The sequence below is a fragment of the Glycine max genome, chromosome 19, assembly GCF_000004515.6.
Source record: "Glycine max cultivar Williams 82 chromosome 19, Glycine_max_v4.0, whole genome shotgun sequence".
In the NCBI taxonomy this organism is placed as follows: Eukaryota; Viridiplantae; Streptophyta; class Magnoliopsida; order Fabales; family Fabaceae; genus Glycine; species Glycine max.
The window spans coordinates 35,345,760-35,417,848 of NC_038255.2; the positions used below are offsets into that span (position 1 = coordinate 35,345,760).

A 72,089-nucleotide genomic window follows, 5' to 3' on the forward strand; every position below is an offset into this window, starting at 1 on the left:
AGCATAACGGAAGCATAACAGAATGGCTAGGCACTAGGGGACGACCACTAACAAATACCACTAACAGATATTGATCCCACTACTAACAGAATTCTGGTGATGGTCTGATCATTTAGTGAATAAACTCTTCCCACCCTTGTGGCCTGTTGATAATTCTTTTGGGCTTGCAATTAACCTTTTAGTCCAGGTTGCTATCAATCCCTATTGCTTTAAGAATCACCTTGTCCTCAAGGTGGTAACTGGCTTGTAACTCAGTCCAACTTTCCCAAGTCGAATTTTCTGGCGGCAAGCCCAACCACTGGACAAGGACACGCAGCTGAGGTGGGTCTGGATTGTCCCACTTATGGTCCAAGATCGTGAGAGGCTCAATGATGGGCTAATTGTCCAAAGTTGTTGGTGGTAATGACTGGTCCGAGGCCATAGGACCTTTGTGGGGCTTCAACAACGAGCAATGGAACACATGGTGGATCTTCGTAGAAGATGGGAGAGCCAACTTGTACACTATTGGGCCCACCCTTTCTATGACCTGATATGGTCCATAGTAGCATTTTCCCAACTTCTGATAGTTGTTTCCAACCAGAGAAGTCTGTCGGTAGGGTCGTAGTTTCACGTAGACCCAATCACCAACGGAGAAGGAGAAGTCCGAGTGGTGGCTATCGGCAGACCTCGTCATCTTCTCCTGGGCACGCTCTTGTTTTCTCCTGAGGAGTATGAACATATCCTGTCAAGAAGTAAGCAGGAAATCGGCTGCCTCCATAGATGAGGAGTCGATATATAATTGGGAATACTGAGCGGCAGTTTACCATAGGTGACCTCATATGGCGACAAGTTGGTGGCAGAATGGCATGAGGTGTTATAACACCATTCAGTAAGACATAAAAACTCTCCCCACTAGGAAGGTTTATGGTGCACGAAGCTGTGCAGGTATTGTTCCACCACACGGTTAAGCACCTCGATCTGGCTGTCACTCTAGGGGTGATAGGTCGTGCTCATACGCAATTTAGTGTCGTTGATCTTGAATAGCTCGTGCCAGAATCGGCTCATGAAGATAGGTCTCTGTTAGAGATCAAGCTCCTGGGAAATCCATGGAGCTTGCAAACGATCTTGATTAAAAGTTGGGCCACTTTATGTGCTGTGAAGTGAGTGGTAAGCATGCCAAAATGAGCACCCTTCGAAAAATGATCAGCAATTGTCGGGATGACGATGGCGTCCTAGTAATTGGGAAGCCCAGTGATAAAATCGAGGGCTATGTCCTCCCATGGGCTCGACGGAGGAGGAATTGGTTGAAGCAAGCCGACAGGCCTCTGTGAGACGTATTTGGTTTGTTGGCAATCTGAACATTGTGTGATGTACTACCAGATGTCTTGTTTCATGCCGGTCTAGAAGAAGTTTTGCTGAAGGCGACTCAAGGTTTTTGTCAAACCTATGTGGCCACTAAGAGGAGACTTATGATATTCCTCCAGCAATAATGTGACAAATGAGCTTCCTTTGTTTAGCCAAATGTGTCCTTTGTAGAGGAGAAGGTCGTCCCTAATTTTGAATTTAGGGTTGTTCTATGGCTCGTTGCAAACAAAATTGAATAACGAGGTGCATTCCTCTGTTTGGAATAGCTCGCGCTTGAGGTCATCAAAGAACTGAAAATGGGGCACTGTTAGAATCCAGAAAGCCTCTGGCGATGGTTCATGAATGCGCAAAAAGGCATCAACCACAACGTTGTTATGTTCTACCTTGTATTGGATAGTATAATCATACCTCAATAGCTTGGTGAGGTAAATATGTTGCTCTGGTGTTTGAATGGGCTGGGTCATTAACTCGCGCAAGCTCTTATGATCCGTCAAGATGACGAAAGAGTGGCCCAATAGATAATGGCACCAACATTTCACGGCGGCCGTAATCGCGTGTAACTCGCGAATATAAGTGGAAGAACACAACAACTTTGGGAAAAATTGCTTGCTAAAGTAAGCAATTGGATGACCCCTTTGCATCAACACAACACCCATTCCCATACCAAAAGCATTAGTCTCCAGAACGAACGAAATATTGAAATCGGGGAGGGATAGTACCGATGTCTGAGTCATCACCCTTTTGAGGGTGTCGAAGGTCGTTTGAGCATCAGGGGACCAGGCGTGACACCATTTCAGCTGGGGTAAGCTTTTTGAAAGTTGTTTTTGGTGGGTCTGGAAGGAAGGGATGGAGTTGTGGTAAGGGTAAAGAAGAAATGGGAGATGGCGGGAGGGAAGGGGGGGGGGGGCGATGGCGAGAATGATGACAGGAGTCATTGAACTTGTCCTCCTGCAACTTGGCAAGGGCAGCAGCCTGAACCAAGGACAATGGTTGAAGGGCGAGGACATCCCGACAAATGTTCGACGAAAGACCGAAAATAAAATAGCTTAGGAGGAATGGCGAAGGGAGGTCGACAATACAGTTGGCAAAGGCTTCAAACTCGAAAAGGTAGGCATTAACTGAGCCCTGCTAAGTGAGTTTGAAGAGTGTGCCACGGGGGTCATCGTAGAAGGAAGGTGCAAAACGCATCTCCAAAGCTTGAAGAAAACCAGACCAAGAGGGCAGTTAATCGTTACGGAACATCCATTGAAACCAGCTGAAGGTTGGCCCGTCAAGGTAGAAAGAGGCGACTTGGAGTTGTTCGTCGTTAGGGGTACCATGGTAGTAAAAAAATTGACTAATCTTGAATATCCAAGACATGGCATCAATCCCGTCGAAGCGAGGAACCTTAAGGTTCATACGGGGAGGTGGGGGCCGCAATGAACGGAGAGGTGAAGCTATTTCCAGGGTGTGAAGACAAGAAATAACCTCGTCCAATTTTGGAATGGATGAAGCTCTATGTGGAGGTGAATGCGCTTTGGTTCTAGGTCAAGAGGGTCACAACCTCCTCGACGCAAGACAAGGAATGAGAACGAGTATTACTGGCCATGGGGAGGGATCAATGAAAGCACCAAATGATGGAGCTCAGTGGATAATGGCTTCCTATATTCGAGGTCAGGAAATACCTCCAAAAAGAAAGGTGAGAAGATAGTGTTTTAGCTTGCAAATTCTTGTCCCTTTTTCATTGATATCTCACTATTTATAGGCCTACATGAGCTAATAGGATAAGGACAACAATAACAGAATAATAAAAACAAAATAAGCATCACGGAAGCATAATAGAATGGCTAGGCACTAGGGGACAACCACTAACAAATACCACTAATAGATATTTATCCCACTACTAACAGAATTTTGGTGATGGTCCGATCATTTAGTGAATAAACTCTTCCCACCCTTGTGACCTTTTGATAATTCTTTTGGGCCTGCGATTAACCTCTGAGTCTAGGTTGCTATCATTAGCTTTTTTTTTTTTATCAAAGTATTATCTTTTGTTTTTTTACATAGTGGTGTCTAATAACTAAAAGTATTTTATTAGAATAAAAAAATTAATTTAGTTTTTAGTTTTTATGTAGAAACCTTGAAAGACAAGAAAAAAAACACATAGGAGAGTCTTACTGATAAATGTCTTAAAGACACAGGTTAAATTTTTTTTAAAAAAAAATTATTATGAAAACAATATAAAAATATACAAAAATTGTAATACTAGGTGTTTTAAGTCATTTTATTTTAAAATAAAATGCATTGATAAAATAAAACGCTCAGTATTTTACAACAACCAAAATAAAACGTCCAATATTAGACATCACCATTTTTTTTACTTTTATATAAAATTATAACGAACAAATTAAATAATTGTAATGTGATATTCTTAATAAATATAATTTTGTTAATAATATAATACCATAAAATAATAATATAATTTCTTAAATGAAAATAGTTGTATGAGTTATTTTTATTCTTATTAAAAAAATTAACACAGCCTAAAGTTTTGTGAAATTATACTAACTTTTGCTTTTTTAACGTTTCAAGCAACCCCTAAATTGTTCAAAGATGCAAGCATGTTGGATCGAAGCAGACCTTTGGAATCAGATCTCCCCATTGATGGATCAAGTTGATAGCTTCTATGATTTTGTGTTTAAGCTTCTACTTTCTATCCCTGAAAGCTAAAGTACTAAGTGCATGTGTGATGCTCAAATGTAACGTGGACACAACTTTTTTTTTTAAGCTAATGGGAAGATGGGCGTGGGGATGTGCTTAGGTGATGAATGGGGTGTTTTAATTTAAAGGAGCTCGTGTGCTCTGCATGGACTTTTTGGCCCAAGTTCATGAAGATGAAGCCCTAGCTTTTTTTCGAAGCTATTAGTTGGCTTAAGAATAAACTCCTAAAAGACATTATCATAGAGGTTTACTGTCAGAAGATTACCTTGTCACTGGCACAAGGCAAAGAAGACATATGTTTTTGGTTGCATCATGAAGAAGAGTCGTGATCAATTGAAGTCTCTCCCAAACTATAGAGCTTGCTTTGTTAGGAGACAAGCCAATTTAGTGGCTCATGGCTTAGTTAGGGTTTCTAGATTTTGGTCTTCATAATTTTTATCAACTTCCTATTTGTATTGTTGACCAATTCTTGAAAGAAATAACATGAGTTGGTGTTCTAAAAAAAATGTTTCAAGCAACCTCTTTTATTGAAGAACATGATATAATATTTTTCAAACAATTAAAAAATTTAATATAATATATAATGGGTATCATTGTAAAATTTTTCAAATAATTTAATAGTTAACGCTGAGATAGAAAAAATAAGCAGATTTTGTTAATCTCACCAAACAGAAAGTAGGGAATGTAACTATTGTAATTTACTCTAGTAAAAATTAAATTTATCACTTCACGTAAATTCTCGCAATTGAATGTAATTATAATGGCTTAAATGATCATATCGGTAGTATAAACCATCTCGAGGATTTCCTCTTGGAAGCATATTCTAAGATTTTATTTTTCATTGGAATGCTCAATTGTGGTGCATCTGTAATTAAAACAAGAATGAATGGCATTTGTTGCATATGTTGTAAAGACTAAAAAGAGGGACGAGTCGAGGGCGGTGGTAATGTGGTATATACCATAGACTATATTCTTTCCGCCATAATGTTGGAATCATCAATCGCCACTATCTTGCCATTCTTATATTTTAATTTAATCTTTATTGACAATATATACCTTAATGTATTCTCTTCATTTGTCAAGACACGCAACCGTAATATTGGTTAACCATTAACATTTTTTTATAGTAATATCAAATCATTAAATATTTTTTTTAAAAAAATATGTTAATTTTTGGGACACGCCTTCTCTGCCTAATTTCTTGTCTATAATTTTTTTTGCTGACCTCAAGGACAACAACCCAAGCTAAAAAGTAAAAACCTCTATAAAAAGAAACACTAACAGTGTTTTTTACTTACTTAATGTTGATTTTCGTGTTTTTGGTTTCTTTCCTGATTTTGTATCTTTGATGTTGTTCCCTAACTTCTTGCCTATTGGTGTAATGTTTCCTGGACCTTAGTTTCATTTTTTAATGTAACAGAAAAATAAAATAAAAATAACCTAAATTTCTTTCAATTTTTTTTAATAATATTTAACATTTAAATTAATCTATTTTTATTAAAGTTTGATTTTAGGTGAAAATAATTTTTAATCAGATTTTACTTACCCCTCGATCAAATTTCAGATTAGTCAAGGTTTCTTTTCCTTGATGAACCATAAAATTAAAATCAAAATAATTTAATTTGTGCTAAACTTTTATTCTCTTTTAGTTGATTGTAAGTCCTATGGAAAACCATTGATATTTAAAATAATTAAATGAAAAAGTCACGATATTTAAAAAAATTAAATAGGAAATAAAATTTTCACTTAACAAAAGAAAATTAATGAAAGACTAATAAAAGATTCATTTGATAAATAACTTTTTCTCATGAAGAACTCATTTTTCAAAAGAGAAAACAATGATTTTTTATATAGTGAAATTAAATTTTATTAATCAAGTTAGTTCATATAATTAACCATCAATTAACTTCCTTAAAAGCATCTCTTAATGTGGGGTGCTTAAATGAGTTGTTTAAAGTTAAGCAATAATGTTTAACAAATATTATCATTGAAGTTGATTACTTGACATTGTATTGTTTAAGTGGGTTACTTATATAATTAAGCAATAAAAAAAGAACAATTTTTTCAATAAAAATTTAATGTGTCTCAAGTACTTACTCTAACAACTTTAGTATTGACATAAATTTTTATGCAAAATTATTAAATATGTGGTATCATAAAACTCACAAATTTAAAATAAATAATTCATTTAAACAATTATATATTATAAATGCTCTAAGAAATATTCAACATGACACATCATAAGAAATGTTTCCTATTCATGAAGACATAAATGGAAATCAAATTAACAATAAATTGATAATTTTAAGTACTAAGATGACATTAAACTACATAAAATTATAATGTATGTCCACCAAAATTGATCCTTATCAACAAAATATTTAAAAGTTCATGGAACCCCACCAGCGATCACCCTCACTCCCTACTCACAAACCTATCTTCTTCCTCTACTCCCTTGTAATAGCCACTTTCATCTCCTCTACCATCACGTGTTGCTTTGCATAAAAAGGTCATGGCAAATCAATTGGACTAATCAGGCTAGCCTGATCATGCTCGATAAAATTTAGGGTTTTAGGACTATAAATTTTGAATTTGAATTGAACTCGAACTTTTTATCTTGATTCGACCAAACCTAAGTCATAATCATGGCTCAGGAGCTCAATTGAATTTGGGTCCTAGCTCCTTTTTTTAGTTTTGATGAGAGAAAATGAGACCAAAATTTTTAGGAGAATAAAAACAATCACTAACTCACTTTCCGAAATTTTTATTTTTTGACATAAGATTTGATATTTTATTTTGGAAAATGCTATACACAGTGTTACAATACAAGTTTCTAAGTTGCATGTTATCCTTTTTTATCTACATATATTTAATGTTTTTTAGAGAAAATATATTTAATATGTTAGGATGCCTTTGAAACTTTAATTTATTAGCCATATGATTTTGACATGGATTACTTATAGAATTACAATATATGCTTCCAACTTGCATATTATATGTTTGAGCTACATATATTTAAAATAGTAAAAAAACCTTTGCAACATTTACAAAGTCATTAGAGTAAACCATTAAATATAAAGTACCATGTTATACAAGTAAATCACTAAAATATAGTTATAAGATTGGTTTAGTGGTTGAGAGGAAAATGAGAAAGGAAGAGGCCCTGAATTCTAATATCTCTCAATAACAAAAACTAATGATTAACATTTGTTCATAATTTTTTTTTAATAAAATGATAGTATATGAAACTACTCTATGATATGTAAGCATTTTTATATTAAAAACAATTACAGTTATTATCACAGCATCACTTTTCATTATTTTTTTCTAAATGTAATAATAAAATAAAATAATTATCTATTTTTATTTATTGTACTAAAATAAATATACCAATAAAAAATTATCATAATAATTGTTATCCTATAAATTTAGTAGAATGAAAAAAAAAACTATCACAATAACCATTAGTTTGTTTTATCCGTAGAAATCAAAGACATATATACCAAGAGATGATAACAACTTAGAGATTTTGCTCACCTTACTAAACTAGACCCTTTAGTATTGTTAGACTTTTTGTCATATGTAGTGGGTTCATGACTTAAGAGTGAGGGTGGTTGTTGTGGAGCAAAGGGAAGAAAGATATGTTTATGATTAAGGAGTGAGAGTGAGACGTGAAGGTCTCATGATTTTTTTTTAATGTTTTGTTGATAAAGACCAATCATTGAAGATTATCTATCCTAAATCTGACTCGTTAGTGTTTTTGTAGTTTAATATCATTTTATTTCCTGAAATCATCAACTTATTATCAATTTGATTTCTGATAGTATATATATATGATTGGACAATCACATAACATATAACATGCCACATCACAAGTTTCTTAACAGAGTTAATAAAATACTAACAAAAAAAAACTAATTTGACTAATATTTTCAATCTCAATCACTTATTTATCATGTTTCAAATTTCAAGGACTATTATAATAACACCCCACAATTATAAGGACCCAAATGATAATTTACTATTTTCAAAAAAATAAAAATGAAGAATTAAATAAGAAATTATGAATAATTAGGCCTTAACCCATTCTTTTTCATTTTCAGAATTTTATTTGCTTTGTTACTTTTTTGTTTTTTTTTTCATTTTATATGCACCTTTATGTTTCTATGTAGACATTTCACTATAGGGTAAGATTAATTATGACCAAAGATTCCTCCAATTTCTTTTAGTCTAGGCCAGAGATCACAAGAGAATCATTCAATCTACTGGATCAGAGATTAATTGTGATTGGGACGTGATTATCATTGGTCTAAAGGAACTTCCGTATTTTACAAAAAAATAAAAAATCAAACATAAATTTTTTTGTTAAATAGATCACCACCCTATATGTAAACTTAGCTGTCTTACCTTATCAATCCTATGGGTTATAGGGTAATTAATTATGACCAAAGATACCTCCAACTTTTTAATTGTGTTGCGAGCTATATACAGCTGCCACTATCAATATTAAACTCATTACTAAATACGTATATTTTAAAGAAACGAGATTATTGGAGTGGTTTCCAGAAAGTCAGCCTACATATTTATGAGTTATAATGAGCACATTTGGTTAAAATAGTATATTGAAAACTATAGAACTCTCCTATAGAATGCGTTCGAATTTGAAAAAGAATGTGCTTAACGTTTGTCGGCTGCTATATACAAAGTCCATGACCTAAAACTTACTTTTCAAATTCCTTACTTGCTCCTTTACACTTTACCCTGTTGTCCCCGTTTGGTCCTCTAATAAATTATCTTGCTCTGAGGTGATTAGAGTTGACACATTTGTTAATGGAGAATAAAGATCCTAAATCATGGAGTTCTGCTCATATCTACCAGTCTCAGTGGCTTCAAACCACCATATCAGGTATCTGTCTCTCTCTCTCTGGGTCATTCTCATTCACACATATACACAGGCATGCACGCTGAGGTGTAACAATTATGCTGCATGTTGCACACTAAATATATGTGCAACTAGTATTCCCATTTTTAACAAGTTGTAGCTTTCTTTGACTTCTTTGTTTTGTTGGTTGAAAGCATATAGTAAAGTTGCAAATAATAAAGTTGAAATTGGAAATCTGGGATCTGTCTTATTTCATTCTGGGATGTCTGTCTTATTTGCAGTCTTCACTCAAACTTGTGTTTTTATTGATTTTTAGATTTGGATGAGAAATTGGATGCTATGAAAACCATTTTAAATGGTGACAATTCTCCAAACCAAGAAAGCATGGATTGCAAATGGAGAGGAGACCTCATACAGATGCTTGATGAATTTGGGCAATCTTACCGTGTATTAGCCTTAGCATACAACCAATTGAAGTTCAACACTTCTAATGGTACCTTCAATTCAGGATCTTTATCATCTTCTGGTACATCAAATACCATTTGTGCTATCTGCAATAAAAGACCAACAGGTAACTTGGAGGATAAAAAACTCAACGAGGGCTGGAATCACCATCCAAAATATTCTGCAGAGCATTCCAATATCAAATTTGATGGTAGTAACCTTGGTTTTGATCAATTCAACAAGCAAGGAGATGAATGCCGTGAATTCTTATCAGCTGACCCATGCAACATGAAATTTAAATCAGAACTTGAATGCAGAGACACTCAAATGGAAGACAGAATGAACAAAATTTCTACCACAGAAAATGTTCTTATGAAGATTGAGGATTCGGAATTAAATCAGAGAAATGAAGATCCATCAATGATCAATTTCAAATTTGACAATATGTGGTCAACGCTGAAGTATCAAATTACAAAACTTACAGAGGACAATATGCATCAGTTGGTAGAGTTGGTCCAAAGAAATGATGAAAAGAGAGAAACCATTAGAAGGCTTCAATTTGAGGTGGAAACATTGAAGTGTGAGAACAAGGCCCTCCAGACTTCTTTAAGGCACTCCAATGCTGATTCAGAATGTGATCAACCACAGATATCAAGAGCAGGAGGAAGATCTATGGGCAACCTCTTCAGAGGTTGTTCTCCATGATATTTTGTAGACTTTATGTCCCTCACCATCTTGAATAATTCTAAAAGAATTTGCTATGATATACTTTGACCTTTAGCAAGCAATTGAGCATTTGAACCAACGCCGCTATAGGGGCAACTTTACATGTGCTTTAAGGCATTTAAGTCAAAACAGTTACTGTATGTTATTTGCACTTTGTTTTATGGTGCTATCTTGATAGTACTATAACACTGTATATTCTGACTGGGAATATACAATCTAAAAGAACAGCTGGATTTTTCTCTCACTATCCTTACAGCAACTAATTGATTCACCATTCATTCCAAAAACAAATTAATTAGTGTTCAAGACAGATATGCACTTCCAGAGACATTATAGTTATGTGCATGTCTGGCCTATATAATGAAGAAATAATGCACAACCTCCACTACAGATTTTGACTCTCTTTATTTCAATTGCTGTCACCAATAGTCCCCACATGAACACGACCCTTCCTTGAAATGATGAAACCGCTTAGAATCTCTGACAACAATTTCTCGATTTACTACTTTGAAAATCAATTTAATTACAACGTTGCAGTCACCACAAATTCTAAGATTTTTTATGATATGGATTATTGACCCAGGAACTGAATTCATGATTCCAAAGGCAACTGCCAGTTTCTCACTGTGAACTCTTAGAACCATTCCTTTCTCTTCCTCATCAACATCATGAAGCACCATATTGCATTTGGCATATACCCAAGTTCTTGCAGCTTGACATTTTATTTGTCCAGATACTCATAAATCTTCTCATGCTGAGGATGTTCTTTGTCTCCAACTAATAATACATGTATCCTACCTTTAAGTTCAACTATACTAAATCCAGGGGCTTTAAGCAATCCACGACTCTTCATCAATATCCTCATCCTCTCAACTTCATCCCACCTTCCAGCATCAGCATATATATTGGAGAGTAGCACATAGTACCCACAATTACTTCAATCTAACTCAAATAGTTTTCTTGCAGAGATCTCCCCTAGTTCCACATTCTTGTGAATCCTACAAGCCCCAAGAAGGGAACCCCAGATTATAAAATCAGGCTTCGCATTCATTTCCTTTATCAAACCATAACATTAAGATAGCCAGCACGCCCAAGGAGATCAACCATGCACAAGTAATGCTCAATCCCAGGTTCAACAATAAATTCACATTTCATTCTATTAAACCAATGTCAGCCCTCCTTTAACATACCAGCATGGCTGCAAGCAGCTAAAACTGACACAAAAGTAATGTAATTTGGCTTGACCCCAGACCTTATCATCTTGTAGAAGATTTCCATAGCCTCTTTTGCACGGCCATGCATTCCATAACCAGCAACCATAGCAGTCCATGACTTAACATTCTTCACTTTCATGCAATCAAATGCCTTCCTAGCCATCTCAACTCTCTCACATTTGCAGTAAATATCAACAATAGAAGTACCTACAAACACACTATCCTCCAAATCCATCTTTATAACCTACAGTACAAGAAAACGAGCAAGTTAGACCAACAATTCTCACCTAGGCATTTGTTAAATTATTTTGTACACATATACAATAATTGGACAAAAAATAAGAACAAGCTAAAATTAAAATTTGATCCCTCAACTTGGACAGTTTACACCACTTTTCCATTTTGGTCCTCATTAAATGAGAAAAAAACTCTACATTTTGGTTTACACAAAAAAACAACATTTACAAATTTGCCCCAATCATTTGTCACGGTTACAAAGCTAATAGATGTTTGTTGAGTTTGACAAACATTTGCCAACTCAACAAATATCCAGCATCGTTATATTATAAAATGTTAACTAACTCAGCATCATCATAAGTTCAACAAGCAGTTAGGACTTAGGACCAATACATAAACAATTTTTCAGGTAAGGACCAAATATAGAGTTTTTCAAGTAAACACTAAAACGTAAAACAATGTCGAAACTCGAAAGACCAAATCTTTTTAATTGAACTGATTCATTATATAACATACCTGATGATGTATGCACTTCCCCAGCTGCAAAGCTCCTGAAAGACCAATCCATGATCACCGCGTTATATCTAAAGTTGCCACTCTTCACCATGTCACCAAAAACAGAAAAAGCCTCAGCTGACAACCCATTCTGCGCATACTCAGCAATCACAGAGTTCCAAAAATAGTGATCACTCTCATTCATCCCATCAAACACCTTCGCCACCCCCATCTCCCCAAACTTGGCATAAGCATCCATCAAAGTATTCCCAACCCCCACACACCTCTCAAAACCCCTCTTGATCACCAATCCATGAACACCTTCTGTCACACCTCTCCACCCCAGCTTCGAAAACGCCGAAACAACACACCCCAGAAGCACCGAGTCCACGAAAACACCATCCTCGGACTCCACACTCCCACTCTCCTCAACCAGCAGCTCCTTAAAGACGCGAACCGCGTCCCTAGCGCGGTCGTTTTGGACGCAACCGGCAATGATGGAGGTCCAGGAGACCACGCTTCGGTCGGGAATTTCGTCGAACAGGTGACGGGAGTCTTCGACGCGAATTTTGCAAATTAGTACTGAAATTACTGTCTACGACTATGACACTAACATTTTGTAGTCCTAAGTTTTTTTTTTTTATATTTTATGAATTTGAAGTCGTAATGTTTTTTTTTCGTGTTTTAAGCTTTAATTACTTGTATTTTAATTTCTTTTGCTTTCAATTTTTTAAAAATTATAAATAATTTTATTTATTTAATTATTAAATAAATATTTTTAATTTTACTTGTTATTAGTTTTATTTAATATCACTACTGCAAAAAGTATTTATTATGACATCTCAATTACGACGGTCGGCCAAAAACCATTTTTGAAAAATATTTGTGGTAATATTGTAATAAATTATGAGTTTAAGGACGGCTATTTAGAAGACCATTGTAGTTGAATGATGTACAAAGATGGTCTTTCAAACTCGTCTTTGTATTTTTACGGCACTGAGTGAGGTGGTTCACTGTCTCTGCCTCTTTCTCTTCTTTGTTCCTAGAAACAAACCATCATCTTCTTAGATCTATACCAACGTCGAAGGAAATAATCTCTTGCCAAAAGCAAAACCCTAAACACTTCCTCCGAGTATTTACCAGAACCATAGTTTTTAAAAGCTGAGAGCGTCAAAGGCACAGCTGTCGCGTGGGAAGGTCCCAAGTAAGTGTCTTCTACTGATCTTTGTTTATTTTATAGCTATTTGTATCAATTGCAAGCATCGAGCCATCTAATGGTTTAATCCATGTATTATGTTTGAGACTTGTGCTTTTCTTTGCATAATTTTTAATCAATAAAATTCCTTTGCTGCAGTGTGTGCTAGAAATTAAAAAGATCATTGACACCATTGCCGAAGAAGGGGTCTGTGACCTCACTCGCGTCCCTCTTCCCAGTAGAGGAGGTGCAGAAGGTGGCCAAGCGCATTGAAGACACCATTGCCGACAAGCAGAGCGAAATTAACCGCGTACGAGGTTTTGTCGTCGACAAAACAGCCTCATCAACCTCGTCCACAAGCTCCTTGAACAGCTCTCCTACGACATCATGGTAATCAACAAACAAATCCTCCTTTTTCACACATTTCAACTTTCACATTCATTAACTTGGTAGTGGGTGTTTAGGTTCCGTTTGGGAAAGCAACATTCTTCCCAGGTCGTTTGATTCACACCAATGAGTTCCTGGTATGCACTTTCTTCCCTTCAATTCTTTGATTTAGTGTGCATTTTCTCAGCATCAAGAGGTTTTGTTTTGTTTTGGTTGCTAGGTTCTTTTGGGAGAAGGATATTATGCTGAGAGAACTTCGAAGCAAACCGTTGAGATTTTACAGCGAAGAGGGAAGTCCTTGGATTCGCGGGTTGATTCTCTTGAGGCCAATATCAAGGACCCTGAAGCAGAGGCTTCATTTCTCAATGCCACGGCTTCATTTTTGGTTGCTAGGTTCTTTTGGGAGAAGGGTATTATGTTGAATTTTTAATGCTGAAATGCTGAATTTGTTCTATGTTAATTCTTCCATTAAAAATATTGGGAATTTTGATTTTTTATCTCAAACGTGTAGAGAGACTGGAGAGCCTGTGACCGTCAATTTTTATGTGTACAATGGAAGCAATTTTTCATGTTAATTCTGCAGTTCAATTCAACTTCTAATTTGTGATGTCTATCTTATCAATTATTTTATATGCATTATTATTATTATTATTATTATTGGTTTGCTACCATGGAAATGACCTATCAGGGAAGGGAACAGAGTGAAATAGTAGAGAGATGGCAAGTGTACTCCTTCACCAGATGTGCCAAGTTTTACAGTAATTTATGGATGAGTAGACAGCTAGGTGAATGCACACTTTTATTTATTCTTTTGTGGTAGGATTTGAGGACAAGACTCAATATAACTACTCATTGAATCACTGGCTGATTGAAAAAGAAAGATAAGAAATCTTAGCCATATATATTAAGATTAAGTGATTTCTATGATATTAATTAATTAGGTAAAAGGAACATGGGTGTAGATATTTTCAACTCTTAAAAAGCTTCACGAATCTCACAGCTATTGGTGCAACAGTTTTTGCATATTGAGGTAGAGAACCACTTCAAGCATGTTCATTTGCTACTCCAAATGCATTTGTACCTACTTGGAAAAATTCTGTAGACCCAGGAAGGAAGGTAATTAATGGACATTGCTTCTTCTTTTGATATGTAGGATTCTGAGAGTGCCCGAATTTGGGATTCTGAACTAAAATGGCATCTATAGTTTACTTATTAATAATTCTACTTATTTCTTCAAAGCCATCTATATATAGTTTACTTAAGTGTGTGAATTGTTATAAATCATCACTTACCTGTTATGTGTCCATTGTTGCCCCTATTATATTTTTTACATCATATATATATGCAGGATTATGGTAGGACTACCATCTGGGGAGAACACGGAAAAGATTTTGAGGAATCTTTTGGCAAAAGAAAAGGTGGTCAACGAAGTTGAGTTTAAGGAACTTGCAACTATGACGGAAGGATATACTGGAAGTGATCTAAAGGTTGCTACTATTCTTTTATATTGTTCACATTGGATATAACACTATCTTGTAACAAGTGCTTTTTGTTTTTTGTGCTTTTAATTATATCATTTATTCATTGTCAACCTGTCCATTGTAGAACTTGTGCACAAATGCTACTTATCGGCCTGTTAGAGAGCTAATTCATCAAGAGAGGCTAAAGAGTCTGGTAAGTGGCACTTATATAATTTATTTTGAGTTTAATTGGTATGACTTAAAAAATTCTGCCCTTATATTTATTAAAGATATCTTTCATAGGGGTATTGAAATTTTGAAATCAGATTACTTAACAATATTTAGTTAGTTCCTGCCTGCTTACTAAAATTCATTAATTTATAATACATATTATTGAGAGTCATATGGTGATGGTCTCATAACTCTTTCCTTGCTAATTCAATACTGCTAAATTTTAGCGGTGGATTTTTTAAAAAAAAATTACTTTAGATTGTTTGGTTGCTATTTTTTAATTTATTAGAGGAGACTTAATTCATTTAATTGAAATTGGTTAGTTAGTTCATTAATTTCTGGTTACTACTTGGAGTATCACGGGGTATTAAGGACATGTGGGAAACAATTTTTTTATTGTGTATAATTTTCTATTAAGAGTCTAGGAAAGTAAATAAAATAATAATAATTTATTTAAGTTAAAATTAGTTTATACGTAAGTTAAAAATATTTTTTAAGAAATTAATACAAGAGTGTCTACAAATTAATTTATGTAGAAGCTAATTTTAGTTTATGAAAAATAGAAAAAATTTATTTTATTTTATTTTTTTCTTTTGCAAGTGTTTCTAGAAAAATTTACTTAAACATGCTCTAAAGAAGCTAAATCTACCATTTTATGATAATTCTGGCTAAAATAGAAAAGTTGCATACAAATAAAAAAGTTACTACATTTTTTTTCTAGAAAAAAAAGAAAAAACAATGATACATGCCTAATTTATTTTTTTGTAAATGAAGTTGTATGAGAAGGGCACTTGGTGTGGTGGGTCTTCCTAATCCATTGAAGAGAAATTATTAAAATATGAAGTCTGCTCTTATCTAAATCACCCTTATTTATCCAGATTAAGATAACCTTTAGTAGAATATAGGAAGCTGCAAAGTTCCTTCTTTTGGGGTAGAGTAAATTCATCAATTAGGAGTTAGTGAGAGAATGGAAGCCACGTAGCAGAACAAATCAAAGGTGGTGTTGATTGATTCTTTGCAGTCATGGGAGTTCCATGTCAACCAAGCCTATAAGACACTCATTTTATGCCAAAGTTTGGATCTTTTTTATTTTTTCAACCCTGGTCTGGAAAGAGTGTGCAAAATGGGCATTTATGCTTCAAGTTATTTACAAAATCCATTTTTGACTAAGATTTTGTATTTTTGGTTTTCAATGTTTGTTTTAATTTGTCTTCTTGTTCTTCCTTGTGGATATGGTATATTAACTTATGGCTTATGTATTTTGTGGGATCGATGGATCAATATGGGTTGCTGATATATATTATTTTTAATTACTTATATTTATATTTACAAAATCCATTAATATTAATTGTAATCATGCTAATATATATTATTTTTAATTATTTATATTTTTTCTGATGGGATATCAACCAGAAAAAGTATAAATAATTAAAAATAATATTCAATTCAAAGACGGTGCTTACATCAGTACCGTCTTTGAAAGTACGCATTCTTAGACGGTGCTTACATCAGCAACGTCTTAGAATGTCTATTTTCAAAGACGTTGCTAAGGTAAACACCGTCTTAGAATGCGTACTTTCAAAGACGGTGCTTACCTCAACAACGTCTTTGAAAGTAGGCATTTAAAGACGATGCTTACCTCAGCAACGTCTTAGAATACCTACTTTCAAAGACGTTGCTAAGGTAAGTACCGTCTTTGAAAGTTGCTCACTTTCAAAGACGGTGTTTTGGGACCCGTCGTTGAAATTTTTAAGTTTTGACGACGTCACATTCAATGACGTTCAAAAAACGACATTGTATCCCGTATTTGACCGTCGTAGAATCGCTTCTTTCTAGTAGTGTATGTTGTACATTTTTTAGGGTTTTATTTAATATGTTATATATTTTTTTTAATATTGTTTTATTTAAAATATTTAATATATTTTTTTAACTTTTTTTTATTTAATATATTTTGTATATTTAAAATTTATATAATCTTTTAATAAAAAGAGATACTAAAATTAAAAGGAGATACTAAATTTTTAAAACACTTTAATTTAAAAATCCAAGACATTTAAATGAAAATTGCATGTTTTTTTAACAAAAAAATTAATAATGAGATGTTGTCTCACAACGAGTTCTTCTGGATATTCGTCAAGATCTCTCATCTTATTGCATTAGATTTGCATGTGATTGTTGTTCTCTTGTTCTACGATCTCTACCTTCTCTTGTTCTTGGATGACCACGTGTGATTGTGTATTGTTGTTGAAGAACATGATCACCACTGTTGTCATCATCATCATCATCATTGATATTATCATCATCATCCTCCTCATCTTCGTGACCCATGTCACACATTTTAGTAGGTAATAATGGACAATAACAAGAACTCGATGGTGGTAGATTCTATGCAGATGACAAAGTGTTGAAAGTGGTGTCAAACCTTTGTGAGACTCCATCAAAAATATTTGAGATAGAAGGAACTTAAAATGAGTATTGAGGCATATATGATGAGAACCCTAATGGTTGAAAACTTTGTTGACATCCTTAAGGCATGTACCCAGGAAAACCAATTGATTGATATTGTGCTTGTGATTGATAATGTTGGGGCATATATCTAGAAACATGTATCAGAGGTACACTGGATTCAACATATGATTGATGTTGGTGATGACCAATATAATACCATGAATTAAGATTTATGAAGTTAGAAATAATAATGAATAATAATAGAAAAAATTTATTAAAATTCTAAATTAAACTTACAACCTCAGGAGATCGTGTTCCCTCATGTGATATATATCGTTGTCTAGTTCGACATATATACCATTGCATGTCTTCTCAATTTTCACCAAAAAGACCTTGGTCCATTTCACTGTGAACAATATAATCATTCCAATGATTCCATTTGGCAATCCAGTGGCGATGATGGTGAGGCCAAAAAATATTTGTTCTCCTTCTCATAACTATGTCATGGAGTTTATCTAGGTTTGGTGAGTTATATGGAATAATTTGTCACATTCCAAATTGTCTCATCTCATGACCTTGTTTGTTAGATGTCTTCCACAATTGCAAAACATGAGAGGGACTTTTGCTCGAACAATCATTGATACCTCAACATAATTAATGAATGACCTTATTTCTAGTGTGCCATAAGGAGTCCACAAGAACGGCAAGACATATATTATTATTGTCACATATTTAAGTTCGAATAGGAAATAGAAAAAAATACTTAATATGAAAATTAAGAAATGAACCTCAATCATATGTAGTCTATCTAATATGACGCGTATCAATCTGACTAAATTGGAGGCAATATTTGTTTTGGTTGTCAAACGAGACCACCTTCGTGCAAGAGGAAATCCAAGTTCTTGTACTTCTTCCACAAATAGGTGATGTATCTTCGGGGCAATACATTTAATGTGGTCTCACACCCATGATTGTAGCAGCAACAAACATCCATCGATTTCTGTTTGTTCAAGCTTCACAGCCCGATCTAAAGCTCAAAAAAGGGATGCTAATACTGTTGCACCCCAACTGTAATGACCTGCCTCAGTCAAATTCGATAATAAAAGGAGATACATAAAACGAACTACCTGATGTATCTGGTATCAAACAACCGCCTATCAACATCATAATGTGAGCTCTAGCATGTTGTGCAATGACAACATCATCAACATCAACTAGAAGTTGCTGAAATTTTTTTGCCCAAGCAGCTTAAATAAATCATTTTACCATTTATATACTTATCAGATGGAGTGTCCCCTAGTAATGCCTAACAAGCAACATGTACATAACCGGTGATGTTATCAGTTACTGGCAATCCATCAATCTTCAAGCCCAACTGTAGGGTCGCATCTTGTAAAGTTATGGTTGCCTCTTCATGTATAAAATGAAATGTGTGAGTTTCGGTTCTCCAATGTTCAACCAACGCACTAACCAAATGCTGGTTAATATCAATTTTTTTGACATTTATAACAAGACCAAAACCAGCTAAAGTGATTAGATTTTTGACACGATTATCTATCTGATCTAAGTGTGTAAAAGCCCAAACATAATTATACCTCGAACAAATCATTCTCTCTTGGCCTTCCCACACTTGATTCGAAATATGGTTGTCTTGTAAGCACAACAACGAGCCATCAATAGGTCTAGGTTGTGCATGTGTCATTGGTTCACAATGAAGGAAACAAGAAATGGATAGAAGGATGAAAAAAGTGGGATGTAGACAAACAAAAACAAGCTTCATGAGGAAACTTAGGTTGGATGAAAATAAGACAGGAGAAGAATGAAAGTGCAAGTGAATAAAGGCACACTATATTTATACAAGCTTCATGTGAAATGCATCACACACTTAATGAGTATTGCTTTTTTTTTTACCAAAGTGTAGGCTTTGGATAACTTACTTGTATAAAGCCTATATCCATCACGTGGAATGCAATATACACAACACGATACTATTCATGGGTTTGATGTTTCAAGATGCATGCAATATTTGTCTTTAGCCAACTTGATTGGACCTCACACATTTAATGGTTTCAGTTCGCGAGATGACAAATTGACATGCATTTGAGTTAATGTTGAACTTAGTACAACCATCAAAACTTTCAACCAGCTAAGATTTGGACTTTTTTGAACACGTAGCCTTGGTGTCTTCAACTTATTCATCAGCTGTAAAACATGCATCTAAACTTTCAACCTACTATTTTTCTGTCATGTTTCACGAGTATGATACTTACTTTCATGTAAGCTACCCTCTGCAATATTCAGCAGCCTAACGTGTACTAGCATGATGCATTGAATGACGGTCCATTAATGAAATAACTTTACTATTATACTATTCATGCATGTGCCATGCTTCACGAGACAACTAAGTTGCTACAATTTTTCTACACTTTGATTCACCTGTTCATTGCGTTGAAATGGCCAAAATGGTGTAGTTTTTTTGCATTTTTCTTGCACTTTAATTCACCTATTCACTGCGTGCAAATGACCAAAATAGTTCAATATTTTTCTACATTTTTCCTGCACTTTGATTCACCAATTCTCTACATGCAAATGGCCAAAATGGTGCAGTTTTTATGCATTTTTCCTACGGTTTGCTTCACCAATTCACTGCCAAAATGGTGCAGCTTAGAAGTCGTTCATTGGCCATGACTTCAAAGTCGTGAAGGATGGCACGACTTCACTACTTGAATGGACGGTTGGATGCGATTTCATGCATAATGGATGATGGGATGGAAGGTCGATTTTGGTCCCACGATTTCAAAGTCGTGAAGCAAGTCACGACATCACTATTCATTTTAAAATATTATATCGTAATTTTAAAAGGATATATGTTATTATATATTATAATATTATAACTGTTAACTCTTTTAATAAATTATAAGTGTTAAGTTAATATTATTTTAGGGTTTTAGAAATTTAAATAAGTTATTAGATAATAATATTTTAGAGTTTAGTCTTTTAATAAGTTATAAGTTTTAAGTTATTATTATTTTAGGGTTTAGTCTTTTAATAAATAATAAGTAAGTTAATATTATTTTTGTGTTTTAGAAATTTAAATAAGTTATTAGATAATAGTATTTTGGAGTTGTTACTATTATTTATACAAAAATGTTACTAGTTAATTATATGCACACTATACATGAAATGAAAAGTCTTGCTATGAAAATACTATTATTTTCATTGATAGAAACATATGATTCATTATTCACTGTTCATGTTCATTATAAAAGGGAGGTCTGGTTCACACTGCATTTCACGAAGTAACAGTCTTGCATATTTTTCAGAATACAAAAGTGTCTTTCATTTCACATTTCTCTTACCATTTTCCCGATATATTTTTTTATTTAACGTTAGATACACTAAATTAGGGAGTCTTACCAGAAGGGTGTGTTTTTTTTTCAATTTTTCGCAGTATGGTGGTTTTTTTTATTTAACGTTAGATACACTAAATTATTTACATTTTCACTAATAAGTTACATTTATATTTTTTGACAAATGACTAGTGAAGAACCCATAATAAGAGATAATGCTAGCGACTTCAGTGACGATGAGCAACAACACGATGTTCATGAACATGGAGAACCAAACAATCAAAGTGGGTCATCATCATATTTTGAAACTATTAGTAGCCAACTTTCAGAAAATCAAGAGTAGTCAAATCCTTATCAGAACAGAGGCAATGCTAGTACAAATAACCTTTATGAAGGCTTGATATTTGAATCAAAACAAGCAGTTGTGGATGCCATTCAACAATTTCATTTTGTCAATTCATTTATTTTTCATGTGGTAAAGAACAAGAGTGACAAGTATGTTGTCATGTGTAATCAATATGGTAATGGATGTAACTGGAGGGTGAGAGTATCGTTAAGAAAAATACACAACAGGTGGGAGTTGAAGAAAATAAATGGTATTCACACTCACACAACTTCTATCATATCAAAAGATCATGTTAGGTTAGACTCATCTGTAATTGCTTATAATATTTTTTATTTAGTGAAAACAAATCTTGGTCTATCGAAATCAAAACCTTGATTGCAGGCATGCTACAATGGTTTGGTTATACTGTTTCATAAAAAAAATATGCATAGCTAAATAAAAAGCCCTTGAAATGACATTTGGAAGTTAGGAACAATCATACAGTTATCTGCCTATATGGATGGCAGTTGCTTAACACTTTGTATCAGGTACAATAGTAAGATACAAAACTTCTTCTTCAATGGAGGATGGCGAGGATGAGTCTCCTAAGGTGATTCTTAATCGTGTATTTTGGACTTTTAAGTCATGCATTGAAGGCTTTCAATATTGCAAGTCAATTGTGCAAGTAGATGGAACATTTTTAACTGGAAAATATCGTGGTATTTTGTTGACTACCATTGGACAAGATGGTAGCAAGAACAATTTTTCACTTGCTTTTGCAATTGTTGAAAGCGAGACCAAAGAAGCTTGAATGTGGTTCTTGCATTATATGAGGAAATATGTTACACCTCAACCAAATTTGTGTATTATATTAGACAGGGGAACCTACTAGTAGTTTTGCAATCAGAATGAGTTGGGTGGATTGGACCAGATGTTTCCTCTGTGTATTGCATTCACCACATTGCATCAAATTTCAACAAATAGTTTATAAATGTTGACTTAAAAAAAACAAGTCATCAATATGGGTATGCTTCTAACCATTTCATGCATCAAAAGCTTGCTATTGTTTTATCTTTTTCCATAGGATATGATATGAGGAAACCACGATTTGAGGCAAAGTTTCTTGCAATGCGAGCAGAGTTTCCATAAGCAGCAAATTGGTTGGACCAGATTCCCAAGAGTAAATGGACTCAGGCCTAAGATGAAGGAAAACAGTATGACCATATGACTACCAACCCTGCCAAATGTATGAATTATGTTTTGAAAGGAGCCCGAGCATTACCTATTACTGCCTTAGCCAATGAAATATTTAATAAAATAAATGATTCATTTGTTACTAATGACATGAAAATCATGAATATGATAAAGGCAGGACATAGGTACTTTGAAGACGTATATGTCATGATGCAAGAAAATCAACACATTGTTACCTCACATTATGTTCACATGTATGTTCGAGAAAGAGGGGAGTTTGAGGTTCAAGAAATTATAAATAGGCAGCTTGGTCAACAAGCAATGACATATACTGTCAAATTGAATGAATGGTCATGTGATTGTGGACAATTTCAAGCATTTCGAATTCATTGGTTGCATGTGATTGTAGCGTGTTCTTTTTACAATTTAAATTATGATGACTTTGTTGATCTTGTATACAAGTTGAAAAACATTTCAAAGTTTATCAGCATCACTTTCTTTCCCTTTGAAGTGAAGACAAATGACCTCAATATTTAGGTCAATATTTTATGTCTGATTATTCGAAATGACTCGTAAAGGCCAGTCACTACTCGTATAAATAATGAGATGGACAAACCAATTCTAAATAGGCTTAAGAAATGCTCATTGTGTAGAAGTGAAAGATATAATCGTAGTAATTGTCCATACAAACAAATAGATGACTAATATAGTTTCTACTTTTTATGTTTCTCTTTAATTTGTATTGTTCATTCTATATTAATGTATTATGTTGTTTTTAATTTAAAAACTACTTTTATTACTAAATTATTAGATGTTGTTAATAGTAATTTCCTTTAAACAAAATAAATAATATTATTTCATAAATTATAAGTTAATATTAGTAACAAAATATTTTAATATTTGGTTTAAAATTTTAGTTTTTAAAATTTAAGTATTTAAAATAAAACAAATATTCAAAAAAATATTAAATATCATAAAGTTACTTTTTTATTTCATTTAAAAAAAAACCAAATTCAATAACATTATTAAAAGATTATCTAAATTTTAAATATATAAAATATATTAAATAAAACAATATTAAAAAAATATATAACATATTAAATAAAACCATAAAAAATATACAACATATTAAATCAAACTAATAACAAGTAAAATTAAAAATATTTATTTAATAAATAAATAAATAAAATTATTTATAATTTTTAAAAATTGAATGCAAAAGTAAATAAAATACAAGTAATTAAAGCGTAAAACACAAAAAAAAAATATTACGACTTCAAAGTCGTAAAATATAAAAAAAAACTTACGACTTCAAAATTGTAAAAGAAAAAAAAATAAAAAAAATAAAAATAAATAACTAACGATTTTGAAGTTGTAAATAAAAAAATATTAAGCTGAAGTCGTAAACAATTTTACGACTTTAGTGGAACAAAATAAAAAATAGTAAGTCATAACAGATATTACGACTTGTAACTCAGAAGTCGTAGCACCTATTACGATTTATCTCATTTTTATAAATAATTTGAAAATGACCCATATGAAAAAAAAAAAAAATACCCCAAATGGTAAAACTCCCTAATAAAAATGTTGAAGTAATGAAAGTGAGTACAAACTACTACTAAGTGCAATTATTTTTGGATTGTTTAGGAGTGAGAGAGAGAGAGAAAAAAAAAGAGATATATTTAGTAAATAACATAAATATCCCTATATAAAATGGAGTATTGTTAAAAAAAATATATTATTTGTAAATAAAACTAATCCACTAAAAATATTTTAATTTAGTTTATTTACTAATTTTTCTTAATTTTTTAAATTAATTTTTAATTTCATAATTAATTCTTATAATAAGAAAATTTTAAAATAAAGGACAAGGATGCATATATTTAAATTATTAACAAAAGACGCGGGAGGTTGATGATATTTGCAGGTTAAATTGTCTAATTTATTCTTTGATATTAAATAGTTTAAGCGAGTTATGAGTCTGATGTTTGCTAACCGAACCAAGTTCTTGGCTCAAATTGTCCAAAATTTGAAACTACGCACAACAATCAAAGCAAATTCAATAAAATAATTTCCAAATAGTTTAGAGGGAAATAGGTTAATGTAAACTTTTAAGAATCAAATTAATTAATAGCTTCTGGATTTTTCTGAATTAATAGCATAAGAAACTATTTGTAAAAGGAGTATAATTTAAACAAACAATTGACTCTTTTGTAAGTTTGGATATATACTTTGATGTTTAAATGTACAAAGTGGTCGACAACTTATTTTTTGCTATCAACATATCCATTTTAGTGAAATTGAATAAAATCTTCGCGTCACGGAGTATTCGGTGATTGCAGTGATGCGTTTCACAACGATTCAACGAATATGATCTAAAGAGTAAACGCTATAAAGCCAGTATAATAATAAATGTTTTCAATTTGAGGGATTATATCTGTATGGCAAGTATAATTTTTTCACAACAGAACAAAATTGGAAGAACAAAAACAGAAGTATAAGATAGAGTATGTATTTGATTTGCCATTTTATTCCGTTGAACGTGAATTGCGAAGAGGTGTATTTATGTTAATGTGATTTGAAAAGAGGGAAACAGGCAAAAACAACACTAACAATACTAGTAGTTCAATTTTCCCATAGCAAGTTTTCAAATCCTAGCTAATGTGGAACAAAAATTATGTGACTTACGAATACAAACGAGATTTGCTGAATTCGGCATAAGTAAGCCATCACGTATATTAATTAAGCAAGCAACAAAGAAATCACTGAACATGGACTAATAGAAAAGAAGAACACTATGCTCTATGCTCTAGTGGATGAAATTCACAACCCCTTTAAGACTAGTACCATGGTACATGCTCAAACAACAACTATGCTACTTAAGAAGGCACAACATAGTAGAACACCAACAATGGCACCTGCACAATTCAACCTAGCTGAAGCAGAAGACTTCTTGCCCTCAAACTCTCCTGAACTGGGTGCCGGTGCTGGTGCCTCGGCCTCAAAAGGAGCACCAGAACTCATTGGTTGATTGGCTCTTGGAGTGGGGAAAAATGAGGAAATATCTGGGGCAGTCACATAAGGCAAAACACCAGGAGAAGCTGAAATTGTAGGCTCACTAGTTGAACTTGAACTCACACCCTTTGAATTGGTAAGCAAGATAACCAAAATGGCAAGGTAAAATAATAACTTGATCATAGTAGCAGCCATGAGTCACTAAACTCTCAGAATTTTGGCTAAACAGAAGGGTGCAGAATGAAGATAGTTATAATGGAGTCTAGTAATGTGTTTGTTTCAAGATAAAGATAAAGATATAATATAAAGCAGTAACAATATATATATAGCAGCGTGGATGATGTTGTGACAGTTTAATTTTTAGGTGCATTTGGTGAGCATCACGGGGTAAGCAAGAGGGGTGTAGTATATAAAATTAATTATCTCTTTTGCATCCATATTTATTAAAACCTTCTGTTTCTCTTGATTTGTCGGTTGTCATCAGTGCAAAAGAGATTCCATTTTTCTAAGGGCAATGAGGAGATTGAAACTGTGCTGGGGACAATGCACTTGCTTGTACTGCTGCCACGATGAGATTCATTTAACAGTTCACATGGTGAGGGCTTTGGATTCTTTTTAATAGAAGGGGCCCCAGTTTTTTTTGGCCTTGTGGTAGTACACCCTACCATGTGAGTACTAGACCATGGTACATGATGAGGATATTCATCCTATCTTCCGGTTTTCAAATAGAGGCACATATATGCATGTCTAATGTAAAATATAACAGGCAAAAATTTAAAATTCTCCCTCCATACATATCAAACTCTTCCATGGCACCCATAAAGTTTGACACAATCTGTAGATGGTTAAATCCCTTGAGTATGTTCACTACAATGTTGTTTGGATGAACTTCTCAATAAATGTTTATATAGAAAAAAATACAAAAGGTAAAAATTATTAAGATTCTACGTAAGCTAAAATCAGTTTATGTACTTCAATTTTTATAAAAGTTGTCATTTAACTTTTCCAACAATTTTATTAAATTTAAAGTGCATGAGTTGATTTTAACTTGTAAAAAGTTTCTTTCGTTAGTTCATTTTAATTTATTATTTTGTTATCATGTGTTTAATGAAAATTTTATCTAAGCAAAGTCTAAGGTTCAATTCCTAGTTGAATAAAATTGATAAAATTGTTTTTTGGAGTTTGGTTTAAGGGAATGAATTTACACTGCAAGTGATTTGAGATGAAAGTTGTGAATTGGGATGTTTGGAGGGGGTCATATGAAGCTAAAATATTTGAAAAAGATGTGGGTAAGGGAGTGAAAGTATGGGTTGGTGAGAGAAAATCGTGAGTGTACATTGCATACTGCTGAGAGGACATTTGATTATTTTTCTATTAGTTTTTTTTATTTATCTATTAGTTTAATTCAATTATTTATTTATTTTTTAAGCTCTATTTCATCTCAATCAAACAACTAACTTAATGTTTTCTTTCATTTCTTTTTATTCCTTTTCATCCCCTTACACTTCCATCACTCTCTAATAAACACACTCTAAGTGATTTGCATGTCTCAACAAGAATTAGTCTCATTGTTATTTGGAAATACTCCTATAGCAGATTTGCACATGTATGCACATACACAATAATTCTTCTAGACCAACAACAATAAAGTGTGTTGCAATGTTGCACTTGTTAGCTTCACCTATAGTAGAGTAGGAAATGTGAATCCTTGAAGCAAAGATAACATAGTAATTGAAAAATCACCGAGACCATGTGAATGTCACATGACCGAATGGACTGCAGCATGGTCCACAAGGCAAAGGTACAGAGAAGTGAAAAACGCCATTTCAAAGTTAAAAGACAACAAAGAGTATGGGTGTAAACTCGGAGGTTTTCTGCTGATGATCTCACCGCTCCTATGGTCCCTTTCTATTGAATTTGAATAGTCCAAGATAGTTTCAGAACAAAATATAATTTTTGTAACGATCTTTGATTGGTAATAGAATAATTACAATGTCAAAATTCTTAATCCAAAGCAATTGTACCTTCTGAAGTACATGCAATACAGAAGCAACTTTCGTAAAACTACAAATGAAAGATAAATGATCCAACTATCCAAACTATTGCATCATTTCCCTACCTGGTGTTGACCAATGACCAATGCAGATATAAATAAATAGTTGGTGCAAATGTGAATAAATAGGGATTGCAACAAATGTGAATAAATAAATGTTGCAATATAAGGTTCCAATTCATGTGAATTGACGAATAGCAACCCCTAAGCTCTAATATTATAAATTCCAAAAAATGCCAAAATTCGGTGCCCTGTGAGTAAAGCTTCTCTAACTATAGAAACCTAAGGTGTGCTATGTCATTTTGTTTGCCCACTAGTTCTCAAGGAATGCAGCAACACTGTCAGAACCTAAGGTGTGCTATGAATTTAAAATTTTGAGACCAACACATTTAAAAACTGAACCATTTATAACTCCACTTGTCTAAGTCAAGGTGCAGTAATTAGAAAATTCTGGCTGGAACCTCTCAATGTTTTTTACTTCCAAAACTTGTTTGCTGTCAATTGAACCTTAGAAGCATGTGATTTCAATAATAAACATTTCTTTCTTGTCACATATATTTTGGATTTGATTTAGAAAAAGGTACTATTATTGTTACCACCAAAAATGCTATTGTCACTATCCACACATGAGTGAATTTTTAGATAATTCCAAAATTACCCTCCCATTACGGAAACAGTTTCGTTGTAGACTTTTACAATAAAATTGTGTTTTTGTTACATACTGGGAAGTGAAAAAAAAAATGCAAACACAATTTTGTTGTAGTGTTCAACTGAATCATGGTATTTCCATTTAATTTAATTATAGAGGTGAACAAAAAAAATAAAAATAAAACAACGATTCCTTTGAACAATGTACATAGTGTAAAGGGCAGATTTGTTGCGTACACAGTGTACAACAACATAATCATGGCTCAACATCCCCAACCCACCATCCCAAATCCATTGACAATCACAAACCCAACAAACAGATTCAAAACACCTCACCCTGAAACCCATAAACCCCTCAACAAAATATGCAACAAAATTCAAAGACGACAAACAAGGGGCAAGGGGAACCACTCCTCGACAGGCAAGGTGGTCGTTGCGGTGGCGGAGGAAGATGCGACGAAGGGTTAGACTGTGATGGTGGATATGGGTGTTGGTCTGGGACCAAGTAGAGGAATTTCTTGCTCATTCAATAGCAAAGTTGGTAGTGAAAATAACAGTCCCCTAAATAAATTGCACATTCAAAATTTGGAGTTGTGAAGGAATAATAACTTAATCTAACCCATTCCTTGCTCACCCCTTACGGTGTTGTTAAATAGCATCTATGGTCTCGCCATGACGGAATGGTGTGGTGGATTTTTACTAACCGTCATAGGCAATATGTGAAAGAAGGCTCGCCATGGTGACACCATAACGTGCAATGATGTGTTTATATGGTGGAATTTTGACCTTCCACCATCCGCATAACACTGATCCATTGTCAAATGTAAGCTCTTAACATGGATTCAAATACCATATCTCAAGTTAATTTTGTCAATGCATTCCAGATATTAATGCATGCCCTCAACAACATAAGATCTAGACCTTGTTTGAATAAATTTTCATGTAAGAGCTCATAAAAAGTAAAATATGCAAGAAACTAAAATTAAACTATACACTTTAGTTTTTGAAGAAATTAAATAGAAAAGGATCTATATAAGTTGATTTAAACTAATAGAAGTTCAATTTATTTTTATTTTTTTATCTTTTCTCCTATAAATATTTATATAAGGTTATTCAAACCTGACCTTAATGCCACCAAAATCATACTTAATAGCTTTTAAAGTTTTCACCTTATCCAGCCTACTTTGATATGGGGACAAACACACGAAGTTGCCGACATTGCATGCCAAGGGGAATTGTAGAGGTTTGTTGTAATTTAAAATAGGTTTAATTATTATTTTAATTCTTTAATTTATTTTTTTAAGTTTAATTTAATCCTTTTATTATCAAAAAGGTTCAATTAAATCTTATAATTTTTTAAAATTATTCAATTAAGTCCTTTTATTTTTAAAAGATGTTTAATTAAGATCTTTTATTTTTTTAAAATTCAATTATATCCCTTATTTTTTAAAATGAGTTAAATTTCATCCATTAAAAACCAAATTGGATCTCATTTTAAAAAATATAAGAAAAATAAGATCAATTTTAAAAAACAAAGAACGTAATTGAACATTTTAATAATAAGAATCAAATTCAACCATTTTTAAAAATTAGAGAACCTAATTGAATCTTTTAATGATAAGAGAATCAAACTGAATTTAAAAAATAAATTAGAAGACCAAAATAACAATTCAATCTTAATATTCAGCCTGCTTTTCAGAGACCATCTTCAACGTTAAACGAGAATTACATACGCAGCTACTGTCATTTTTAGTTACTTATTTGATTACCATTTAAAATCAAATTTTATAGAATCCTCATACCAACCTTTTCATTTACATTACAATTGCATACAGCTTTACGCTTTTTGGTAGACTAAGAAAATGCTTAACTAACAGACTAAAGAATGGATTTAAGTTATTCTAAAAATAAAACATAGCTTAGAAGTGAAATTATCAAATTGATCAAGCGTCATGAATTGGTCTTCGAAGACCAGAATAAACAGATGACCGAAAAAGAAGAGGTGCATCTTCTGTCAATACCTCTGCATCCAACTTTTCAACATGGGGCCATATCTGCCAGCAACAAAATTATCAAAATGGTATTAAACAATAATTAAGAAGACGACAACAGAACTGTGCAAAACCTTCACACAAGATCTGGTTGTTTGCAAACTTATAGCAATCTAACTCTGGAGGAACATGTGCAAGTTTTGATATGCAAAATGTTGTTTTCATTGCATTCCCTTTTAAATAACTAAGATAATATTCAAATGCAAGCAGTGAATCGAACAATACCTCAGCGGCATACTGCCTAGAAAAGGCCTTCACATAACCCAAAGTGATGATACACCACTGCTCCTTTTCACCTACATTATAAGCACCACCTTTCTTCTCGCCATTTGTTTGACTGTACAAGAGATTAGGAAACCAATATTACTATATAGTATTTATAAGCATATTTCCACAAAGCAAGAAAAAAAATTATTCTTTATTATTTATCTAGGTCAGAAGGAATGACACAGGAACCTGTTTTGAGGTCTCTGACTCTCATTGTCTAATTCCATTGATGATGGCTCTTCAGGGTCCACTGCCATCACCACATCAACTTGTGCAGACTTCAACTCATGCAGTGTTCTAGCTCCTTCAGGAAGGCGCTCTATCAACACGTTTGAGAAGCTTTTGTACAACAAGAGAAACAATGCCTGTATGTAATGCAATGATAATATTATGAGGAACATAACTTCAAGGGCATCTAATTCAAATTAAATAGCAGTTGAGCAGGCCAAAAATGGCCCAGGAAATGGCTTTTTATAACTCCAATTTAAAGCAAATTCAACTTGTGTTAACGAAAGCCAGGGGACAAGTAGCAACTACAAAATACAAAAAAAGTGACTCCTAGGGTGTTATTTTAAGTGTCTTATGTAACACTCCGATTGAATCACATTAAAATGAAAGGAATCCAAAGGTTTTGCAGGTATGGAACTGCACAGTTAAGGATGACTTAAAGGAATTAATTAATACTACCTATAGCAACAAGATGCATCTACATTTTAGTAATCTATCACTTAAGAATTTCACAAATAAACGTGCTTGACTTGGAGTATCCTGAAAGCAGATTGTTGAGAATGAATATTTCTAATTTAAGAAACACTTTTGGCACATCCACTTTTTTCCAACACAGATTGAAAAGTTTTCTCCAATCATAACAGAAAACTGTTAGTGTTCAAAGACATTGTACCAGCACTTTAAACATATGTTTGATATGCAAAACTGTCTGCAGACAATTAACCAATACCAATTTTACATCAGTTACCTCATTTTCCTCCATTGCTTGGGCAAGAAGAGCTTCCTTGGCTTCTGAAGATTTTTGAAGAGACACCACCTCGTTCTTTGTCTTTTCAGCATGTAATTTCAATCTATTCAATCTAGTAGGATTGTCACCAAGAACTGGTTCGCCATCCACTAGTGTAAGTTTTGACTCTGCAGCATCTAACTCTGCTTTTGCCTCCTTTGCAGTTTCTTCAGCAGATGAAAAATTCTTTTTAAGAGATAATATTTCTTTCCTTAGATCAGAAATACGATTGTGTGTCTTGCTTACTGCATTTCTAAGAATCTGTTCGATGGAAAACAGGGTAAAATTACTATATGAAAGAACAAACTATGATGAAGGTCAACTCAATTAAATACATGCTATCATTCGTAAACCAAGACAATCAAACAAAAATCAAAAAATGTAAAGTCTTCAGTACTTATAAATTTAAAAATTCAAAGCCGGTCACGTCAAAATACAATTGAAAGAAAAAGGCAGATGGTTTCAAACCCCAGTAGACTTAACAGAGGAGGGAATTTGCAAACAATCTATCCAAAAGACCAAGATTAAGTACCTCCCATGGACGATCTGACGTATGAAATTGCTCAATATTTTCTGCTGAGAAGACCCATCTCACAATAGCCAGATTTGAAACAAGTCGATAACCCATCATCCTGTCAATAGCTATTGCTGTCATTTGGGTGTTACTCTTCCAGAAAGCACTCACTTCAGCTATCAGCATGACTTGCTTATCCTGGTCGGGACATACTTTTGCAAAGACTTGCCCATATCTCTCTAAGACAGTCATCAAATGAGTGAAACTCTTGGATCCAATATTGAGAAAAGTTTGTACAACCACTCTGAGAGTAACTTCTAGACCATTACTTGGAAACACACTTTCATCAATCCATGAGATTATTTCACGGACAGGTGCCTTTCCTTTAACCATGTTGTTGAGCTGTCCAGACAGTACATGCTCATTGCTTTCTTTACCATCTTCTGCACCAAAACTAAAGTTCGGCCCACCCTTTGGAGGAAGCAATTCTTCTAAACCAGGTGCATTTTCAATACTCTACAAAATATCATGAAATATACCATAAAAACATTAATATGCCAAGTATACAAAACAAAACTAAAGCCTATTCAATTAATTCAGTTGCTGATAGAAAAACATCCAATGTAGTCAAAATCAAGATTTTACATAGGATTGGGAGGGGGATAAAATATCATAAATCACAGAATCATAACACGGACCATAAGATCCTATTAAAAATGCATAATCATGATTAACATATACAACTGCATAGGAAATAACATAGATAATGAAAATAAGCTCTAAATTACATTACATAATTAAACTAAATTTAAGCTGAAAATCCATAAATGTGACATCCCATAAAAGTCATAAGTTACAATTAATCATATAACATAAGTTTTTCATAACATAGCACAACCAAAACACAAGAAAATAGTCCAACTGTTTGATTATAGAATCTAGAATTTTAAACTAAAGGTTGACAAAAAAAATAGTAATGACAAGTGTTTTAGTTAATTAAAGTTGTTTGTTTCTTCCAGATAAAATAATACAAAGCTAAAAACAGAGATGAGAGATTGGGGGAGGGACACTAGATGTGATAGAAGAGAAGCTTCTCTCCTCTGCAGCAAGCTCCACCGTCTGTTTGTCTCCCCTCTGTTGTAAGCTCCACAGCGCCTGGCAGACCAAAGCATGAGGGTAAGAGAACAGCACAGTGGGTTCTCCCTTCTCTGCTCTGATTATGGCTTTGGTTGGGGGCTTGTAGAAACAGAGAGGGTGAGAAAAGGCTGAGACCAACACCTGTGTTAGGGTGGGTTTCATACCTGAACAGGTTGAGAAAAAAATACGTTTTCTTACTAAAATGAGAATCCAACCCGATACCCACTTCTGGTGAAATTGCGTAAGCCATTCCAAGCTCACAATTTTATGCTCCAACTCAAGATTCCACCACAATTCCACTGATACAAGATTCTGGTGGTGAGTTGCCTTGCAAGGCAACTGGAAAATCACAAAATCATGTGATTTCACAATTTTAACATTGAAAGAATCTACATCAACAAAAACAGATAAAGAAACTTATCCTTTTATGATTTTACTATGAGATCCATAACCATAAAAAAGATCATGAGTGGCAATGCAGTCTAGTGGTGTCCTTTTGGGGCAATTTGCAACAAAAATAACATTTCTTATGGTTCTGGCATGGATAATTACCTGCTTAACTTTGTCCCAGTATGACAAGCGAACTTCCCTCTCCAAAACCTCCTGAACAAAGACGCGTTGAGGGGCCCACCTTGGGAGGTCTAGGACATAAGCCCACTCTTCCCAAGGCCAGATGAACTGGAAGTTTGATCTGCACAGCAAAAACCATCAACCAAATTGAATATGAACACACAACTTCGGCAACATGTCAATTTTGAATGTAAAAAAAGATGTGACAAAAGATATTTTATTTTAGCCATAATCAGTAACACTGGAATTGTTAAACCTAATTCTCAAACAAAACAAGAGGGCATGACACAATGTTGTAAATATAGCAGGAAGAAGGTATAACAAGCTAGATCATCAACCATGTTGAGAGCATGGTGAGTTAAATAGAGCATATGTGTAAAACGAGGGGGGGAAGGAGCCAAACACAATAGGACATAGACAAAGCATATATATGTTAAACTATTACTTGACATCTGGAAAAAGTAGGCAATTGGAAAAATTATTAGTTCATCATCACAATGCACCAAAATGTAAGAGCTATAAATTAGCAACTAATGTGTTTAATACACTTGTACATCCATTAAACCAATTTTATGCATCATTATCATAAACTTTTGTGCCTCAGCAGTTAGTGCCACTTTCTTTAATATTACAAAGCCACAATTATCCAGACAATGTATACGATTATTCCAAACATGACACAACCACTGATTCCAGCAACATGTTCGCCATGATCTTGGAATCAGTTAAACCCACCATTTAACGCTAATACCAACTTCAATATAAACATCAAATGCCTCATCAATATCACCAGCACAATTTCTTAATTTCCTTAATCCTTACAGGTTGTAATCATTCACTTTTCTTAGAGCCACAAGATCTCCATTTCCTTTTTGACCATAATAACTCCCCACATTGCAGTCATAAAAGACGCTGCAATCTGATTTGAAGTCACTATAACTTTCTATTAGATCAGAAACACTGGCATTTAACAATGGATCAACATCAATTAAAGCAGCCCATGAAAAGGACATTCAGGCAATATTGTAGCATGGACCAGAGGCTACAAATATCAGAATTGCAGTTTGAGTTTCCTTCTATTCTGTTGATCGAGTTGAACTTTAACTTTGGTAGGGGAGGGAGGATTAATCACTGAACCAATTAATGATTTTTAAAGTGTGGTTAACAAGTAACAACATTACAACATATTGACTTAAACCACTGAGTTGCTGATTATTCCTAAATTAGATATACTTCTATCAGAACTTCCTTTCTTATATTTCCTTATTTTTATTAGAAAATATACTCACTAGAGAGAAATAAGACCGGGCACAGAGGCAATATCAGATATTATCTGTTAAAAATGAAAATACAATTACAAAAGAGAAAACAATATTTTGTGCTAACAATCATTTTTGGTACCCTATTATCAATCCAGTAATGGTAATTGGTAAATAAATTTTATCCATTTAGTTGAATGGTCGTAACATCAATGGCTAACATTTAAGAAAGGTTGTGATAGGCTTGCTTGAGCTTGGGTAAAACGGCTAATGGTTAATTGATAATCTAGTAGTTAATAAAGTAATTGTTGCACAATTGTCCTAAACCAATACAAGCATGACTATTATGTTAAAAACTTAATCATGTCCAAACAGATGGTAACAGGCATTCTTTAAATCATTTACAGTTTATGGAAATGTAAAGCTTGCGATAAAATGTTAAGAAATATGATTCAAAAATAGCAGTTTCACTTCAATGATGTCCTCTCACCATTGAACATCACTGTGGCAGAGAATTTTAATGTCAGAATCATGAATAGTATCTTTCAATGTTAACTTGCAACTTTAGCATATAGACTCAACAAAAGCTTATGCAAAATTTTTTTTTCTTTTTTTATGAACAAATTGTATTAGAGAAAAGAAATAACAAGGTCAAGTTGGGGAGGACAAGATATACTTCAAGCAGAACATGCACAGAATATATTATCTTGAATGATGCATGGTGTAATGCAATTACTAAGATTCCGAACATACAAATGGTGTGAGAACCAAAGGATCAGACGTGTCCGACACTCCATATCCAAATCAGCAATCCTCTCAAAGAGAGTACGAACTGCTCCAGCTACAACTGCAGGAAAAGCTCCAGGAAGAGCCTATTGGGTAGCCACGTGATTAGAAAGCATTAAACATGAAAAGAAATTTGAAATCTGTATAAAATGTGTATTGAAGCAACAATAATTCCCCCGTGACAAAAAAAGTCAGCAATGTCATGTGCACTAGACAATACCTTACAAAGGTCAATAATAACCAGTGTGTAATATACTGGTTTGAAAGGTGGTTGTGGTAGCATCAGCAGCTGCAAAAGATATGGATATAGCATTACCAAATCTGCCAATATTCTAAGTCACCCGCACCCACTCATATCAAAAGTACAAACCCACAAATGTCAGCAACATAAAAAAATAAAAATAAAAATAGTTGATGGATTCACTATGCCATCTTCCAGTTTTCAATTGCAGAAATTATTCCCTTCAAACAATAATATAGAAGAAATGCTTACATTTTACTTTATCAATATACACTACAACAGAATAGTCAAATAGTTAATTGCATTGTATGAAGCCAAAGCAGAGTGGAGTGCATCTGAGAAACACTACAGGGTTCCTGACACAGCTGCTATAATGGCAAATCATGACCATCACAGCCGCTATATTGAAACAGGTAAAAATCCATCTTTGCCTCCCTTGAGAGCTTCCCAGCCATCTTTTTACAATTTTTTTATTTCCACTTTATTTTTGGCATCAGAAACATAATAGGGTTCAAAACCCTTCCCTGATCAAATATGCATAAAACTCTTAAAAGTTGACCTCTGTTTCAACCCAAACAATGACCCAGTGCTCACAGCACCATGACTGTTCACCAGCCACACCCACTATTTGTCTGGCCTTTTCCAACACACTCATGGCTTGCAGGCTTCTGTTTACCCATGAGTCTCTGTTCACACAGGTCTCTATTCAATTCTTGTTTGTTTTGTGTTCTTGACACCCACACCCTATCTGTTCTGGGTTTTCTTTTTCTCATTGATTCAATCATCTTCCTCTTTTTTTTTTTTGTATGGCAATTGTACGTTTAGACTATGAATATGTATTTAATTTTAAATAACTCATTAGTTTTGAGCATTTTATGTGTGAAGTATATCGTCTTGGTCTGGGATCTATAATCATCTGTACAGCAGCCAACCCACTATTCATTATCCTGCTATAGTGTCTTGTTCTTAAGCTTCTAAAAGCAAGCTGCTTGAGTCCATTTGAAGGCCAAAAGAAAGCTTCCACAATAATGCTAATTGCTAAAGCTGTTTAGTTACAGAATACGTAAGGGGCGAGGATTGCAATTTTACATGTAATACCTGAGAGAATATTGTTTCAGCCATGAGGTACTCATATCTGAAGGAAACTGGCAGACCAACCATGAAAGAAGCACATTCCTTTCGACTAGCTTTGCATTAACCCAAAAATGACGAGTTATAATTACATCAAAAACATTTTTATAGGAAAAAGAGTTAAGAAGAAAAGCAGAGATGAAGCGGATATGAAATATTTCTAAGTAAATTCTAAATAAAATAAATGCACATAATGTGTTTACTGTTTTAATATTTTTTTTATTATTCAAACTCCATCACAGGGTACTCTTCTAGTAAAAAGAAAAGGAGTGGTGTATACAAACCAGCCATTTAAGAACAGAAGCACATCTAGGAGATACTCTTCCATAACAAATCTGTCTATAGGCTGTAGATCCTGCATCCAAAAAATTCATTTCATCGAACCCACATATATATATGATTGGAAAAAATGAAATTACCAAAAACCTAAGGTAGCTATAACACATGAAAATGAACAGTTTTACATGCTACGAAAATAAGCAGCAGGCACATCATGCAAAAGCAGTTTGATCCTTACTAAAACAAAAATAAAACCATTTTGAAGGCTGTTAAAAGAAGGAATTTAATTAGAGAAAAGAAAGAGAAGTACAGAAGCAGACAATAAGATATTATCCTTCAAAAGAAACCACAAAATACAAAGGATATTAGCAGGCACAAAATTGAAAAGGATGCATCTTAGCATATCACAGGTTTAAATGTAGACTGGTAAACAAATTTAAGAATTAAAAAACTATCACCTTTAACATATATATACTTGAATTAGCCATCAAATTACAAAACAAAACATTATTTCATTCAAATTAATAATCTCATAGTCGTAGATTAATTTGTAATGAATTTATAACAGATTTCTTGAAGTTCCAAATATAAATAAAAGAAGTTTCTATAAAAAATTAAAAAATAGATTAAAAGAAAGGAAATCAGTGTAGAGATGCTAGACCAGTAGCATATAGAACGCAAATCACCTCAATTTTACCAGGAGGAAATATGTTTAGCCGGTGTATCCTTTGAGGGTATTTTAATTCTGCTTCATGCTTCTGTTTACCAATAGACACGCCAGAAGGGACTGAAGGCGGGCTTGGTAAGCGGGGGCAGCATATTGGCCCAAATTCATGAGACTTCCCAGCAACCAGCTGAGCTTCAAATGAAAGATGAGATCTTGGAACTAACAATTGAAACAGAAAATAATCAAGCAGGGAATAAAACAGAAGAAAATAAATAAAGGTAAACAAAAGTAATGTGTATAACATGAAAAAATATAACAAAAGAAGGAAAGGAAAAGATAAAGGAAATGAACAAATTATTCATAACAAGGATATCATAAGCTTAGTTAATATTTATGAGGAATATGTTTTTGTCATACTCTCCTCGCATTACCCTAGTGTAAGATTAGAATTTGAAAGGAAAGCTTTATAGTAATTTAATAGCCTTAAAACTAAAAGTATTAAAGAAAAAGTAAAACGCCAGTAAGATATTTTGAGAACAGCAAGCAAACACCCTCTTGCTATCTAGTTTTGCTTGGCACATACAATGTATTATCTATGTGAGGAGGATCTACAATGTTCCTTCATTATGTGGGTTTCATTAATCCCACCCTCCAAGATGCTCAAAAACGAGGTAAATAGCAACACAACTTTAATATAGGAAAGGTTAGCTTTGGTCCTTGGGTCAGACAGAAAGTACTATGTGGGCAACTTCCAAGTAAATGGAATAAAATAGAAGGGTTTGCAAGGAAATACAACACAGCTCCATAGGGAGTAAGCAAGGTGACACTTTCCAAGTCAATGCCATGACCTGACATCTTTCCAAATCAATGTTAAAGTTAAAACATCAAAAGCATTCTTGGGCATTCTCTCAAGTTCCTAACTACTTAAGCTTTTCAGTTTTCAAACTGGTCAATTCATAGGGAATCAAACCGGTGTCATCCAAGCAGTCAACCAGTCAAAACTTATTCATAAATGCAGTGATCATGTGTACGATTACAATTTGCAGAAATTAAGATCAACAGAGACAGAGATTCAGGAAGATACGTAACACAGAAATCAAATCTCATAACTACTGTAGCCTATTATTCATCAGAAATTAAAATCCAAAAACCATCAAATCCTTAACATGGTAGTCGAAAATAACAGTGATTTTACTAAGGAAAGACTCTTATTTACATCCCAGGCAGTTCTTATTATCAAATCATTAAAACCTAACAAAAAATTTACAAAAAAAAAAAACGAGAATCAGGAATCTTCAAAAGCATTTTGAAAAAAAAAACTTAAAATAACCCAAAAAACAAAGACAACAACACATCAGTTAGGAAGGACTATCTTGTCTCTTTGGAGTTTGATGTCTTACAAGGAACCCATCCATTCCCCCAAAAAAATTAAGAGCGCAGAAAAACAAGCCTGCCTCAGATGGATGCAAATATCTCTAGCTGAAGATTCCCACATAACCAACTCACATGATAAAATAAGTTCAATGATTTTAGTTGAAGTTATGTACACATAAACTATCTGCTCCAAATATGTATGAAGGGCAAGAAAAACATCATGTTCCATGCATTACATACACAGATACACCAAAACCAAGACATTTACAGAAGGTAGAATGTCACAAAAGGGAAAAAGAAATTCATCACTCAAAGTAAGAGGGAAGCCATAGCTATTGCTTGTATGCTTAATTAAAAACACTACACATACTGATAGAATTTGCAGATGCCTGGCAGAGAATAATAATGGGTGCGAAGAGGGATGGCAATGGTGATTACAATTTTTCATGGGTATAGGGATAAGTTTTACAAATAAATAAAACTGCAGCCTCAATACTGCTAATATTTAAATATTCCAGCTCTATCTTGGCAAAAGAAGAGTACAAAATGAATAGATTAGCAAAAGTTAAGTTTTACTTTAAGACATTCTCTGTAAGCTTAACATCAATTCATATAGGGGAAAAACACAAAATATGAACATGTAATAGTAGTACAAAATGCCCTGAAAAGAAGAGTGAAAAACAGTGTAAATGATTATAATTTTTGATAAAGGTACAGTAGCATAACCTACTATGCACTCCACATAGAAAAGAGAAAATTACCACTGTCAACCTTCCATCCATGGCTTGATAAAACCTGTATTCTATCCCATAAATCTTCCAAAAAATCCTGGAAAATGGAAATGAAATGTTACAAAAATAAACATTTTCAGGCACCCTCTAAACTATTATTGAAAGGGAATAGTAATTGAGACAAACACAATAGGATAAAAAAAATTCTTAAATTACAAGAAAATGGGCTCTATGTTGCCAGTGTGATTCCTTGGATCTACTCTCAACTGTCTAGAGAAATAATCCTTCATTAATTTTGGAATTTAAATAATTGAAACCCTAGTTAAACACTGGTGTTCTGAGAAGCAATAAAACGTAATACAAGATCAACAAAAAAAAAAATATTTATCCCAATGGGAGAGGGTTCTCTTCAACATGCAACAAAATTTGAAATGACACATTAGGATTTGAAGTGTTATGCATTTGACACAAGTGTCTAACAATTATAAGTTTATAACCCAAGACAATTATATATTAGTATGGTATACTCCTAAAGTACTATTCAGGCTTCATTAAATGCACCGCGAAAAGACCCAAATCAGATAAATAAACAAAGAAAAGAAAACAAATATTCAGGAGAAACATTGATACATAGCTCAAAGGACAGACAAAGAAAGTGTAAATTGTAACTAGAGTAAATTACACATGTCTCCCCTCTTTTTGTAAAACCTACACATGTCTCTCCTTTTGTAAAACCTACACATGCCTCCCCTGAGGTTTAAGAAAATTACACATATTTCCCTTATGTTTTTAAAACCTACACAAATCCCCTAAATGTCGTCTGAACATTTGATAATAACAAGCCATATACGTTGATAATTTTGATTAAAAATGCTAAAATATGTTTTTTGTCCTCGTAAATATAGAAATGCTAGGAATCCATCACTACAAAATGTTTTGTCGTCGCAAAATTTAAATGTTACTTTTTGATCTGGAACTAGGTTCAGGTTACTCAAACCTACGCGTATGTTGTTGTAGAAAATGTCAGGTTTATCAACTTTTTTACATCGGTTATATGTATACAAATGTAGAAAAGTTGAAAAACCTAACACTATCTACAGCAGCATACATGTAGGTACGGATGTACCCGAACCTAGCTCCAGGCCAAAAAGTAACTGATTTAAATTTTGCGAGGAAGAAAAATAAACAAAAATTTGCAGTGACTTTGAACATTTTCATATTTATGAGAACGAAAAACATACTTTAGCCTTTTTTAATCAAAACTGTCAACGCACTTGACTTGCTACTGTCAAATGCTTAGACAACATTTAGGGAATTTGTGTAGGTTTTTAAAAACAGAAGGGAAGCGTGTGTAATTTCCTTAAACCTCATGGGAGACATGTGTAGGTTTTACAAAAAGAGAAGAGGCATGTGTAATTTCCTTAAACCTCGAGAGAGGCATGTGTAATTTACTCTTGTAATTAAGTATTAGCTAAACAGGAGGAGCCAACCTTGTCACCAAGACCTTTCCCGTTTTCATCATCATTCTCGAAAAAGGATAATCCGATGTCAAATGTATGCTTTCTGATGCTCAAGTAAGCTTCTACACCAACCATCACTCTCTCAATATCTTCAGGAACTTGCTGTGAACAGACATGCCATTAAATGGAAAAAGAATTCAGCAATAATGAAATTCATATTTGTAACTGAATTTCGTATATATTGTATGAATTCGTACATGTTATTGGTTGCTATTTAAAGTACAGTAGAAGTACACACAAAAAAGGAAGAAAAATTCTAATAAATGATGCTGCTAATCAGCATAAATACTTTCCTGAAAGAACAGATTAAACAAGTAAAAGATTCCTTTACAATCATTCCATTTATTTGGGATTCTATGAATGACACCTTTTCAACAATATTGTAACCTGAACAAACATGCATATATTAAAAAAAGAAAGAAAAAGTGCCAAGAACTGCTAGTTGTTGTATCATTTGCTGCAATGTTTATAACTTATCAACATAATGAAAGTTTGTGACATGTGAATCACATTCTTCATTCATTGTTGCCATAATATGAGCTGCTCACACCTCAACTGCCATACCAATGAAGGGATCAACCAATGCTACCAACTGATACCAACCCACAAATTGAAGATACAATAACTCTCTAATCACAAACATCTTTTAATACAGATAACTCCAACCATAGAAAGGAAAAATAAGTGAATTTTGTCTTTATTCAGATATGAAAAACAAACTAAAAAAAAGGCAATATGTTGTTCTTGAATAAGCAATTAAACAGTCAAATTTATAATAGCTCATATTACTTTAAGACATTAGATAAAAATAACAGTAATATATAACAATAAAAAATTAAAATGACAGTAAATACAGAAATTGATACATTTAATAATCAGACAGAGAAACAGTTAGAAAATGAACAAAGGAATATTTTAAATTACAAGGTCATACAGCAGACAGAAAAGTAAATCCAACAGCTTAAATAAAGTTGAAATTTTTTCCAAATTATAAGCATCCAATAATTACCTCAATAAGTTCTGCTCCACCCCATGGGAGGCATGATAAAATGCAAGTTATGTAAAAGTCAGCACATGACTGCCATAAGGGATTCCCTTTCTCATCATCTACTGTTGTGGCAGCTGATGATAAAAATGTTTCAAACACAGCCACCAAAGAGCTTGGTTGAAGAACCTTACTGCTCATCTAAAGAATTTACAAGAAAACAACATAAAAAAACTTGCATTCAGTTACATAAATACTCCACAACACATGAACACACAATGACACCAATAGGAAGATAAAAATGTGAACATATTTAGAAACCAGATGGGGTTAGGAATATAAATAAGTGTACTTGGATTAGCCAAGGAAAAAAAACCTTATTTCAATAATCAATTATAATTATATCTTTATAATGAACTATAGGAAATAAGTTTTATGTTTGGATATGTTCGGTAAAGTGATTATAAGATAATCTATTTTGTTTCGATTGTACAAAATAATAATAATTTCTTTTTAATAGTAAAATTACAAATAAGAGTATGAAGTTATTTGTAGTAATTTGTTTTGTATTGAAAATAATAAAAAAAAAATCAATTATTAGGGATAAAATAGGAAAACAAAAATTAAATGAAAAATAAGTTAACTTTCCATCATAAGCTCCACAATTTTGCTTATTCAAAATGGCATTTTCCCTTCTGTAAGAGTAATATTCTCTTACACTTTGCAATAGAAATAATCCAACATTATAATCTCATTTTCACCAATAATAGTTAATACAAAACAAGAGCGAACAGGATCCTAATCAGCTTTTTTTATGGAAACAGCATTTCTTTTATGGATTATAATCAATAACAAACATGCTCTATAAGTTGTACACGTAAAAAACACTAAATGACAAGGAAAATCATACTCAAACACAGGACAATCATTTATAAATGTAGAATGAACCCATGGTGAAAGCATGAAGGATTTCCGATCTACCACATACTGCCAATGATATATCAATCAACAGTTTAAATGTCAATAATGCTACACAACTTTTCTGCAAAAAAACAATGGCAATACATACCATAACAGTCAAAAGCCGCATTAGAATACGAACCCCGTTGCAGTTTCCAGAATCCAAGGCATCCTAAATTTAAAAATAAAAAAATGAGACATACAAAAATAAAATTATAGGAATAAATCAAACAAAGTCAGCAGAATCACTAAAGAATCAGATTAAAATAAGTCCTTACATTCAAAATTTTGCAGCAAATTAAAGAAATATGCAGTGGCAATTATTTTGAAGGAACAAAACAAATTCAAATTGCAAATTGAGAGTGTTATTGAAAAACCATTAGTAAGAACGAGTAAATAGGCAAATCATATTGTTTGCATCAAATCAAACAAACCTTAACCATTAAAAATCATTGTCAATGTTTTTCTTTATAAAAATTTATCAGAAATAAGTTTCACAGACAATTAATAGCTCGTTTGGGTACCCATTTCACAAGTGAACGTATATTTAAAGTACGTTGGAGGAAGGATGACCTTTGTAACTTCTGAGTTAAAAGTAATTTTGAAAGTTTGAAATGGTAATCCAAACGTAGGCTTAAATATTTCAACCTGATTTATATGATCACAACAGGATCAAAATGGCAATGCCAATCCCACTACAATTAAGGGAAAACCAATGGAGTGTCAAGTGATAACATGACACTTCTGGTAAAGCTTGTGTCTACCTAGTGGTCAATGATACAATATTTCATTCGGTATCTTTGTCAAAGTCTAATCAAACTTTAACATAAGCCATCACCATAAGGTAGGGGTGGGAATAGGCCAGGCCGGCCTACAGGGGCCTACGACCTGGCCTACATAAAACCTGGCCTGAACTGGCCTATTTAATTAAAAGGTTAGGCTCATGCTTTTTTAAAAGCCTATTAAATTAAATAGACCAAGCTTAGGCTTATTAAAAAACCTGATAGGCCGACCTATATATATATATTATTTTTTGGGTACCAATATATAATATTATTTTTTGGATACAATTAATTTTTTTTTAAAACTATCAGACTTTGATTACACATTACTGCTCCATCACTTCTATTCCTATAATCAAGGACTTTAATTACAATTTAGGTGTGAGTCATGTGTCATTTAATATTCCTCATTATTTTGATTTAACTTTCCCAATACATTCCAAATCCATAAAATATTAAATATTTATTGTGAAGAAAGCTTTTAAAAAGACTATCAGGCCAGACCAGACTTCTAAAAAGGTCAGGCCTAGCCAAAATAAAAGTCTTTGATAGGCTATAGGCCAGGCTCAGGCCTCAAAGATTCATCGTAGGCTAGACTCAGGCCTTTCAAAGCCTGGCCTATTCCCACCCCTAACCATAAGCACCATAAGCAAAATTCTTCATATATGATATTATTCGTGAATAAGTGCTTTCATTTATCATTCCATTATGGCAGTCAATGGCAGCAGGCCAAAAAATCACCAGATTTAGGGCAAGTGGGGTATGGCAACCAAAGCCAGATGAAAGAAGATACATTTAAGAAAAAAAATTAAAATAAAAAATAAACAAAATAAAACAATAGTATTGAATCAAGATACTTTATAAAGTAAATAAAAAGGCTTAATAATTTACAGCAAGAAAAATAAACAAAATAGTCTATTCAACCAAACACTAACTCATTTTTATTTATTATTTTTCTAGTTCAATCTTCATTTTCGTATTTTTTGTTTTTATTACAATAGTCAGTCATTTAATTAGGGATACAGTCTGATTTTCAGTAGCCCATAGCCTCATATCAGAGAAAAAAAATTTAAAAAGTGGTTAAAGATGTGTCTTAAGTGAGGATTTCTTTATAATATCCTCCCATTCTCCGCCTCCTTTCACGAGTGTTTCAGCACAGCCATAAGTGAAAATGTGGAAGGATTTCAGTGAAACTAACAAACCACATTCTGTTCATAATTTGGAAGGTAAGGTATACAACAAGAAAAAAGGATTTGGGTGAGGCTAGTAGCTTGTTTTGAGAGAAGTAAAGCTTGATGGAGTTGGGAACCTACTTTATTGCATCAATACAACCTCAGTATCAAAGAGACAATGAGTATTTTTGGAGGAATTAAACTGTTTTTGAATCAGACATGGTCAAAAGGCAAATACATTCCAAAAATCACAAGCTCATTCATTGGTTAGGAATGAGGACAGATGAGATTCCACTTTTGGACATGACTGGTAGCAAGATACCAGTGGTGCCACCATAATCAACCCACCACACCAACACCTGGATATTTTTATGGCAAGAAGCATCAAACTTTCCATGACACTCCACCATGGCCAGCTTTGACAATACTAGATTAAATGGAGACAGTCTGCTCCCATCTAAAATAATGGTTTGATTTTTTACAACCAAGCATCCACATACATGAAACTCAAAATTTGATTTCTATAGGAAAAAAAATCCTAGTTTCAGATCCGTATACCTAATAATCCTACATAGTCAGCAGTCAATTGCTGTGAAAACTAATACATTAAATTTCACATTCTAATCTACCCCATTAGATTTTAGAATTACTAATCAAAAATCAACTAATTATAGACAGCTTAGTGCCTTAGTCACATGGACATTGTACTACCCTTAATTAATTACACATCCAGATAATGAACTAATGTTAATTAAAGGAATCAAGACAGTGAAAATGCAACACCATGAAACCAACCTAGCAGCTTCAGTGACTTAATTGCTTACCTGAAATTTACTTTGAGTTTTCACCACTAGTTGTTTCACAAAGTCCTCATTTTCCAAGTTAATTAAGCCAATCTGAAATGAAATGCATACATAGGAAATAAGAGGTTCAGAAACTTCCATTTGGAAACTATGCAAGCAAGAGAAATTTCACAATACACAATTGAGTGGTAATTAGCTACACAATTACAGCATACTGACACACAACTGATATTTGAAGTAAAATGCAGCAAATAAATAAATAATAGGATAATGCAACAGCAGAAAGGAGCAGACTTGTCAGATTAGGTTAATTATATTGCTTCTTTTATTGTTGAAGTATCAAATTTTACAAGTTTTCATCCAAATTCTGACAGTTACATAAACTCCAACTTTGAAATGCACGTCTACTATACATCTTCTATGAACATTATTGCCATCATGATGTTAAGAACAAATAATGTTCCCTAAAAAATACTGCTTCACAAATGCATTTGCAAAATGTAATTTCCAGTGCTATAGGTTAATAAACTAAACTGTATCTTTAATAAACTGTTTTAACTTTTAACTGTATTGACATCTACAGGTTACACCAAAATTGTCTGTGTCAGTATACTTAATTGACAGGACTTTTGACACAGAGCTGACTAGCAACACAAAATTTATTAAGCTTGCAATTGAAAATTTAACAGTACACAAGGAACAAAAAGTGTGAAAGTTAAAGATATAAAGATTTCCAATAAAATGGAAAGAAGAAAATATTCCAAAATTTAAAAATAAGGTTAATCAGATACATTGTCGTGAGTAATAACTAGCAGTCCTATTCTAGATACAGGCCATAACACTGAGTAGCACTTCCACTGTCATAAACACAACAACAATAAATTAAGTTCACCCAGTACTGATATCTTGCATTTAACCATATAAAGCTACCTCTGAAAAAGGAACACAACCACACCACACACCCAAAAATAACAATACTAATGAGAAGAAGAAGAAGAACACTACATATCTGTGTAACCTTCATGCATGCATACACATCCAGAATAAGAGATAAATATTGCAACATACAGGAAAACAAATAACAGATGCCATTACAGTTCGAGAGAGAGAGAGAGAGAGAGAGAGAGAGAGAGAGAGAGAAGAAATCTCTACCAGGGTACCATACAGAGGAATCTTGTGAGGCAATTGCTCAGCACACATGAGAAGGAACTGCGTGAATACAATAAAGCAAATACATCACGATACCAAGCATGACAGTGCCATATAATAGTACAGAAAAAGACAACAGATACAATTACTAGACACTACACAAAATCTATATTAAACATTTGAAAAAGCATGTAGAGAACTCGGTGAGAGAGCAACCAACAAGTCCGCACTCCGCATACACTATATTACAGCTGTAATATTATAAAACAGTTCTAATCAACTTTCAATGTTTCAGATTTCTGAAGCAAATAAGTGTTCCCACAACATGAAAAACGAAAAGCCAAAAGAAAGCATAACTAAACAGAAAAAAAAAATCCAATATTCACGTCATATTTTTTCCCGGCTCTTTACATTAAGCACCTAGCAGTAGCACACGGATAATTCAGAACAAATATTGCCTCGCGTTTGCTTCGTAAACATAAATTTAGGTTAACTGAACGTAGATTACAATTTTTTTTACCATTCCCGTGGCTACAAGTACAAGACTCAATCCTCTCGAGAAGAAGAAAAAAGCGAATCGAAAACATTTCAATTGACTTAACTATCCAAAACACGAGCAAAATGCGAAAGAGAAGAATCTCCGTTTACCTCCATAATCTCGGATTGAGAGAGGTCGAGCTCGCGGCGAAGGGCGCCAAAGCACGTATCCTGAGAAATCAAAAGCAGAAGAGAAGAGAAGAGAAGAGACATTAGGCGCGTGCGATTCAGAGCGAAAGGGAGAAGAAGAAGAAGAATAGAAAGCGAACAATGTGATCTTTGTAGTCGGAGGAGACTCCATATTCAGGGCTCTTGTCGCCGATTCGTAGAAGAAGGCTTCTCCAACTGCTCATCGTTTCCTACACTTCAGAGAGGAACAAAAATGAAGGAAGGGGCAACGGTAATAAGAAGGGGTTTTCTTTTCAGGGTTTTGGGTCTCTGAGGCCCCAAGAAAGGATTTTCAACTTTCAACCCTAACAGTGGTTGCTTAGTACTTAGAGGCTGCCCGCTGCCCGCACCCTGCAGTGAGAACTGAGAAGGTACTTTGAATTTTACTTCGTAACGTCGTAACAAATGCAAATTCGGTCCACGAAAATGATTTTTCTAAAGTTTTAAATGTAAAAAATATATAAGCTTATTTTTAAATTTTTGTTTTCCTATTATTTTCATTTTACAAATTTTTAGTTTTTTTATTTTTAAATTTAATTTCATTATTTTAATTATGTAAATTTATATCATTTAAACTCGATATTAATTACTCCTTCGTCCTAAAAGAAGTGTGATCCTATATTATTTTACATAGATCAAGAAAAATAAATAAATAAATAAATAATAATAATAATTTTATAAAATTAACCTTAGTATTAAGGATGTGTTTGGTCTAACTTATTTTTTACTTAAAATATACTTTTGAGTAAAAGTTAAAAATTAGAGCTTCAAAAAATAAGTATAAGTTGTTTGTTAAATTTATTTATTTTTTAGCTTAAAAGAAACTTTTAAGCTAAAAGTTGAGTTTTATTTAAAATTAGTTATAGTTTCTAATAAAAATCAAATTCATAAATAAAAAATAGTGCAAAACTAATTTAACATACATAAATTTATTTTAATGATAAAAGATTAAATAAAAATACTTTAAAGTAAAAGTAATTAATTTTTTGAGTTTTTAGACATACCAAAATTTATTTTAATTAACAAAATTTTGTACCATATACAGGTATTAATTCATTCTTAATATCTAGTTCAATTTTACAACCCTTCACGGGTTGGTTAGAAATCAGTCTTCTTTGATAAAATTCTATTGAACAAAATAAAGAAAAGAGAATATTTGATCGGAACAACGACCAACAAAAACCGTAATTACATAGATAATTGCTCCTCTTTTTCTATATTTTAATGATGATTTGAAATAGTATATATTGACTACAAATAACTAAAATATCTTAAGTTATTATATATATTTTGTTCAATCTTATGTTGAAAGAAATAGAAATAAAAAATATTTAGACCTAATTCAATAATATTAAATTACATTAAAAATGTTGAATAAATAATTTGCAACTAATACATAAATATTGAATAACTCATGAGTCAACAATTTCTATTTTCATCAATGCATTTGTTATTTGATTTCAAACTCTATCCATATAACACAAGTGGTAGCCGGAATATGTGTCTTCTCTGTAGCACCAATGCACCCTTTAAAATATTTCCCATATCTATGATTATCCGTTAGTTTGGATGGAACCTCAAGAAAGCTCATATCAAGAGGCCTTGCAATTTCTTGAACCAAGAAACATAAATCATCTAAAACTTCAATAAACTTTTTACTTACCGTCTCTCCTAATTTCCAAATTTGTTTTGGATATTTTGATTTGCTTGACTATGTGCACAACTTCAAAGAAGCATAGCAAGTGTCTCCAGTGATGTCATTTCCTTAGATGAATGTAACCATCCTTTATTGACCAATAATTTTTCTAATTTTAATACAACATGAGCTTCCATCCTAAACATGTTGTAACTAGGGGTGGAATGAGCCGAGCAGCTTGTCGAGGGTCTTTGGCTCGGTCTATGTAAGGCTCGATTCGGCTTGTTTACTATAAAGGTTAAACTCAAACTTTTTTAAAAAAAATCTTTTTAGATAAAAATGTCAAGTTCAAACTATAAAAAAAAATTTATTAAGCTTGACAAGCCGGCTTGTTTAACTAATAATAATAATAATAATAATAATAATTTTATTTTATCAAATCTTATCTTATCCAGATTTTATTCTATCTAGATTTTATTTTATCCAGATTTTATTTCGTCCAATCTTATCTTGTCTAGATTTTATTTTATTTCGTTTATGGACTTGGACTTAAAATAGATTTGTGAGCTTTGGGGTTGAGAACCTATATAACAGCATCAAGGTTTTAGTTTAGGGAGTTTTTTTTTTCGGAGAGGAGAATAATTCTAGGATTTTAAAATTCCAGTTTTTATTACTGTTCATGCACACTGTTTACGTAGAATAAAATTCGTTTTCTACAATTTCGTTTCGGCTTCAATCTATAGTTTCATTTCTATTGATTAATGGAAGGCTAAGTCTCCAGCATTGTTTTCTCTTGAGGATCAAGCACAACTCTCTTTGAGGTTTTGTTATTACTAGGTTTTCCTCTTCACCAATTACTTTGTATTTGTTGTTATTAATCCATGCATGCTTAGTGCTTGATTAATTATCTCTGCGCTTAATTTACGTTCATACTTAATGATCAGTTTCGTTCATGATTAATTGGTGTATGTGTCGCCTTATGTTAATTTTCACTTAGTAATTTAATTTAGGGTTGGATTAAGTGGTTGAACTGATTAAAGAAAAATTCTCGTAACCTAGGATAAGAGACTTGCTTGTGAATCAAGGGAAAACATGTTTTAATTATGTTATTTTCTAATTCAAATTTGTTTGCTGTTTAATTTACAAAAACAAACAACTCCCCAATTCGTTACTGTTTTATTATTATCTGTTATGAACGTTTGGTTGACCATTGCTCGTTGGGAGACGACCTAGGATCACTTCCTAGATACTGCATTTTTTAATGTTTATTTTATTCAGGTACGGCCTTGATCAATAGTATATAAGATATGGCTTGAGTAGACTAAGATAAAATTATTGTAGATATATTTTTTTAAAAAATATTTAATATAATTATATATTCAAAAAATTGGATTAAAAATTGTTAATTTAACTAATAATAATTTTTGTTTGGCTATATTAGTGTAAATCATCTCTAATCCATACATTTTTTAATATTATGTTCTTTTTATTTTCTTTTGATATACTTTGTGCTTTAACGACTTGAATTCAATATGATTTTGTTTATCAATTATTTTTTGGATTTGTACATTATTTATACGAAATTTTATAAGTTTCTTTTTTTAGTTAGTATTTCACTAGGTTTTAAAATAATTAATTAATCAAAGACGTCTTTAAGCAAGCTTTTAAATAGGCTCATGGGCCAAGCCAGACTTTTATGTAAGCCGAGCCGAGCCTTAAAAAAACGCCTATGACAGGTAATGAGCCAAGCTCAAGCCTTACGTATTCAACTCAAGCCGAGCTCAAGTCTAGTAAAACTTGGCTTGGCTTGGCTCATTTCCACCCCTAGTTGTAACTTTCACCTAGAATATCAAAAGTTTGTTGAACCAAATTTCATTCTTGAGAATAAAGATATCTATTACCTTGTTTCATCAAATACTTCATGTGATGATCACATGCAATTGTCACAAAATCATAGCATATTTTATAAAATTTTGCACATTTCTATTTTCTTTTTAAACTTTTCTTGAATGTTCAACGGTTTGATTAGAAGTCATCTGTAAAACAATTTGAAAACACAAAATTAATAATATTACAAAATGCAAATATACATTTATATTAATAATTCAAATTCGTAAACATAAATGTAAATATGAAGTTCAAAGTTTAGCATGTCAATAACAAATAAAAAAAAAATGAAATCTTAACTTAACCATTACGTTTTTTGTATGAGTCATAATTGTATAGAACACATTCTGCAACTTCATCCATTGAATCTTTTATGGGCATAAGTATGATTCTATTTTGAGGGTCTTTAAAGCAAAGCTAAATTGATGACCATTCAAAAGTTTTTGTCCTTTTAGACTTTTCAAGATTCCAATGCAATCTGAGATGCAATGTTCTCCATGGACATCAAATTTGCTAAATAAGTAGTCTCAATAACTTAAGAGGGGGTGAATTAAGTTTAAAAAAATTTCCCCTAACAAATTTTAATTATCTCTTGAAATGAAATATGCAGACTTAATATAAACAAAGTAAAGAACAATTCAATCAATACTTCTTTAAAATAAGCAAAGTAAAATTAAAATGCAATAAATTAAAGAAGTTTAGGGAAGAGAGAAATGCAAACTTAGTTTTATACTGCTTCAGCCACGCCTTGTGCCTACGTCTAGTCTTCAAGTAACCCACTTGAGATTTCCACTAACTTGTAAATTCCTTTTACAATTTCTGAACCACACAGGGATACCCTTCCCTTGTGTTCAGAGATCTTTACAAATCAAGAGACCCACTGTCTCTCGAATAACAGTTGTTTTCTTTGAAGTAAAGAAGAGTGTTTCTCTCTTATAGAGAAGAATGTTACAAGATGAAGATCTTATAAGAATCCTTAATGATTTTGCAAGTGTTTGGCCAAAGGTTTTCTTTTGAGAGGATATGACAATTATTGTTCTAAAAAACTCTAAAGAATTTCGAACACAAGTCACACATTTATAGGTCTTTGGTGGTCTTTCAAAAGCTTGTGAAGAGTTGTGACTTTTCAGAGTTATTTTCAAAATTTTCTCATTGGTAATCGATTATAGATATGTGGTAATCGATTACATAGTTTATTTTGAGGAGTTATAACTCTTTAGATTTGAATTTCAATTTTTTGTGACTGGTAATCGATTACACAATTGTTGTAATCGATTACATATTTAAAATTTAAATTCAAAACTTTCTGAAAGCTGTTTTAAAATAGTTTTGCCTCTGGTAATCGATTACAATCTCTTGGTAATTGATTACACATTTAAAATTCAAATTTAAATCTTTTCTAAAATTGTTTTAAAACTATTTTTGCTTCTGGTAATCGATTACAACCTCTGATAATTGGTTACCAGAGAGAAAAACATATTTTTTCAAAACATAAATTAACTTAAAAACTTTGTAAGGTGTTTTGAAAGATTAACTTAAGGTCAAACCTTTACAATCTCTTTTAAGAGATTCTTTTAACATATAAAGGAAAAATTGTTAATCGTTTCTCTTGATTTCTTGATCTTGACTTGGATCAATGTTAATAGCTTTCATCTTTTTGACATCATCAAAAGCTTCATACAACATATGCATCTACAAGATTTAGCTTCAATTTCAACTTTCTCACCTTTGTTGTGAGTTTCAACTACTTGAACTAATCGTTCTCAATTTTTCTCATAGTTGTTGCAATCTTAGTTTTTCTTTTACCATTTATCACTTTTGACTTGCGATATCTTTCTTTTCTTTTATAGTCCGAGTGTTTTCCATAAGGCTAATGTTGTCATAAAGATGGATTTCCTTGCTATCAAATTCAATAATATCTTGTGGCGCATTTGTAGTAGTATTTGTGTCATTTGATTCAAGTGGTACATCCAGAGTTGTTGACCATGTGTCTTTACTTGTTGTCATTGTCCCTCTAAATATGAGTTCTAGTTCATTACAAAATTTCAATCTTTGATAACAAAATTTATCTCTGGATTATGATAAACCCCTAATGTGGATCAAGATTCAAGTGGTACACCTAGAGTTGGTGATCATGCATCTTCACTCGTTGTCATTGTCCCTCCAAATATGAATTCTAGTTCATCACAAAATTTCAATCCTTGATATCTAAATTTACCATGATTTGGATTCTAATGTGATCCCTAATATGGATCAAATTTCAGCATCATCAATTTGAGAATTTTGACAAAATTAAGAAAAAAAAGATGGATTAAGATAAGAAGAGGAAAGAATAACGCCACAATTTGAATGAATTTATGAGTTAAGGTAGATCCATCATAAAGAATGGAATTCTTTAATGAGAATCAAGGTTCCAAGGATAAGCACTCCAAATTAGGAATGACAATGGATAGGATACTTTAGTGTCCATCCACATACCCGTGTTTGAAAAAAATACTTGTACTCAACCCATACTCGCGTGAGTAGTAACTTTAATCCCCATCCTTATATTCGTTGAGTACCTATATACCCATTTTTGCTACCAGCACTTTACTTATATATAAAGTCAATAAATCAATAAAAATTATTAATTAAAAAAACTACTACAACTAAATTGAAAATTCACTCTTGACTCATCCAAACATAACATTAAAAGCATTCAAATATAACATAAAGTCATTCAAACATAAGTCATAAAAACAATATTACATATACAATAATTCAATAAATCAATGTTAAGCGTAATGATTGGAAATTGTCTTCTAATAAGCTTAAAAGGCCATGGAGATTGAGATGGAGACATAGACATGTGTGGTATATAGATTTCACCCTGCATTTGTTTTCCCAGACATTATCTTTGCCCCAATCACTTGATTAGCTAGCATTGTGACAATTAAGCGAGTACCATTACATAAGCCTTTAGCTTGATCTAAATTCCTTAAGAGCATCACTGTTGTGCTAATCTTCAATTTGATTTGGAAGGCATGATGTTCTAAGAGAATTTAAAAATTCTGGTGTTAGTATCTCGAATGTTCTATCTTTAGTTGATTTTGAATTGTCCAAAGAATCTAAGTTGAGATATTTTTTTTACATTACCTACAACAAAGCCAAGAAAAAATAGGATATAATTATAAACAGTTCAATTAATTTCAGTGTTTCAAATGAAAGATATTTTTGTCACTTTTTCAAATGGCAGATAAGATCATGAAAAAATACCTAAAATTAAAGATAATACATACTCATTGAATTGGTCAATTGTTTCAATTGTCAATGCCAATATAGCTCTTGATTGCAAATATTGATGTATTGAACTAGTAATTGAGGATATGTGCTTTAGACAATAGCATCAATGGGGTCGTCAAACTCAGTAATCAATAAGTCTTTCAAAATGTCAATTTCAACAAAGTCATCATTTGGTTTAAATGACTTGCCATCTCCTATCTTTAATATCAATTCTGAGAAATCTCTAAGTTTGGATGTGTTGGTGCTTTCTACTCCAGTCTATAAACACATATTTCTATTAAGTGATAAAACCTAGCAATGATCCCATAAATAAGATGCATTAATTATGGCCTGAACAATGTCTGAATGACTTCCCCATGGAATGACAGGTAATATTCGCCTGAAGTCTCCTTCGAAAACAATGACTTTACCACCAAAGATTGAATCCAATCTATTTTCACCTGCTATTATATCCCTTAGACTTTTGTTGAGTGCTTCAAAACAAAACTTATGTGCCATCAACGCTTCATCCCATATGATTAATTTTGTTTGTTTCAATAACTTTGCAAGTTCACTTCCTTAATGGATGTTGCATATTGAGTTCTCAACTGTGGAAATTGAAATTTTAAATTTAGAGTCAGTTCTTCTTCCTCCAAGTAGCAATAGAGATGTTATCCCACTCAAAGCTACCGTTAGTACAATTTGACGATGAGATCTTAATGCATAAGCTGATGTTCTCCACATAAAAGTTTTCCCGGTTCCACCATAACCATATAAGAAAAACATACTATCTTGTTGCTTGCTTATTGTCTGCATGATCTTATGAAAAATATCTCTTTGCTCATCTGAACAATAATGTAAATTCAAGTATATATTAGAGTTTTAAAATGATTGATTTAATACAAATATGAAAAAATTAGATTGGTAATACAATATATGATATTACTTGCAAGAGAACAGAAGCATGCTTGGAATTGGGATTACCAATAAGCAACATTATAATTAAGTTTGGCATGCATCGATTGATTTTCCAAATTACTTGTGACATAATCATTTGGATATGACATTGGTGGATAGTCCTTTAAGCTTTTTTTGTGTGATTGTAATAATTTTTCTATCTCCACCAGAGTTAAATTTTGAATTTCCTCATTGCATAGCTTCAAATCTATGTAAAAGATAAATTACTTTCAAAAACATTATATTTGAAATTAGAATTCAAATTTAATATAAGTAATTAAATTGTAACATACCATATATGCTAGACAACTTTCTTTGTTCATAGAGAATCCCATCCAAAAGTCATTCCCATGTTTGCTTCCATACATCCTGTGGTCTATTGATGCTATTGGATAAGAGCATTGTTACAAACAACTTCCTCAAATAGTGTCCTGAACCCCAATGTATTCTCTATCATCAGTCAGAAAACCCAAAGCAAAACATGTTTCTTTGAAAGTAGGATGAGGTGTGTTGTTAACAATTCTAATATCCTCATAAGACAATGGCTCTTTAGCAACTGTTAACATCATCATCAAATAAAATAGGTCACCAATACTTGGTGGCACCCAGATAAGCCTTCCAATAGTAGTATTCTGACTTGCTTGGTTTCCAACAACTATTTCTTTTAACAAAAATTTTTGTATACAAATTAGGCATAGGTGGAATTTTTTGCCTTAGGAAATTTTGTATTACATCCATCCAAGAGGTGAACATTAAGTTTGTAACACCTGACTTTAAAAGTACATCATCAATGGAATCGTGGTCATTAAAACTAATTGATTGTTGACCTAGTAAGTGACAAAATATCATCGTCAATTCCTTGGTCATAAGGTGATGTCTTAGCTTCAGTGGGGACAATTATAGTCGTTATTTGATTGTGCCCCTTTGTTGATGTATTTGAATAAGTGCTTTATTGAAGTGATTTGATTACACCATTCCATGTTAATGTGTATGTGGTACTTCAATAACAACACCAAATTATAAGGTACAACACTAAGGTTGTCAAGTGTGACACCATTTTTTAACATTAGTATTACCACGATATCTTCTTCTATAGATCGGATAACTACCTTGATCAATAATCATGACATTCTGAAATTTCTTTATATAATATTAGAACATTGTCCTTCTTTCATGCAAGGTGATGATCTTTTAGCTACACCATAAGGACCATGAACCATGTAAGTCTTAACTAAATTGTACAATTCTATTTATTCCTTGTCACATGGTGTTTTAGCATAAATGATATTGTCTATGTCACCAACAGTGAGATATTTATTGGATGGATACAAGAAGTTTAGTAAGTGTGCATGTGGCAATCCATATTTCTAAAAGTTAATTGTATACATATCTGAAAGGTAAAATAAAGGATTAGTAAGAAAATTCATTCCATTTCCAGTTAAAAAATGCTAAAAATATAAAAATGAAATATTGGATTGAAATAAAGCTTACATGCAAGTACTTTGCCCATAACATGTTTTTTGTCAAATCAGCCAAAAGTTCTTCAAATTTGGTTTTGAATACTCTAAAAATAATATCAAGACGGTCTGATGCTTGCAAATTCATGGGACCAAGTAATTTTTGAATCTCTAGCCAATAGGATTGCATGCAAATGTAATAAACAGATCTGAAAAACCAACATGGCCACAAATTGCCATAACATCAAAATATAAATGTTCCATGTATTGTCGCGGGCCTACAAATGATGAAGGTAGTACGAATCTCTTCCCCATGTTAGCACCTTTAGTCTGGGCATTGAAATCTAGCTAACTTAGATTATTAAATTTATCAATTCTAAGCTTAATTTGGTTTTTCATGATAAAAGATAGCCTTTCTTACTCAAGCATTGTATATCCATCAACTAGAAATTGTTGGAATAGTCTTCTAGATCTTAAAAAAGTTTGTGCCTCATTTGATCTAGATGGATTCTAAAACAAAGTCATCACCAATAAGAAAATAAAAGGAGATATTGAGTTGCACTTGTTGATCGATGACTTACATAATGCCTATAGCCATCCTCACTATAAGAAAATAAAAGGAGATATTGAAATCCTAAATAACTTGTGTGCAACTCATCTATCCTTTCAAGTAGCCCACTTCATGTCTCTATGATTATGTCTCTCTTTGATGCAGTGTCTACATCACCAATAATTAGAGTTGCAACTTCAGAAACAGTAGGGATGTTGTAAATGTAACATCCCAATTTTTCGTAAATAAATTTAAAAAGCTTTTTAGTAATAAATAAATAAATAAATAAATATAGAGCAAATAATAGGCTGAGTACCCTAGGTATAAATAGTTATGTTAAGTCAGCTGCCTCCTTTTGGCCTCATTTTCGTTTTTCCCCTTCTCCTCTCAAAACCCTTTCTTTTTCCCACAGCCCACCAAACCAGTCTCAGAAAAACGACGATCTCGAACCTGTTTACCGTTGGATCGTCTTGAAATTTGAGTATCATGTTCGCAACACAATTCCGAGCATTCTCACCGTTGGGAATTTCGATATCATGTCTGAACTAAGAGAAAAACCCTTCGCATTGTAGCCTTTTTCTTTCCCGCAGAAACCCAGAGCTGTCTTGGTAAAACTACGATCCTGGTTTCGTTAACCGTTGGATTATTGTGAAATTTGGATATGTTGTTCGAAATTCAATTCCGCACGCTTCCACCGTTGGGATTTGCGAGATAATATTCGTGGAGGGAGAAAAAGGAATCGTATGAAGACAGTACAAGTGGAGGTTTCAATCTCTTCTCCGTCTCTCTGACGTTTGGGAATTCTATCGGAGCAGTCGGATGAATAATTGAAAGAATTTCCGGGAACCGCTAGAGATGTTGCTATCGCTGGCTGAAGACACGTGAGCCCTCTTAGAGGTAAAGGATGAGTTATTCACAGTTGGGGATTAGTGAGAACATGTGTAGGGATCCTTAGAGGATTAAATTGGGATTTTATTTTGGGATGTTTGTTAAATTGCAATTTTTCCTTTATGATTATAAATAAAATATTGATGTCCTGATGAAAATTGCTTGATAAATTGTGCTCTTGATATTTGTATATTTGGACCTATGATTTGGATATAATTGTGTAATATTATTTGAGGGGTTTTAGTCCTCATGTTGTGATAGTCTTTTATATAAATTGTTATATTGAGGATATAAAATGATAATTCAAATTGTGAGTATGTGATGAATTGTAGAATAACATGTTGCTTTGAGATTATAATATTGTTATTGAGATTGAGTATAAGTGTAAAGTTGAACATGTGTTAATTTGTGAGATACGTGTAAACATGTGATGGTGGATTGTGACACTATGAGATGTGAAATTGTGAATGAGTTCTAGTTGTGGATAAGTGTGTAGTTAACACTTGATGTGAAATTACTTATGTTGTAAGCTATGAATTGTACAATACCCGACCAGCGTTATCTTGAGAAAAGTGTTGATGCGCAGTGTTAAAGAGAAAATGTAGGTTTCCTATTTAGGAACCAGTGTTAAATCGTAGCGCAATTGTGTTGAACGTGTTTAAAACACGAGTGTAAGGTCGTGGGTATTGTATAATTCATGAGGAGTGTCTGCATGTAAAAAAAATATTTTAGGGGTTGGACCTGAATCAGGAGGGAGAGGCCCTAACGGACTCTTCGGAGTGTAGGCCTTGGGGGTCACCGGGTTTGAGTGCTCCTTTAAGCCTATGCTGATCTCATATGGTTGGAGCATTCTCGCAAAACATCGTGACCCTGACTGGTCTCCCTATGATCTTACTTAGTGAGAGTGACCTGACAAACCCATTGTGTGGTGTGTCTTGTTATGTACTCCTAAGCGCCCCAGGGTGGTTTTTCACTGACATGGTACCACATTGCATATAGAATTGAGTCTTAGCATAACTATTGCATATGCTTGCTAATTGATGTGTTATTATATCTTGATCGAAGTGTGGGATTCTTGTGTAATGTGATTGATAATTGAAAAGTGAATTTTGAATGACGAAGTGGTGAAGTTACGTGAGCTATGTTTAAGCAAGTGGTATCTCATTTATATAATACGTATATTTAATTGTCTTGTTTCTCTATTAGCTAGGAATGTGATAACTCACTCCCTGTGTGTTGTTGTGTTTGGATCCTGTGATGATCTTGAACTTGTGTTCGGGGGAGCAGATGAATAGGTGGATGACTATGAAGAACCTCATGCTAGAGGACACGGGAACACCACGCTCTGATAGGATGTGACATTAGGATATAGGTTCTATATTAATTGTATGAGACTTATATGACTTTCTTTGAGTCGATATGACTTTATTATTTATTTGGACAAGTTTGAATATGATGTAGAAGAAAGTGAATGTGAGCCTTTTACCCATTTGAAAAGCTTGTATTTAAAAATGTTTTAAAAATACTTTTAATTAATATTTAAATTTTTATTCATTTATTAATATATATGTGAGGGGTAGAGGGTGTCACAGTAAATTCTTTCATCCTTATGTCTATCAGAAATCAATTTTAATCTTAGATCTTGAACTAGTTCATCCCTAAGCCTATCTCTAGCCATCCTGAATGACTTAGCATGCGTATTAAATTCATCAAGCATGGTCGTTAGTCTACAGACAATTTATGGGTCAATATGACTTTTGTCCCTGTAATTACACAAATATGAAAACAAATGACAAGCAAAAAGGTCAATCACCAATTTATTTAAATTGTATATGCACGTAACTATTGCAAGGAACAAGTATTTAAATTATTTTGTACCTTAGAGCATGTAATCTATTTTGTAATTCATTTTTTGTATCATAGATGTAAATTTGTTCAAACTTTGGTGCATGGCCAAGCATAGGCAACATACTACCAATTCTATGGCATGACTAACCTTGAGTCCAAATTGTTGGTGGTCCTCTACCATTATTGATAGACTTGTCAATTTTTGCTCTAGGTAAGGTATAGACAAACATCATATTATATACACGAATATGTCATTGATAATTTTTACTATCAACAACATTTTGATCAAATATAAGATGTTGAAGCACGAGAGGTGGACTTTCCAAGAATGGAAATTATACTTTCCCATCACCACAACATAAATAAAAACTTTGGAGTTGTAGTGTGTCTTTGTTTCCTGATTCTCTCCTGATACCACATAGATGCATTACGGTGTTCACATTTGATGATTGGATCTCCAATATCAACATAACCTATAAAAAATAGCTTTTAAAGTATGTTGTACTCATAAAAAATGTAAGTTTAACCATGTCTAATTATTACAACATAATCAAACACTACTACATTGAATTAATAACTAATACATATAATCAACAATATCAAACCTTGAGGAAGATTCATAACAGAAAATGAATTGAAATTATAAATGGTTTCTTCATCCTCAGAACTTGAGTTGGAATCAGAAAATGATTATGTTCAAGAAAAAGTTAGTAATGTGAGTAAATGTGATAGAAAATAGATTTTTTTTTATTCTAAAAAAATGACTTATTGAAAATAGATTTATCATTTGTATTGTTAACTTCCCTTGAGTCAACATGAAAAGTCTCACTGTGTTCTATATGTTGATCATTATCAAGTGATGTTGTTGAGTTTAGTTGAGTACTTAATAAGAACCTAAGACTTGATGTAGGTGCTGGGATAGTTAAGGTAGGACCGTTGGCAGTGTTAACAGTTTGTGCATTTGATGTATTTTCATTGACCTCAACCAACTTGTTCAACAAATTTTCACTATGGAAATGAATGACTTATACTTCCTTTCCTTTGTAAAAGAATTTGATGTGCCCTTTGTTGAGTATAGATGTCATTTAACACAAAATTTGGTCGATTTTGTAGGTTGAGGATGTTGGAACTAACATCACAAAGTGGGGAAGTGTTTCTTGATCTTTGGTGACAACATAATTGTTTGGTTTGAACTTCACCAATTGAACAATTTGCATTCTTTTATTGTGACACATTCTTTCTTTTTAGATGTGCTTTAGTAATAAATCCTTTGGCTAAATTTCGTTCATTCTCCATGTCTATGAAAGATACACGCAAAGAACTATTTGTTTAAATTTGTAAATCTGGTAGCATGCCACTATATATTTAGGTAAATAAGCCATGTTTATTTATGTCATTTTTCACCTAAACATTATATTAGCATAGGCTAAAAGTAAACAAATTTTTACTTTTGTCAAGAGACATAAGACTTAATCTAACATTTATCTGCCAACATAGTACCTAACAACGCACAACATCTTCACAGGTTCATTTGTGCACTATGAACCTGAGTATTTTATTAGCAAGACTTAGAGGCTAAAAAAACAAACATTAAAATTATACATAAATGTTTACTTCTTATATCAACACATTTCTCAAACCAATAGTCCTACCCCTAGTAAACACAATGACTAATCTTAAATAGCATACTCACTTTCGACTATTTGTAAACAATTTGTTTATTGTGGTATAAGAAGTAAAAGAATCCATAAGAATATTGAAATATTCGTAAAAAATGAAATAACACAACAATAAAAAAAACTCTATGGAAATTCAATATTTTTCCTTATACAAAGAAGATAATAATCTATTATATCTATTAAAATAACATACAATGAAAATTTGATCTATAACCTCTTCTAAATGATTGAAATTTAAGAACAAATTAGAAGAATATAGACATATAAGAACAACAAAAAAAACTTGTCTTAAAAAAATCTCTTACGCTCATATAAGAAGAACACATATGTAATATCAACATTGTGTTAATTTTAGCCAAGATCATTGTATTAAACTTTGTTGTTGAAACGGGAGGAAAAAAACAAGTAAACATGGATCTAGTGATTAAAGTGACTATGATTTTCTTCACATACAATATTTATTGGGCTTGAAGTAGTTTATTGGTTTTATTTCTAATCTAATATGGAACTCTTATCCAGTTTCTAATACTTTTTAGCATCCTCTCTTGTAATAGGCAATTGATAAAGTAATTCAATATCCTCTTGTCCATAAACATTACCACATCAATCCAAATCATCACTACCAATTAATCAAATGTTGCAGCAATAATAATAATAATAATAATAATAATAATAATAATAATAATTAGAGTGATAGTGCAACTTAACTTGAGTAAGCTTCTTGGATTTGTGAAAATTTTGTTTGCCTTTTCCAAAAATTGTAGGATTTTAAGCCTAGTTGTTTGAGTGTCACCTTTTCTCACTTGAAGTAGGGTATATAATTTAAAAATAAGATCAAAATCATTGATCGGAAAGTTTTGCCTCGGGTTTTTAGAGTGTAATGGATGACCTTTTTTAGTCATGTATTATTTCAATATTGTCAAAGTAGAACACAAAGCATGAGGTTACATTTCAATCTAAACAGAAGTAGCAAATTATAGGACAAAATTCAAAATTGATTTGCATGTGGGCTATCAGCATTCAACAAGTCCAAAGATTGTGGTTTGTCAGTTAAAGATGTCCTTAGTCAAAGACCTACATAGACAACAAACACTTTCAAATTTATTAAAATAAAAAAAGAGAACCCTAAATCGAACTTCAAATAACCAACCATGAATTAAACGGCTTTACATTGCTGAAATCATCTTATAGATATTCCCATAATAAAAAGTTTTGGTTTTGGGGATAATAGGATTGCTTAGTGGTGTCATGCAAAAAGAGGATCGAGGTGATCATTTTGAATTGATAACCTATGCATGATCAATGACTTGTTTGAATTGATCAACAATAGACCTCCTATAGGTGCACCTGTAATAAAAGTAATAACTCAAATATATGAAAATTCTTCACTTGCTAAAAAAATATCAAATTACATTGACCCTAAATCAACACACGCTTTTTCGATTATTACTCTTTGACCACAACATTTTTGAATATTTACTAACTTTATTGTCTTTTCTGTTTAATGCTGCTAAAAAAATGTGGGTCATCTCAATTTGAATAAAATAAGGCTTCCTTAGCTACAATATACATTTAGTAAGAGAATTATAATATATATTCAGTAAGAGAACCCACAATCTTTGAATATGAATGTGTATATAGCACTAAAAAGAAACACACTACATATACTCAAACATAAAGTAGTTGTTTATAACTACTACCATTAACAAAACTTAGTGACTAAATATTGAACAACAAAACAACTTTAAACATAAGATTAAAAATACAACAACTTGCATAAGACATTGCTCAATCTTTATCAACTTTAAAGGCAACCCATATATATGGAAAATATTTGTCCAAGAATGTGAAATTCCATGATCAAAATATTGCCACTAAAGTTGGATTTGGGAGATCTTAGAATCTCTCATTTAAGTTACAAAAATAGCAAGCATGAAATATTTAATGCCATTCAAAAACTACAGGAGTAGACAACATTTTCATTCACTTTTGATCTGTTTAGTCATCTTGGTGGATGATAATTGTGTAAAGGCAATTTCTTGAGACAATAACTCATCATTACATTGCCTTTCTGAACCCAATCTCTTTATGATTGAGTGGTCAAGGTCATGGTTAGTAGTGACATATAAAGATTGTTGTAAAAAAGAAAACATTAGAACATCAACATGTTGACAACCTCATTAAAACCATAAACGACCCTTAGTTTAAAGTTCTTATAGTGGCCAACTAAGGGCCCGTTTGGATGCAGCCCAAAAGATCTTTTATCATCTTATCTATTAGAAAAAGATCTTTTTTATTTTTTAAAAGTGTTTGGTTATTAATTTTTTTTAGCTTTTGGAAAAGTGAAAGCTATAAGCAGATCTTTTCCTAAAGTTCAAATCTGCAGCTTATGAAATTTTGCTTTTCGGGAATCTATTTCCTAAACAATGCTTGGACAATTATATCCTCAAAAAATTTCAAAATGACAAAGCATGCCCTCCTCATTTTCTAAACCCTCAAAATTTCTCTCTCCAGTCCCTCACAACTCGTGCGTGTTGTGTCTTCCTCAATTCTCTCTCGTGCTTCAATCTCCTTCCTTATCCTTTTTGATCTCCTTCCTCATCTCTTTCGATCATCCTTCGTCATCTCTTCTTCTTCCTTTGTTAGCATCACGGGTTAACCAATTCTTCATTAATTTCTTTTTCTTCTCATTAAATTTTGAATAGTTATGGATTAGGGTTATACTTTTGTTTGTTTCATTAAGCTTGTGAGATGTCTCTCAATCAAGTTCCTGTGAAAAGAAAAAAAGCAGAATGGTGTAATAAAAATACTGAAGTTATGTTGAAAGTGTGCATAGAAGAGGTGAATGCTAAAAATAAACCTTATAGCCACTTCACTAAGCTTGATTGGGCAAATATTGCAGAAAAGTTCAATAAGGCAACAAATTTGAAATATGAATATAAACAATTCAGAAATAGGTGGGATTCTTTGAAAAAGGAATGGCAATTATGGGTTAAGCTTATAGGGAAGGACACAGGTCTTGGCTGGGATGGGGAGAAGAAAACCATTGCAGCTAGTGATGAATGGTGGGAAGCCAAAATTCAGGTATGTATTATTCAACGAAAATAGAGTTTTTGTGCAGACCACTCTTTTGTTTTTTATGTGTGATTCTTCACTTTGCGGCAAAAATTGAAGTTGCAGACTATTTTTTAGAAGCTTGCGTCTGAAATTTTAGTTGATAATTAGGTTGGTTATTACTCTGTTACTTGTTGCAATTGAGGTAGTTTACATGCAAAGAAATGAATGTGTTGATATAGTGATGTTTCTTTTAAAACCTAATGAAATGGAAATGTATTGGCATGTTTTTTATTACTCTGTTTTTATTGTCTGCTGCATGTTTATCTGCATCGTTTGGTATTGCATAAAGGCATGTTTTGTTATCTGTAAATTTATAAAGGAATAGTTCTCTTTCTATTGATTCATGTAAATGTACAGAATATAACCAAAGATTGGTCTAATGGGTAAAAAGTGAAATACACCATGCTGATGCAGTGGCCATACCTGTTGGACACTTCCAATTTTATACATGTTGGATAGATGATTTGCAAAATGTTGTAGCTTCAGCAACTGCAAAGCTCTTATCATGATCAGTTGTTTAATGCCACTTGCAATCTCATCACAGTGGCAAACACATGAGTTGTTCCTGTTACTACAAATCATATGTTCCTCCTTTCACTTTTGTGCTAGCAGTTTTCATAACGTCTGAAGTAATGGCTAGACAAATGTTTGTGAATACCATCATTTTCATCTCATTTGCATCATGAGGCAATATGTGCATGCCATTTTTTATTTTTTTGACATTTTGTATGGTTTCCTTACTTGACTGTATGGGACCTTTGGAAGATCCAAAGTTATTTAATGGCATAGGGACGAAACAATTGTCATCATTCTTCAAAGAAATTCCAAAAGTGCAAGTCACTTCTCTGTCAAAATCTGCCCAAAGGTGTAAATATATATAGTCATTCGTCATGATTTGAAACCTATTAGGATTTTTTTTTGTTCCAACATGTAAATAGAAAGTAGGCAGAAAAACAATTTTCCAACTCTATTATTTTTGCTTTCACAGATGACTGAAGTGAAAAGATGTTACTGCCTTGTTCTTTTTTTTTTTAAGCCTTGGAATGGTTTGAATATCTAATTCGCAGAAATATATTAGTATCTTAGAATTTAAGCAATGATTTGGTTTGTTGTACTCGTGCTGGGTATTTTTGGAAATTTTGGTGATTAAGGTAAGTAATTTTGGACTTTAGAGTAATGAGATTGTTGATTTATTTTTTGGTCACAACGTGATCATTGTTTTGTGGTTATTAGTTTTTTCTAGTGTCTAAAATCTAATTTGATTTCATGGGAGTTGCTATGAAGTGAAAGGAAGCCCATGCTTTTTGTCGGGTTTGATGTTTATGACATTATCTTTTTAAATCCAAATTTGAGTTTTGGTTCATGACATGGTCTTCATAATTACTGGATGGAGTTTCTATGATGATGATGATGGAGTTTTATTAGAGTTGAAGTAGAAAAAAGATGTACGTGAGAAATAGAATAAGATGTTGTAGACAGTGTTAGGATTCTGGAATAGATCATCTACACCCCATATTATTATTAGTTCAAGAGGCAATTGTGCAGACATGTGTTGAAGCATTATTGGGGTCATATGCTATAGGTACTTAAAATAGAAATTTGGACAAGAATAATGTGCTTTAGACTTGAATAGTGGAAGGGCATGTGAAGGAGGTGAGGTTTGTCCTTTTGAAGTGTTTTTTACTGAAAATTTAGTATATTTTTTAAGGGAACCTTATTTTGCTTCGTTCTTGTCACAACAGAGATGTTAGGGTTTCTGGAGTGACATTGAAATTCATATGGGTCTAGTACTGTTCTTTCTGAATTGAGATAGTAAATGTTGCATCATTTTCTTAATCAAACATTTATATTAAAAATTCTGAGTTAGCTTTATTTACAACATCAGAATGCCTATATGTCTCCTCATCTTCATTCATGTCTACCTTGTCCAGGAAGCACCTTCTACCAATTTCTAACTCACCAGCACATTTGTGTACATCACTAGCTGTTGGCTTCTCAATGTGATGGTCCCTTGAGTTTATTTGGTCCTAAAAAACTGCATGCTCTTCATGTGTACGGACACTGCTACCTTGCGATGTTTTCAAGCTATCTATTAAAATACTTCTATTTTCTTCCTTCAAAGATCTAGGCTCTTTATTCATTGATTTAGAATTCTTACCTTTCACCAATGAGATTAATGATGCATCTGTCATGTCACCAAAACCATCTAATGAGTGAGGAAGCACTCATACCTTAATTTAAGGCATGCATAATTAGGATTATGGTCATTATAAACATAAAGCCTTAAAGTGCTAATTAGTTTGTCATGTTCCACATGATATGTACAACAACTCAAGAGTTATCCTGTCATAACTTATGGTCACTTGCCATTATGAATATTTGTGTTATTAAACATAAATAGAAGCCTAAATCTCTGGCTTGGATGTGCCAGTATGTATTCCATTTCTTACAGAATATGTTTTACATAAAACAACTCCTTGGACACCAATGATTGTGGGAAGCAGATGTAGTTCATCGTTTCCTTTTGATTTGGGCACTGCATAATAATCTGGTTTTGTAGGATGTGGTTTGTCATCAAATTTGTAATCTGTTTTGGGTTTAGGGTTCTCAAGCTTTGAATTTCACTATTTATCATTTTTCTTACAATGAAGGCAACACAACTTCAAACCTATAAGTCTATATATAACATCATACATTTTATTTCAACCTCCACGATAGGGTCGGTGACCCTAGGAGATTAGCAAGTTTAGTTTTTTTTTTTTTACCGTAATTTCTATTGTATTGTCATGTATTTTTAAAAAAAGTTTAACTTTATCGATCTTGTGTGTATACCTATAATTCTTATATGCTCATGTCATAAGATAATTATCATGGGATTAAGACTGCCGTTAACCTTTTCTTTTAAGACTGGACTAGACTATTTATTAGTAGTTAACGAGACTTTTTTATTAGAATGTACTGAAATTTAACTAATACTAGTAGTAATAGTATTATTAAAGTGTATGTTCCAACAAAATATTAAAGTGAGTTAGTAGAATTAAGGATGTGATAGTGACTTTTTAATTGAGATGATTTGCTTATGCATTCCACGTAAAATTACTTCTGAAGTACTCAAAATGACAACGCACTATGGTGAGCTCAATTTTTGTGAGAAGTTGTGTCTTGTGTGTGCTATTATAAACTTTGTGGTACCCATAAGATGTGCATGATTATCCTTCCAGGTGGTAGATTAATTTGACTAGAGAGATTTTTTTAATGTAAAGTTTTGAGGTTTGTGGGGACTACGCAGAGTTTTGAACCTGCAAAAGTTAAAAGTTTATAGCTTTTTTCTTTAGGGAGAATCTATCCCAGATGACGAATCTTCTTACTCTCGGTATATTTGGAATTATGGATTATGGAGTTGAGAGGTACTGGACTACTCTAGGGAGATAAAATATTTTAAACTTGATTCCATAATTTGTTGCCTGATTTCTGGATTTTATTTTTTAAGAATATTAAATTAAATGTGAGACAATTCTTCCAATGGTCCCTATTGTGGGATTCAAATCCCCTCACCCAGGCCAGGGCCACGGGAATATGCCGTTTTCCAAATTAAATCTGTTTGAAGAAAAGATCACGCACAAATGTATGCTCTTGTAAATTTCATGCTTGAAATGTTTGAAGAAAAGAACTAAAATAATAAAAATTATGATACCAAATAAGACTAGTTGTTTATGAACTAAAATAATAAAAATTATCATACCAAGGAGTATGTATTTCATTGATGTAATTACCCCTTAAACAAATATGATCTTTACAAACACAATGGTTATTCTTTCTTGTTTTCAGTAATATTCTTCAACTGCTGTTGCTGTTATCTTTATTTTTTGGCCACACCCCACAAACATAGATTCCTTTGTCCTTGTTGTGTACCTTAGAAATGCATGACGAGAATCTATGATGTAGGACTAAATGTAACATGAGTAATATTTGAAGGCACTTCTATATATTATAATGAGATTGATTTTTATCTCTTCACTTCCATGCCAAATATATATTATAATTCTTATTTTTTATTTTATAGGAGGATCTTGAAGTAGCAAAGTTTAGAGAGCAAGGCCTCAAATTCTTACTTGAGATGGAATTCCTTTTTAAGGGTACTATTGCTACTGGTTTTGCAGCATATGCACCATCTGAGGATTCAAGACAATATGAAGGATTCAACACAAGAACAGAAGAGACAAATGATAACATTGATGATAACACTGACATGGAAGTGAATGAGCCTGAGATAAACACGACAACTCAGAACATGTCTTCGGCAAAGGAAAGTGGACAGAGGAAGAGAGGTAGAAAGGGTGACAAAAGAATTGGGGTTGCTACCAAGCTTTCCTCACAATTAGATTGTATTATTCAAACATTTGAATCTAGTGCATCTGCTCAAGACCCAACTAGCATTATTGCATGTGTAGCAAAGTTGAAAGATCTACCAGGACTTGAGCGTGGGAGTGAATTATTTTACAAAGCCACTAGACTTATGAAAAAAAGGGCAAACAGGATCACCTTTGTTGCTTTAGAAGAGCCTGAGCTACAACTTGGATGGATCAAGTCTGACACTTAAGCACAAGTTCCTTAGTTTCTCCTCTATCTGATATCATTGACACTTGCTAGTTTTGCTTGGTTATGAACCTTGGTTGTGTTATGGATCTTAGTTTTTAATTTCAGTTATGTCATGGATCTTTTATTTTAATTTTGGTTATGTTATGGATATTAGTTATGGTTTGGCTCTTGATTTTTTTATTTTCAGTTGTGTTATGAATTTTTTTTCCTTCTACAGGATGTCTTCATCATTATCATCAAATGACTCATCACTATCATCAAATGACTCTTCATCTGACAATGACGATCACATTATGAAGAACAAAGTGTTGATGTTTGCTGTAGCTAATGTTACCAATTACTTCATGAATTATTTGTGAAAAATCCATGTAGAGATTCAAGCATGACAGACCATCGTTGGGTATCTGAAATTCTAAATGGTCATCCAATACGTTGTTATCAGATGTTTAGAATGAAGAAACTTGTCTTTCTTGAATTATGTGATATCTTGGAAACCAAGTACAACTTAAAGAAAACTCGAAATGTCATCATTTATGAGCAAGTTGGCTTGTTTTTATACATGTTGAGTCAACCAGGTTTTGTTCGTAATTGTGAGGAAAGATTTCAACATTCAGGTGAAACAATATCTAGACATTTCCATAATGTCTTAGAAGCTGTGTGTATGTTTGCAAAGGATATAATTAAGCCTGTTGATCCATCATTTAGGGATACTCCTGATGAGATTCTAAAAGATGCCAGATATCGCCCTTACTTTAGAGATTGTATTGGTGCAATAGATGGTACTCATATACGAGTTTGTGTTCCCTCTCATCTACAAGGAGTCTATATTGGTCGGAAAGGCTACACTACCACTAATGTCATGGTTGTTTGTGACTTTAGCATATGTTTCACTTTTGTTTGGGCAGGTTGGGAAGGTTCTGCACATGATACTAAGATATTTATGGAGGCTTTACGTAAGCCTGCATTGCATTTTCCACATCCTCCTCAAGGTACTTAAAATTTATGTATTATAAATATATGTATCATTATAATTTTGTGTTCTAACATGCTCTATTGTTTTATTCTTTAGGTAAATATTATCTTGTTGATTTTGGTTACCCTACTTTTATGGGTTTTCTAGGACCGTACAAGAAAACTAGGTATCATCTCCCGCAATTTAGAATTGGGCCTAGAATCAGGGGGAAAGTTGAAGTTTTTAATTATTATCATTCCAGTCTTTGAAGTACAATTGAACGTGCATTTGGTTTATGTAAAGCAAGATGGAAGATATTGGATAATATGTCACCTTTTGCTTTGAAGACACAAAACCAAATCATTGTTGCTTGCATGGCTATACATAACTTCATTCAAAGAAATGACAAGAGTGATGGAGAATTTGATTCGCTAGATGAAGATAATGAATATATAGATAGTGATGAGGATGAAAGTGAAGTTGGTCCTAGTACTACAACATAGGAAGAACCGGATGCTCAAAGTACTCTACAAATGGAACAATTTAGAGAATTTCTGAAGAATATGTTTTCAACACGTATTTAATTTCTTTATTTTTTAATACTACAAGGTTGCATGTTTATGGTATGGATACATTTGAACAATTTTATATTGAAAAACATTATTGATCGTATTATTACCAGGTTAATGATATTTTATATTTGGTTATAAATTATAATTACATAGATAATAATTAAATTATAAACTAGAATGTATGTGACAACATTACTAAAACAATAAATTAATTAGATTTTAAATATGAAAAGTAATTAT

At 32.8% G+C, this 72,089-nt stretch overlaps 5 protein-coding genes and 1 pseudogene across 5 annotated transcripts; 3 read left to right on the plus strand and 3 right to left on the minus strand.

The window, feature by feature from the left end:
- Positions 1 to 8,009: 8,009 nt before the first annotated feature.
- LOC102661501 (uncharacterized) lies at positions 8,010 to 10,131 on the plus strand. Its single transcript, XM_006604124.4, has 2 exons — positions 8,010 to 8,950; positions 9,243 to 10,131. The coding sequence occupies exons 1-2, from the start codon at positions 8,875 to 8,877 to the stop codon at positions 10,073 to 10,075; spliced, it is 909 nt and encodes a 302-aa protein (XP_006604187.1). The 5' UTR covers positions 8,010 to 8,874; the 3' UTR covers positions 10,076 to 10,131.
- LOC100790555 (pentatricopeptide repeat-containing protein At3g26782, mitochondrial-like) lies at positions 9,148 to 13,519 on the minus strand (annotated as a pseudogene).
- LOC100814493 (RNA polymerase II subunit 5-mediating protein homolog) lies at positions 12,997 to 14,224 on the plus strand. The gene is made up of 4 exons (NM_001254156.2): positions 12,997 to 13,246; positions 13,397 to 13,627; positions 13,702 to 13,761; positions 13,845 to 14,224. The coding sequence occupies exons 2-4, from the start codon at positions 13,625 to 13,627 to the stop codon at positions 14,052 to 14,054; spliced, it is 273 nt and encodes a 90-aa protein (NP_001241085.1). The 5' UTR covers positions 12,997 to 13,246; positions 13,397 to 13,624; the 3' UTR covers positions 14,055 to 14,224.
- An 11,110-nt stretch (positions 14,225 to 25,334) lies between these two features.
- On the minus strand, positions 25,335 to 26,123 carry LOC102661637 (uncharacterized). The gene has a single exon (XM_006604125.4). The coding sequence runs from the start codon at positions 25,840 to 25,842 to the stop codon at positions 25,492 to 25,494; it is 351 nt and encodes a 116-aa protein (XP_006604188.1). The 5' UTR covers positions 25,843 to 26,123; the 3' UTR covers positions 25,335 to 25,491.
- Positions 26,124 to 30,113: 3,990 nt separating this feature from the next.
- LOC100791079 (nuclear cap-binding protein subunit 1) lies at positions 30,114 to 48,762 on the minus strand. Its single transcript, XM_003553253.5, has 19 exons — positions 48,548 to 48,762; positions 48,390 to 48,449; positions 47,745 to 47,801; positions 46,614 to 46,685; positions 43,945 to 44,007; positions 42,900 to 43,076; positions 41,861 to 41,992; positions 40,401 to 40,467; positions 38,285 to 38,484; positions 37,604 to 37,674; positions 37,287 to 37,371; positions 36,168 to 36,236; positions 35,915 to 36,033; positions 33,885 to 34,023; positions 32,214 to 32,711; positions 31,643 to 31,942; positions 30,856 to 31,031; positions 30,625 to 30,736; positions 30,114 to 30,402 (listed from the first exon to the last, which is right to left on the minus strand). The coding sequence occupies exons 1-19, from the start codon at positions 48,629 to 48,631 to the stop codon at positions 30,292 to 30,294; spliced, it is 2,592 nt and encodes an 863-aa protein (XP_003553301.1). The 5' UTR covers positions 48,632 to 48,762; the 3' UTR covers positions 30,114 to 30,291.
- Positions 48,763 to 65,224: 16,462 nt separating this feature from the next.
- On the plus strand, positions 65,225 to 71,238 carry LOC102661685 (L10-interacting MYB domain-containing protein). Its single transcript, XM_006605111.4, has 2 exons — positions 65,225 to 65,693; positions 69,790 to 71,238. The coding sequence occupies exons 1-2, from the start codon at positions 65,361 to 65,363 to the stop codon at positions 70,324 to 70,326; spliced, it is 870 nt and encodes a 289-aa protein (XP_006605174.2). The 5' UTR covers positions 65,225 to 65,360; the 3' UTR covers positions 70,327 to 71,238.
- Positions 71,239 to 72,089: the final 851 nt, after the last annotated feature.

Excerpts from the sequence above, each read along its gene's own strand:
- LOC102661685 (XM_006605111.4), top strand. The coding sequence starts at position 65,361 with ATGTCTCTCAATCAAGTTCCTGTGAAAAGAAAAAAAGCAGAATGGTGT. Across the intron at positions 65,694-69,789 it reads GGTGGGAAGCCAAAATTCAG|GAGGATCTTGAAGTAGCAAA; the intron begins GTATGTATTATT and ends TTTATTTTATAG.
- LOC100814493 (NM_001254156.2), top strand. Across the intron at positions 13,762-13,844 it reads TTCACACCAATGAGTTCCTG|GTTCTTTTGGGAGAAGGATA; the intron begins GTATGCACTTTC and ends TTTGGTTGCTAG.
- LOC102661637 (XM_006604125.4), bottom strand. The coding sequence starts at position 25,842 with ATGGCTGCTACTATGATCAAGTTATTATTTTACCTTGCCATTTTGGTT.
- LOC102661501 (XM_006604124.4), top strand. The coding sequence starts at position 8,875 with ATGGAGAATAAAGATCCTAAATCATGGAGTTCTGCTCATATCTACCAG. Across the intron at positions 8,951-9,242 it reads GCTTCAAACCACCATATCAG|ATTTGGATGAGAAATTGGAT; the intron begins GTATCTGTCTCT and ends ATTGATTTTTAG.
- LOC100791079 (XM_003553253.5), bottom strand. The coding sequence starts at position 48,631 with ATGAGCAGTTGGAGAAGCCTTCTTCTACGAATCGGCGACAAGAGCCCT. Across the intron at positions 43,077-43,944 it reads TGCGGCTTTTGACTGTTATG|ATGAGCAGTAAGGTTCTTCA; the intron begins GTATGTATTGCC and ends TAAATTCTTTAG. Across the intron at positions 34,024-35,914 it reads CTTTGGTTCTCACACCATTT|ATCAAACTTCCAGTTCATCT; the intron begins GTATGTTCGGAA and ends TTTGCTGTGCAG.